This window comes from Oncorhynchus clarkii, chromosome 1 (genome assembly GCF_045791955.1).
Source record: "Oncorhynchus clarkii lewisi isolate Uvic-CL-2024 chromosome 1, UVic_Ocla_1.0, whole genome shotgun sequence".
In the NCBI taxonomy this organism is placed as follows: domain Eukaryota; kingdom Metazoa; phylum Chordata; class Actinopteri; order Salmoniformes; family Salmonidae; genus Oncorhynchus; species Oncorhynchus clarkii.
The window spans coordinates 77,361,840-77,432,799 of record NC_092147.1 but is presented as its reverse complement, the minus strand read 5'-3'; the positions used below and the strand labels follow the sequence as shown (position 1 = coordinate 77,432,799).

General features: G+C 42.3%; 3 protein-coding genes across 11 annotated transcripts; 2 read left to right on the top strand and 1 right to left on the bottom strand.

Moving 5' to 3' along the window:
• The first annotated feature begins 14,574 nt into the window (after positions 1-14,574).
• LOC139412701 (polyribonucleotide nucleotidyltransferase 1, mitochondrial-like) lies at positions 14,575-30,918 on the top strand. 2 transcript variants are annotated; one of them, XM_071159363.1, is made up of 28 exons: positions 14,575-14,791; positions 15,046-15,106; positions 15,201-15,275; positions 15,489-15,594; positions 15,716-15,765; positions 16,004-16,067; positions 16,157-16,204; positions 16,295-16,408; positions 16,505-16,691; positions 16,826-16,877; positions 16,964-17,021; positions 17,377-17,473; positions 17,548-17,650; positions 17,812-17,882; positions 17,989-18,025; positions 18,134-18,200; positions 18,305-18,394; positions 18,520-18,573; positions 18,654-18,763; positions 18,894-18,965; positions 19,053-19,116; positions 19,218-19,301; positions 19,384-19,467; positions 29,592-29,698; positions 29,866-29,921; positions 30,071-30,149; positions 30,375-30,422; positions 30,505-30,918. In XM_071159363.1, exons 1-28 carry the CDS (start codon positions 14,673-14,675, stop codon positions 30,658-30,660), a joined length of 2,313 nt encoding a protein of 770 aa, XP_071015464.1. In that variant the 5' UTR covers positions 14,575-14,672; the 3' UTR covers positions 30,661-30,918. The 2 variants fall into 2 exon arrangements, with proteins under 2 accessions (XP_071015464.1, XP_071015471.1); XM_071159370.1 differs by having other exon boundaries at positions 14,590-14,791; positions 16,505-16,563; positions 16,842-16,877.
• A 255-nt stretch (positions 30,919-31,173) lies between these two features.
• Positions 31,174-42,830, top strand: LOC139412664 (serine/threonine-protein phosphatase 4 regulatory subunit 3-like). Of its 5 annotated transcripts, none has more exons than XM_071159329.1 (16): positions 31,174-31,645; positions 32,591-32,646; positions 32,853-32,951; positions 33,405-34,028; positions 37,759-37,836; positions 37,935-38,051; positions 38,734-38,850; positions 39,121-39,252; positions 39,381-39,483; positions 39,830-39,871; positions 39,959-40,117; positions 40,378-40,547; positions 40,627-40,766; positions 40,985-41,133; positions 41,218-41,408; positions 41,580-42,830. In XM_071159329.1, exons 1-16 carry the CDS (start codon positions 31,504-31,506, stop codon positions 41,676-41,678), a joined length of 2,418 nt encoding a protein of 805 aa, XP_071015430.1. In that variant the 5' UTR covers positions 31,174-31,503; the 3' UTR covers positions 41,679-42,830. The 5 variants fall into 5 exon arrangements, with proteins under 5 accessions (XP_071015430.1, XP_071015455.1, XP_071015435.1 ...); XM_071159354.1 differs by having other exon boundaries at positions 31,180-31,645; positions 41,299-41,446; XM_071159334.1 differs by having other exon boundaries at positions 31,184-31,645; positions 39,839-39,871.
• Positions 42,831-43,478: 648 nt separating this feature from the next.
• On the bottom strand, positions 43,479-67,937 carry LOC139417669 (cilia and flagella associated protein 36). 4 transcript variants are annotated; one of them, XM_071166851.1, is made up of 10 exons: positions 67,636-67,937; positions 54,535-54,599; positions 54,185-54,286; positions 51,475-51,589; positions 51,095-51,182; positions 47,146-47,290; positions 46,384-46,489; positions 45,018-45,160; positions 44,347-44,493; positions 43,479-43,725 (listed from the first exon to the last, which is right to left on the bottom strand). In XM_071166851.1, exons 1-10 carry the CDS (start codon positions 67,736-67,738, stop codon positions 43,642-43,644), a joined length of 1,098 nt encoding a protein of 365 aa, XP_071022952.1. In that variant the 5' UTR covers positions 67,739-67,937; the 3' UTR covers positions 43,479-43,641. The 4 variants fall into 4 exon arrangements, with proteins under 4 accessions (XP_071022952.1, XP_071022953.1, XP_071022951.1 ...); XM_071166850.1 differs by lacking the exon at positions 43,479-43,725 and adding an exon at positions 43,917-44,103 and having other exon boundaries at positions 67,636-67,904; XM_071166852.1 differs by lacking the exon at positions 45,018-45,160 and having other exon boundaries at positions 67,636-67,904.
• Positions 67,938-70,960: the final 3,023 nt, after the last annotated feature.

Sequence of the window (70,960 nt, the reverse complement as noted above, 5' to 3'; positions counted from 1 at the left end):
TTGATATTGGATTTTTATTTACACTGTTATCAACCTGTAATTACAAACCTAATAGTATGAACTGTGTCTGCAGTTAGGAGGCATACTTTGAGTCCAGCCCAAAGTCATTAGCCTCAAGAGATAAGCCTCAATCAACCTAACTGATTAATTAGTCTGTCTGAATAAATCAAGAGAGGGCAATGCCACCAAAAAGGCAATTTAAACACAATCATTGACATGGAAATGGTTACGTCTGATGGCTCAGCTAAAATCAATGTATAGAAGCACACCACTTTCCTGGAAATAATTACTTGAGGTAATTCATCAGTCTGCTGCGATAACAAAGGAGAGCTTCTGAACTCATTTGAATAACTGTCACGGTGGCTTCCTGTGAACACTATCGCGTTCCCCTGGATGTAGGCCTATGTTTATGCTTAAAAAGAGGACGTTGGGTGGATATTCCATGTGTTCTCTGGTTTGGGCAGGACTTTGAACTAAGACGGGATGTTGTCATACCATTTTTGTAGGAGGGGATTCCAATTCAAATATGCAGCAGGCCAACCCACAGGCCAGACTGAACACATAGATTCTGAAACACTTACAGCTAATTCATACTCATTAAGTACTCATGACTCATGTAATACACATCTACCACAATCTGAATGCAATTAGGTTTTATGTGGAATTAGTCATGGATGTTCTTAGTGGAACTCCATCTTTGTGTTTTTTAAAGGGAGAGCAGTGTGTGTAGACCTTTGTTTTGAAAATGGGATTGTTCTCATCTCTTTTATTCATCCATTATTCATCATGTTTATGTGGTGTGTCACAGAGCAGACTAAGTCATTATTGGTGTTGCAGCGATGTTGGTGCAGTCATAGAGCGACAGCAGCATTCCTTATGCAGCTTAAACACATGGAGGGAAAACAACTCAACAAATTCTTTCAACTTGGTTGGCAACATTCTTAAAAACGCAGACCGCCCCTTTGGCTAAGAAAACTTAAACTCTCCAATGCCAGTGTGCTCAAACAGAGCTGCAGCAGAGGTGAATGGAAAACATTCACATTCGAAATCTTGTTAATTTAGCCTAAAGCAAAGATTCCACTGACCAAGCAATGCCGCAATACCGAAACGCCACGTTTTCTCTGAACACCAATGGGCCTTTCAACAGCAGAGAGGGAGAGGCATTTATCCAGGACTCCCTGATCTTGTGTCTCCTTTACTGAAACTAGAGGCCTCTCCCTCTCTTTTTCTCCGTTATTTTCTTTTATTCTGTTTTTTTTCTCTCCCTCTCACTCTTTTTCTCCAGAAGGAATGACTGTTGTTTCCTGTTAGTTATTTATGTTTCACCACAAACCTTTTAGACTCTTTAGCCAATATGAGAATGTGTACTGAAATACATCACTATAAATGTTACTCTAACACAATGTCAAATGATTGACATTTGCTTTTGGAATGACTGGCCTATTTAGAACATCCTGTGGGGCTGATATAGGAAATCAAACCTAATGCATCAAATCCCTCTTCTGGTGATATAAAGCCCCTGTGGCAAAGTTCAGCCTGATTACAACAAAAATACCAATACATTCCCTTCTGCTTTCCAACAAGACTACAGTATCAACAGCCCAATGTCAAAATAAATATGTCATGTTAGAGTTTCCTAAGAACTTTCAATGATACCTACTGCTCTGGTACACTGTCATGCACTTCAAGCCTCAGTAATCAAAATGACTGACTGTGCCCAGGAGCTAATGTCTTTTTGACAGGTGAGAAATGAGCAGGACCAAGGATAATCACCACCACACATTGTCTGGTAAACTGGGGCAGGGATGAAATTATGTAGAAAATGAAATCTAATTCCATTATTGCTCAGCAAAATTGATATTGTACCCTTTGAATCTCAAGCTTTTGTAGACAGGCTATGGCCAATGTAAAAGCATTTTTATATGTCATATTGTATTCTATCACCTCACTCTTTCTAAATATTTGTGCCTCAGACTTCCTGTTGTAAACATATTTGCACAGTATTTTCACAGCATGGTCTAATGTGTAATCCCTAAAACACAGTAATGATTTCCTGTCAAACCCCCTTAAACCCAAATTTTCACTCCACTGGTGAAAATCTCATTGGAGTTACCAAAAATGAATCACTGTGGTATTATACAGCCTTTCGTCAGTGCCTAGCTATTGTATTCTGGTCAAAGCACACACATCATTTAGAATTGCATTTCCAAGACTATCTGCTTTAAGAAACAAACCATGAAACAATTATTATCTGAGTGCAATCTGACAGCAACATTCAGTGATTGGTCCATAAGACACTAATGGTCCTTGCCTCTGGATACTGTAAGGACAAGAGATCTCAACCTGTCCAAATCCATGGCAACTGGATAAACCTAATAGAATCTCTGGGGGGAAAAAACTGCACTAATCTGTTGCCATACCAACCACAGCCTGCCACCCAATCCTCAGCATGGCTGCTCACACTAATCTCCTTTTTATTATAAGCAGGATGCCCTCCTGAGGGACAGCAAGGGGATCTTTTTGACACGAGGCATAGCGTGTTACAGTGTGAAATTTGAACCCCCCCCGCCCCAAAAAAATAAAACAAACTACACCAAAATGTCCAGTAGCAAGCAGTAATAGGCTCGATAGAAGATATCCATATCTACCGAATTAGTCCCCCAAAGAAGTGAATAATTAAATTGTGTATAGTATATCAATAATTGTATATTTTTTCGTCAATTAGGTTTTTTTCAACAATTATTAATTCTGCCGATGTATACGTACTTCAAATTTCTAAAGTGAAAGAAAAATCTGGGGCCTGTAGTTTTTCCTGATCTGGTAACCAAACCAGCTAAAAATCTGGATCTTATACGTTATTAATCTGTTGTAAAAAGGTTTAATATGGGCTATGATGGGATCAGAATTTTCCTTATTGGGTCACATGGTTTAAAAAAAACTCCTGGATGAAACCCCTGTCAAACTGCAACAACCTTGTACTTGTTCATATGAATTATATGTTAAAGAAGAACTATACACAGACACAGAGAAAGAAACACTCACAAGGCTGAGTTTGCTTCATGCAGGTTTGCATTGTGTAGGCTTTCCCTATGCAAATGTAGGCCGAATAAACCATTTACTCACAGTCTATGTCAGCTATTGTGTTTATTGACTAATTCCAGTTAATAATTTGGGATTAAAAAAGTCTAGCCTTGTCAACACAAATTTGAATATAAATGAAATTGATCCCATTCACATTTTATCACAAACAAATAGGCTATAAACACACAACATTACAGGTTAATTTACCCTGGCCAGAGGGACAGGGCGCATAGTAGGTCCGACTATGCAGCTGCTGTTGTTAGTAGCCTACAGTCGATCAGACAGAAAAATAGTCTTGTTTCCATGCAATACAGCATCCCAGCAAACAGACGTTCCCATTAGGTCCCTTAAGGGTTTTGGCGGAACGTTATTCCACTGACGTTCTGAGAATGTTGCGTGATGGTCCCAAGGAAATGTTTTCTGGGGGTTCTTTGTCAAGTTCCCTGTAAGTTCCCAGGACGTCACTGAGAACCATGTCATGACCTTTTTAAGAGGTTTTCTAGATTTGAACTTTACTAGTCCTTAGGACATTGCATGAGGGTCGCAAGGGAGCATTCTCTGGGGGACCTTTTTATAGTTCCCGGTTTGTCCTGTTTTTAGGACATTCTTGGAATGTTGTGTCATGGTCCCCTGGAGGTTTTGTCTAGTTTCCAGTTTGTCCTGGGACGTCCCTGAGGATGTTTTTAGGACATTCTTAGGACCTTGTGTCATGGTGCCCTGAAGGTCCCCTGAACGATCTAGGGACGTTGTGTCATGGTCTCCTGGAGGTTTTTTCTAGTTCCCGGATTGTCCTGGGGATGTCCCAGAGGAAGTATTTAGGATGTGTCATGGTCCCCTGGAGGATCAAATAAAATAAAATTGTTTTGTCACATGCAGGTAGAAGCTGCTAAGGATCCTTTAGGTCCTAGACTTGGTGCTCCAGCACCACTGCTGTGCAGTAGCAGAGGCATCAGTCTATGACTTGGGTGCCTGGAGTCTTTGACAATTTTTTGGACCTTCCTCTGACACCACCTAGTAAATAGGTCCTGGATGTCAGGAAGTTTGGCCCCAGTGATGTACTGGGGCGTACGCACTACCCTCTGTAGCGCCTTACGTTCAGTTGTCATACCAAGTTGTGATGCAACCGGTTAGAATGCTCTCGATGGTGCAGCTGTAGAACTTTTTGAGGATCTAGGGACCCATGTCAAATCGTTTCAGTCTCCTGAGGGGGAAAAGGTGTTTTCGTGCCCTTTTCACAACTCTCTGGTGTGTTTGGAGCATGAAAACTTGAAACTCTCGGTCCGCTCCACTTCAGCCCCATCAATGTTAATGGGGGCCTGTTCAGACCTCGTTTTCCTAAAGTCTACGATCAGCTCATTAGTCTTGCCCACTTTGAGGGAGAGGTTGTTGTCCTGGTGCCACACTGCCAGGTCTCTGACCTCCTTCCTATAGGCTGTCTCCTCGTTGTCTGTGATCAGGCCTACCCCTTTTGTGTCGGCAGCAAACTTAATGATGGTGTTGGATTAGTGCTTGGCCACGCAGTCGTGGGTGAACAGGGAGTACAGTAGAGGACTAAGCACGCACCCTTGAGGAGCCCCAGTGTTGAGGATATGCATGGCAGATGTGTTGTTGCCTACCCTTATCACCTGGGGGCGGCCCGTCAGGAAGTCCAGGATCCAGTTGAAGAGGGAGGAGTTTAGTCCCTCGATCCTTAGCTTAGTCTTGAGCTTTGTGGGTACTATGGTTCTGAACGCTGAGCTGTAGTGAATGAATAGCATTATCACATAGGTGTTCCTTTTGTCCAGGTGGGAAAGAGCAGTGTGGAGTGCGATTAATATTGCGTCATCTGTGGATCTTTTGGGGCGTTATGCGAATTGGAGTGGGTCTATGGTTTCCGACATGATGGTGTTGATGTGAGCCATGACCAGCCTTTCAAAGCACTTAATGGCTACCAACGTGAGTGCTACGGGCTAAAAGTCATTTAGGCAGGTTGCCTTCGCTCTCTTGGGCACAGGGACTATAGTGGTCTGTTTGAAACATGTTGGTATTAGAGACTCGGTCAGGAAGAGGTTGAAAATGTCAGTGAAGACACTTGCCAGTTGGTCCGCGCATGCTGTGAGTACACATCCTGGTAATCCGTCTGGCCCGCGGCTTTGTGAATGTTGACCTGTTTAAAGGTCTTGCTCACATCAGCTACGGAGAGCGTGATCACACAGTCGTCCGGAACAGCTGGTGCTCTCATGCATGCTTCAGTGTTGCTTGCCTCGAAGTGAGCATAAAAGGCATTCAGCTCGTGTGGTAAGCTTGTGTCAAATCAAATCAAATCACATTTATTTATATAGCCCTTCGTACATCAGCTGATATCTCAAAGTGCTGTACAGAAACCCAGCCTAAAACCCCAAACAGCAAGCAATGCAGGTGTAGAAGCACTGTGGCTAGGAAAAACTCCCTAGAAAGGCCTAAACCTAGGAAGAAACCTAGAGAGGAACCAGGCTATGTGGGGTGGCCAGTCCTCTTCTGGCTGTGCCGGGTGGAGATTATAACAGAACATGGCCAAGATGTTCAAATGTTCATAAATGACCAGCATGGTCGAATAATAATAAGGCAGAACAGTTGAAACTGGAGCAGCAGCACGGCCAGGTGGACTGGGGACAGCAAGGAGTCATCATGTCAGGTAGTCCTGGGGCATGGTCCTAGGGCTCAGGTCCTCCAAGAGAGAGAAAGAAAGAGAGAAAGAGAGAATTAGAGAAAGCACACTTAAATTCACACAGGACACCGAATAGGACAGGAGAAGTACTCCAGATATAACAAACTGACCCTAGCCCCCCGACACAAACTACTGCAGCATAAATACTGGAGGCTGAGACAGGAGGGGTCAGGAGACACTGTGGCCCCATCCGAGGACACCCCCGGACAGGGCCAAACAGGAAGGATATAACCCCACCCACTTTGCCAAAGCACAGCCCCCACACCACTAGAGGGATATCTTCAACCACCAACTTACCATCCTGAGACAAGGCTGAGTATAGCCATGTCACTGGGCAGCTCATGGCTGGGTTATCCTTTGTAGTCCGTAATAGCTTTCAAGCCCTGCCACATCCGACAAGGGTCAGAGACGATGTAGTAGGATTCAATCTTAGTCCTGTATTGATGCTTTGCCTGTTTGATGGTTCATCTGAGGATGTAGCAGCATTTCTAATAAGAGTCTGGATTAGTGTCCCGCTCTTTGAAAGCGGCAGCTCTAGCCTTAAACTTGGTGTTGCCTGTAATCCATGGTTTCCGGTTGGGATACAGTTGAAGTCAGAAGTTTACATACACTTAGGTTGGAGTCATTAAAACTTGTTTTTCAACCACTCCACAAATTTCTTGTTAACAAACTATAGTTTTGGCAAGTCGGTTAGGACATCTACTTTGTGAATGACACAAGTAATTTTTCCAACAATTGTTTACATACAGATTATTTCACTTATAATTCACTGTATCATAATTCCAATGGGACAGAAGTTTACATACATTAAATTGACTGTGCCTTTAAACAGCTTGGAAAATTCCAAAAAATCATGTCATGGCTTTAGAAGCTTCTGATAGGCTAATTTACATAATTTGAGTCAATTGGAGGTGTACCTGTGGATGTATTTCAACGCCTACCTTCAAACTCAGTGCCTCTTTGCTTGTCATCATGGGAAAATCTAAAGAAATCAGCCAAGACCTCAGAAAACAATTGTAGACCTCCACAGGTCTGGTTAATCTTTGGGAGCAATTTCCAAATGCCTGAAGGTACCACGTTCATCTGTACAAACAATAGTATGCACGTATAAACACCATGGGACCACGCAGCCGTCACACCGCTCAGGAAGGAGACACGCTCTGACTCCTAGATATTAACGTACTTTGGTGCGAAAAGTGAAAATCAATCCCAGAACAACAGCAAAGGACCTTGTGAAGATGCTGGAGGAAACAGGTACAAAAGTATCTATATCCACAGTAAAACGAGTCCTATATCGACATAACCTGAAAGGCCGCTTAGCAAGGAAGAAACCACTGCTCCAAAATCGCCATAAAAAAGCCAGACTACAATTTGCAACTGCACATGGGAACAAAGATCGTTTTTGGAGAAATGTTCTCTGGTCTGATAGAACTGTTTGGCCATAATGACCATCGTTATGTTTGGAGGAAAAAGGGGAAGGCTTGCAAGCCGAAGAACACCATCCCAACCATGAAGCACGGGGGTGGCTGCATCATGTAGTGGGGGTGCTTTGCTGCAGGAGGGACCGGTGCACTTCACAAAATACATGGCATCATAAGGAAGGAAAATGATTTAGATATTGAAGCAACATCTCAATACTTCAGTCAGGAAGTTAAAGCTTTGTCGCAAATGGGTCTTCCAAATGGACAATGACCCCAAGCATACTTCCAAAGTTGTGGCAAAATGGCTTAAGGACAACAAAGTCAAGGTATTGGAGTGGCCATCACAAAGCCCTGACCTCAATCCTATAGAAAAATTGTGGGCAGGACTGAAAAGCATGTGCGAGCAAGGAGGCCTACAAACCTAACTCAGAGGCTGTCAGGAGGAATGGGCCAAAATTCACCCAAATTATTGTGGGCTACCCGAAATGTTTGGCCCAAGTTAAACAATTTAAAAGCATTGCTACCAAATACTAATTGACTGTATGTAAACTTCTGACCCACTGGGAATGTGATGAAAGAAATAAAAGCTGAAATAAATCATTCTCTACTATTATTCGGACATTTCACATTCTTAAAATAAAGTGGTGATCCTAACTGACCTAAGACAGGGAATTTTTACTATGATTAATTGTCAGGAATTGTGAAAAACTGAGTTTAAATGTATTTGGCTAAGGTGTATGTAAACTTCCGACTTCAACTGTATGTATGTATGGTCACTGTGGGGACGACGTCATTAATGCACTTATTGATGAGTCGGTGACTGACTTGGTACTCTCAATACCATTGAATGAATCCCGGAACATATTCCAGTCTGTGCTAGCAAAACAGTCCTGTAGCATAGCGTCCGTGTCATCTGACCGTATTGAGCGAGTCACTGGTACTTCCTGCTTTAGTTTTTGCTTGTAAGCAGGAATTAAGAGGATAGAATTATGGTCAGATTTGCCAAATGGAGGGCGTGGGAGCTTTGTTTTGTCTAGTTCCCTGTTTGTCCCCGAGGATGTTTTTAGGACGTTCTTGGGACATTGTGTCATGGTCCCCTGAATGTTCTTGAGATGTTGTGTCATAGTCCCCTGGAGTCTTTTGTCACGTGATGGTTCCAGGTGTCCCAATCCATTATAAGTAAAGTAATGAAATGGCATGGTGGTTAAGGTAAGCGGTTCACCATTCAGCTAAAATAGTGTACACATCTTTATTCAATGATAATATGATTACTTTTGACATGATCACTTAGTACCAACTTTTCAATATGACCCCCACCTGGGATTTAAACTCACAACTTCTGAATTGTGAGCTTAATCTTTCTGCTGAATCACAAATTCTGAATTTCATAAGTCCCCTACACAATCATTGCCGATAATACATCTCTGCACTTAGCAAAAGATTGCAATCTGCACTGCTTTTTTAATTATCAGTTATTCTGACTATTCTCTCATTGATTTAATTGACTTATTTCAGACATTTGAGTTTGGGTTTTCAGTACAGTTGTCTAATGTTGGTGGGGCATATTATTCTGTTTTAATGTTACTTCTTAATATGTAATACTTTTTCTTCAGTGTATTTTTAACAGCTGAGATTTACTTTGAATTGCAAAGTGTAGGGATAGACCTACAGGTGAAATCAGTCATTGATACAGACATGGTGGCATAGCAGGAAGTGTGGAATGGTGTGAACCAAAAGGTTGTGAGTTCAAATCCCAGGTGAGGACATGTTAAATAATAATTACTGAATGAATAGAACATACAATGTAATCATGTGTGTCAAATATGTAAGTTGAAGATACTATATTAAAAGCACCTTGGGTGTCCCTAGCATTGCCAAAAGACAAAGAGATGTGACTGGATAACTTGTTCACCAATCAGGGACTTGATGCCAAGGGGTGATGTGTAATGAAAGTATTGTGCCTTTTGGGGGGGGCTGCCGCTTCTTTGAGACCATAAGGTGACAAACTGGGAACTGGACAAAAGATTTCTGGGGACCATCATACCGGAGGAAAGTGTAGACCGTGCATTGTGTGTTGTAGCCGGGCCCACGCCACCTGCGATTTCCTTGAAACGAATTGGTCAAGACATGCGCTGAGCCTGCAGCAGCACTCCGATGTGAAGGACAGAGAAATTGTTTGCGAGTTGACAAATCATGAGACAAATAACTTTTTTAAAGATGCACTTTGCCCTTCTCTCTTTGCATCTATGTATTATATTAAACTAAATCAAAAGTGGTGTGGCAGTGTCACACCAGATTGAAAAGTGCTGGGGCAAATGCCGCCTCACCACACATTTTCTGGCAGCCCTGCCATAGTTAATACTTGGTGGAAGCCACAGGAGGTTGGTGGCACCTTAATTGGGGAGAACGGGCTTGTGTTAACGACTGGAGCCGAATATGTGGAATTGTATCAAATACATGATTTCGAGGTGTTTGATGCCATTACATTTGCTCCATTCCGGCCATTATTATGAGCCGTTCTCCCCTAAGCAGCCTCCTGTGGTGGAAGCACCATTGGCAGTCATTACAGGTGTGAATAATTTTGAATAAGGTGATTATTGTGGAGGCAGCATCATGTTATGGGTATGCTTGTTACCGACAGGGGCTGGGGAGTTTGTTAGGATCAAAATAAATATGAAAGGAGAAACAGGTAAAAAGTTAGAGGAAAACCTGCCACAATCTTCTGAAAACCTAACTCTGTGATAGCTTTATTTTCCAGCAGAATTACACACATTCTAATGCCTCTTTCCAAGAGGTGTTGAGTGTTCCTGAATGGTCTAGTAGTCACAGTCCTGACTTAAATATTCTTGAAAATCAGTGACAAGCATTGAATATTGTCATCCATCAATGATCCCCATCCAAATGTTGACCCCCAAAAAACATGGATATGTTTCCCTAAGAGTTGTGCAAAGTTAGTAGAATCTTATTCAAAATGATTCACGACTGTAATGGCCACCATGAAAGTTATTGTCATATAAAAATATTATTGATATCAGAAATTTGAATTATTGATGGACCCTCACCACTGAAAGTGAATAAATAATAATGATCTGTTGAATACAGCAAAACAGTGGTTGTCACATTTTATTTTACATCCAGAGAATTAAAATAGGTTTTCAAAGTGCAATAAAAAAACAGACAATTCACTCTACATAACCTTAGAACAAAATAGGGTATGGCCTAAATGTCTGGGTTGTATAACTGACTATAAAGCAGGTAAATATACAGTGTAAGAGACAACCATTATTCATGATGAAGAAGCTAGTACTGTGTTGATAAAAAAAAACATATTCTTATCTTACAAGTCCTTCAACATATACTCACTCACATTGTGATTTAGGCTATTACAGTACAATTACAGCATGGCTGGCAAGCCTGACATTGTACAACCACAGACTTCTAGTTTATCATACCTCATTATCCCTGTGTGCTTCCCAATAATATATAATTTATTCTGCAGTGTGCACTCGTTTACTACTTCCCAAAAATGTAAAAGCATTGGATTGGTGGAGGCATGGGCTAGTGGGAGTTTCCACAATATTTATTGTACGAGTCATTTCCTTTCAAACCGGTGAAGGGAGTGCACACCCGGTTAATTGTGAGAACATGCGCCCTCTTGTGTTCACATTTTTAAACAGCACTGTACCAGAGATGGTTTATAATAACGTAGGCTATGTACCACTCAACAATCCTCATTAAAGGGTACTATCTATCAATAGCTAGGTTTCCATCCAATTTTTGAGATTTTCATGTGAATATGCTAAAATAATATGCGAATTTTCCCACCAGGAGATGTTTCCATCAAACTTTTTTTTTTGCGGAAAATGCGCTGTGCGTGATGACGTTGTGCACATAAAAAGTACGTTTACTGTTAAATTCCCATGTACGGAATTACATGTGTTAAAAGGGTTTCTATCGCATTTTCAACTCTACTGGTGGGTTTGTCACAAAAACTGCTATATAGCCAATGAGCCCACATGCGCTCTAACAAACAGCTCGCAGATACAGTGCGTGTATGATTTAGAACGATGTTAGTTGTATTGGTCAAATGGCAGCCAAGCATTAATCATCATGTCAGCAGAATAACACCATCGATATTTATTTGAAAGGAGCATCAAGCGTCACCTTGCACATTTACCAGCCTGTGAAGTTCATGCTATTTCATCTGTACGGAATAAACTGCATACTTTCTCGGGTCTTAGTGTGAGGACCACACAACATATCACTGCGTGACTCCAAGTTGACTTCAATATTTTATTTAACTAGGCAAGTCAGTTAAGAACAAATTATTATTTACAATGACGGCCAACCAAGCGACCTCCTGCGGGGACGGGGGCTGCCGTCTTGACAAGAGAAACTTAAGACAACAACACAGCATGGTTGCAACACCACATGACAGCATAGTAGCAGCACAAAACATGGTACAAACAATATTGGGCACAGACAACAGCACACAGGCAATAAGGTAGAAACAACAATTCATCATGCGAAGCTGCCACAAATGTCAGTGAGTGTCCATGATATGATAGTTATTCTATAGATATTTGCGCATAAGGGCGTTTCCACCGCCATTTCTCACAATTTTACCGACACAAAAAGATCCTACCATGTCAAACGAACAAATTATCTGTAGGCATTTCATGCTTCAGATAATTAATGAGCATGAAATGTTTGGATGAAAACGTGCTTTATGCTAGATGAATTTGCTTGATGTTGATGGTTATGGTCATTGTGTGGGATACACACAATCACATTAGGAAAGTCAGCAAAACTAAGTTCAAACATCACCCTTCAATCATATTTTCTTTAGAAAAAAATACATTTAGTAAATTTGACATACTGTATGTAATTTGAACAGGAATTGTTCACACTTGCAAGTTGAAGCGACGCAAATCCTATTATTTTGCATATCCGATTCAATTATATTTTTACTGCATTCTGAACAACAAAGCACATTAAATCGGGTATTTCAAGACACATTTCAAACCACATTCGTCGGTGGTTTTAAGGATACAAATATGATTCGTGGCCATGGGACTTGTCTGAATGGCCTAATCTGCAAATTTTTGTTTTTTTAGAACGCCATATCTTGTTGCTTGCTAGCTACTTTGTTGCCAGTTTGACAAGAACTTGTGGTAGCTAACTAGGTTGCTAATTGTTGAATTACAAACAAATGAGTGAATGTGCTAAAAAGCTAGCCAGTTGACTGCTGTGGCAAACCAAAAAGGTCTCATTTTGAAAGTTAGATCATATCTTTTGAGGCTTTAAGTGTTCTTACACTGAATTCGAACCTTCAAAGCAACTGGGAGACTTTCATGGCAGGTATTATTGTCACCTAAGCATGCTACACAACTTCTGAGTGACTAGCACCAAACTTACTGGCGTAGCCATGTAAGCAAATTATTAGTCTGAACAGACAGAAATCCGATTTGTGCACTTATAACTTGCTGTTTGAACAGTGTTTGAACAGTTCCAAAACGGATGTGATTATTAAGACCTGCAGTGTGAACAAGGCCTACATGGGTTGGAGCTGTAAATGCTGCACTGCAACGCCTTCTTCGATGTTTAACGGCTGGCGGCACCCAATAAATGTTGCATTACCGCCACCTACTAGACTGGAGTATAACTCCCTTATACTTTACTTTAAAAATAAATACATTTGAATACAACAAATACCCTCATATCTAACGCTACACTCACAAACATTTTTAAATAAATACCATACTCCACTATATAAATCTATTTAGTCCTACTTTAGGCCAACAGCCTGAAAGGATGCGACACCACCACTTAACACACCCTGTAAATCTTCAAGTCTCGGCACACCCAAATACCTCTCTGCAGCTGCCACCACAACCTCTATTTTCTGCGACTTAAGTTCCATCCCTGGAGTACAATTGATAACCATTGCTGTAAATGCCAAAAATCCAATCTTGCGGAAACATATATCACTTGTTGGTTTATCCCTCTGTATTGGGTACTCACACCACTCTCAGGATCTCTACCCCTTGACCCATCTTCCTCTACTTTCTTCACTGCCTCAGCATATCACAACTTCGGCTCTACTCTAACCCTGGAAACCTCAACCTGCCTCTCTTACTGGACATTTCTGATCCCCAGCCCCATGGGCACCTCTACAATTAACACATACCACTACTTTCCCCAATGCTACACATTCCTGTGTCTCATGCTCTTCTGCACACCTACGAACCTCCCTCCTTCCACATGCCCATAAGCTTGACATCTGTAACAACGTAATGTATTCGGTACAAAAGCCTGTACTTATATATCCTACCATCACTTTGTCAGACAAAGACTCAACATCAAAACTCAAAAGAACAGACAATCACTCTGTTTCTCCACTCTATCTGCGTCACACCAAATGACGAGCATCAAAAACACCAGGAATCTTCCCCTTCAGTTGGTCAACTTTCACATTTACCGCTACCCTTGTAAATCACTCCTTTCAATGGCGCCCTCTTGCCCACATTCGTTTAACAAGGAGCAGCTTCTCCCTCTGACCAGCAGAAACGCAAACAATTATCACAAGACCACTTCTGGTTACTCTCACCGATTCCACAGCACTCAACTCTTTTCACCCACCCTGAAACCACAAATAGATCAGCCAAAAGAAAAGGGTGCACTTTTTCCAAAAACTTCACTCCTACTGTCACAGACTCATCTTTATCCTGACCCTCAGTGCAAGCCTTAGGCTCAAAGTTCACCATACCTACCACCTCTGATACTTCACCCTCATTCACTTCCATTTCTCATCCTGTCTTCAATTCACCGTGCTTGCACTTTCTACCATTCTTCTTTAACAAGAACAACCATCTCACTTTTTTTCTGCTACTTTTAACCAACTCAAGCTCACCCTCTTCCTCCCCCTCTTTCTTAGACCTCCTCTGCCTATTTTTTCCCCCTCCATTCCTCCTTCATATTCCAAGTTTGGCTCTCCTTATGATAATACTGCACTTCTCCTGACATACATCTTGTTCTTGTCTTGTCAAGGGACGCCATTTAACCGGTTGTCACAATCTCCGTACAATCAGCACGAATCCCACGGGATGTAGCGCTCAAAAGTGCATCCCACTTGTAAATCAGCTGCTTCATCATGATGTTCTTCTCCATCAATAGCAACCGCGACGCTATTCCATTTCAAACATGCGCGCCCTTTCTCTCGGATTCGCTTCCTCAGACCCTATGACCCCCGGTCATGCGCTCTATCTGCAAGTCACGGATTGCCCTCCCAGTTACAACGCCTTGTTTTGGAGATGCACAAATAATGTCCTATCAGATATGGTGGAACGTCTTTTGTCCAATCACAGGACACTATTTATTTGCGACGTACTTCCGTGCATGTGATGAACTGTCATGGCAGTAAAATTGTGTAAAGGCTTCATGTTCAATTGAAAAGTATTTCTTATGGTAGTTTGTACTTGAATATGAAACATTTACTGAGGCTTGGGCCCACGCTGGCCAGACTAAATGTGCGGTTGTGCCACCAAAGTGTCTGGAACAGCCATGGAACGATACAAAAAGTGGGTGTGAACTTGGGTGAGAAGTAAGTATACGTCTGACTTAGCTACTTACATATCGTTACACAGTGACAACCGGTCAAGCCTGTGGGCCAACGCTTCAAGTTCATTATTCAACGCAGTGGTGTGCATAGTCTGAGTCAGATATATTTATAAGACGGAATATGTATAGAATATTTGTCCGAATCCTCCTAAATCTGCGTTGCAGTTATGAATGGTCAATTGACTCCCATCAATTCACTCTAACTTCAGATGTGTTCTGATTTCCCCTCTTTTGAAGAAAACTTGAGATCTCAACAGGGAAACTTGCCAGATTTGCAGATGGGTCAGCTGTTGTGCAGGTATAAATCCTAAGCATTTTTTTGAGAGTTTGTAAGTGAATATGCACAAGATGCTCAGACCAGTTACTTGGATGAATTCCACCTCTTTTTACAGCTTGGGGATACAACAGTGATGGTGACAGCTGTCAGCAAAACAAAACCGTCCCCCTCCCATTTTATGCCACTAGTGGTAAGTTAATACTTAATTTTTATTGTAAGTGGGGTCATATGATTTTTTTCAATGCACTTCAAACATATTTAAACACTGCTTTTTGTCTTCCATGTAGGATGGTTCATTGTGTGTGATAATCTCTTTAGTGTAGTAGGCTATAACATAGTGGTTTTAGGTCCCTTGGAGTGATTCAGGTCCCTTGGCTAGAACGGTGTGTTTTTGATTTGACAGGTGGACTACAGACAGAAAGCAGCTGCTGCTGGTAGAATCCCCACTAACCACTTGCGGCGGGAGTTGGGCACCACTGAAAATGAGATTCTGACTAGTAGGCTAATAGGTGAGAAGATGATTCTAACTACTATGCCTTAACTCTTACTCCTCTTACTCCAGTTCTATATTAGATCTAGTGCAAATGCCATTAGCAGACTTAACTGTATCTCTTTATTGTCTCACCTCAGACAGGGCAATCAGACCCCTTTTTCCTGCTGGTTATTTCTATGACACTCAGGTGAGTCAGTATTTATAGTTATTGTTGTACTTATGTAGGTTCATTACTGATATGTTTTTATTTATTTTACCTTTATTTAACTAGGCAAGTCAGTTAAGAACAAATTCTTATTTTCAATGACGGCCTAGGAACAGTGGGTTAACTGCCTGTTCAGGGGCAGAATGATAGATTTGTACCTTGTTTACTCTGTTATTACAAGTTATGCTCTTGATTTTAGTCCTGCGGTGTATATTTTCAGGTCCTGTGTAACCTGTTGGCAGTTGATGGTGTTAATGATCCAGATGTACTGGCTATCAATGGAGGTGAGGAGAGATTGATTTCCTTGTAGAAACATTCACATGATCTTTGTTTGACATCCAGTGATAACATGAACTATTTAACTTCCCTACAGCCTCTGCTGCCCTTACCCTTTCTGACATTCCCTGGAATGGGCCCATTGGTTAGTATCTATTATAGATCTTTGCCCTTTTGTTTTTCTTCGCCTGTATGAGGCTTTTACTAAATGGTTTGTGTTTCGTGGATGTTTTAGGTGCAGTGCGCATTGGCCTGGTGGATGGCGAGTTCCTGGTGAACCCAACACGAAAGCAAATGGCTTCCAGCACTATCAATCTGATAGTGGCTGGAGCACCTCTCAGCCAAGTGGGTTAGTACTGTAGTCCAGCTATATCAGACATCCCTTTTTCCTACAGGATCCTCTCTACCACCCTGAAAAAAATTAAACAAATATTTTTTGTTTTAGTGATGATCGAGGCATCTGCTGAGAATGTGTTGCAGCAGGACTTCTGTCATGCAGTCAAAGTTGGTGTGAAGCACACACAGCAGATCATATTGGCTATTCAGCAGATGGCCAGAGAAGCGAAAGTGACCAAGCGCACCCCTCCCAAAATATTTTCTGCGCCCGAGGAAATGATTGAGCACACACGACAGTAAGACATATTTCTTTCTGACTTGATATATTGAGCACACACGACAGTAAAACATTTCTTTCTGACTTGATATTTCCCATATTTCTTACGTTTTTTTTTTATGGTTACATGACAGCACACGGTTTTGCTTTCAGATTTGCCTCTGAAAAGGTCTATGCTGTTTTCACAGACTTCACTCATGACAAGGTAAGTATTTATGTCTGGTCGTTTTTGCTATTGTGTTTTGGTGGTACTTTTTCATTCAATAAAATCAGTAACTTATTGTGTTTCAGATTTCCAGAGATGACGCCATTAACAAAGTGCGACTAGAAACAGAGGAACAAATAAAAGGTATGTATCACTGCTATATACAGATGTAGGATCTTAATTTGAGACGGTTTGCTACAGCTGGAAAATAATCCTGCAGAAACAGGAAATGTGAATAATAACTAATGAACATTTTTGTAGGTGTTGATACATTTTTCATGAGGGAAAGTCAAGTCTAATTTCAAAGTGGAAATTACAAACTTCAGAAGCATTTTTAAACCTTAAATACAAAGTTTTACATTTCCTGAATTGCAGGAAAGTTATCCTGCAACAGGGGGACACAAATAAATGTTGTTACAAGATTTTTGCAACATCCAAGGTCTTGTGTGTGTTCGTTTACTGTCTAACCGCCTACATACAGTATGCCTGTTTTCTGTAGAGAAATGTCCTCATGCAGAACCTTATGAGGTGATGGAATCCTTCAACATGGTGTCCAAAGAGGTCTTCCGCAATCTGGTTTTGAATGAATATAGGAGGTAAAAATAATGCATGTCTCAGTAGTATTTAGAAAAGTGTCATTAATGTCATTAATAATGTCCTTGTTTTAAAGGTGTGATGGAAGAAACCTGACTTCATTAAGAAATATTTCCTGTGAGGCAGACATCTTTAAGCCCCTTCATGGGTCTGCACTTTTCCAGAGGGGACAGACACAGGTAGGGATCTGGCGTTATAAAAAAGTGCTCAGTGTAGGCGTGCTATTCATTTTGGGGACATTGGAAAGTTGAAGAGAGGAGAAATATATTTGCAGAGTCTGACTTGTTTTGGGTTGTTTATCATTGTATCTAGCCTAGTTAGTAAAGCCTTTTCTATCTAGGTTCTGTGCTCTGTAACATTTGACTCCTTGGAGTCCAGTATTAAAACAGACATCATTACTACAGCATTAAGGTAAACTTATACATTATTAATTACAGTCCTTTTGAATGCAAGTTTCAAGCAAGTGTGTGTGTGTGTATATATATGTTAGCTGAAACGAGTTGCTCTCTTTTAACAGTGGAGTCAAAGACAAGAATTTCATGCTTCACTATGAGGTGAGTATCACAATATGTAAATAATAAGGATTCCAGTAGGATTTGCTTATTGGTTTGGTATTGCAGAACAAAATCTGCATGGGCTGAAATTAACTTTTTCTGTTTCAGTTTCCTCCTTACGCAACCAATGAGATTGGAAAGATGAGTGGAATGAACAGAAGAGAGCTTGGTCATGGTTAGTATGTTGGTATGGATTAAAATATGCCCATGGGTAGTGTGTGGGTGGCATGCCTAAGTTCATGTGACTATTTAAATAATATTCTGTTTCTATGTTGACAGGGGCACTGGCGGAGAAGTCTTTGAGACCTGTCATCCCAAAAGACTTCCCCTTCACTATTAGAGTCACCTCTGAGGTTTTGGAGTCTAATGGTGAGTTCTGTGGATGACCTCCATTTTGCTTCTAAATTTTTTCAGACCACTTCTTATTATAAGCTTAGTTGCCAAATCTTAGTCATTTCAATGATTGTATGATGAGCGCACTCTCGTTCTCTCAGGTTCCTCGTCGATGGCGTCAGCATGTGGAGGCAGTTTGGCTTTGATGGATGCTGGTACAATACTTAACTTTTTTTTAACATTTTTGTTGCTGATTCTTTCATTTACAGTGAGACATAGCACTTCTGTGTTCCAGGTGTGCCTATTACATCAGCTGTGGCAGGTGTAGCTATTGGACTCATCTCCAAGGCAAACCCAGAGAAGCCATCGGAAATCCAGGACTACCGAATACTGACTGATATTCTGGTACTCAATATTACTAGTATTTTTCTCACCATTCCTAAAGCGAACTACATTTTCTATGGAATACCACATGTACTATAATCATAAGATCCCCTTTCTGTAGAACTGTTTTATGTGTTTTCTGTCACAACAGGGAATCGAGGATTACCTAGGAGACATGGACTTCAAACTGGCTGGAACAAATAAGGGTATCAATGCCTTACAGGTACTGTAGCTGAACATCCATTGGTTTCTCTCTGCTGTCGTATTTTGTTGACTGTTTCTTTTTGCTATAATGTATGCTTCCTCCTAGGCTGATGTGAAGATTCCAGGCTTACCTCTGAAACTTGTAATGGAGGCTATTCAGCAAGCCACAGGTGACATGAAAGACATGCCCCATAAATAGCTATCTAGCTATCTATGCATTCTCTAGAGAGATAAATATTGAAGTCACCACCCTCATTTTATATCCTTACAGTTGCCAAGAGGGAGATTTTGGGCATCATGAACAATACCATTGCCAAGCCCAGGGCTAACAGAAAGGAGAATGGTCCGGTTGTCGGTAAGACTCTTGGTTGCTAGTCCTTTTTCATTCCCATTATTTATGTATTTTGCTTTCAAGGTATGTTTCCTGTCTGTTGTAGAAAATGTCAGAGTCCCGGTCTCCAGACGAGCACGCTTTGTTGGGCCAGGGGGCTATAACCTCCGCAGACTACAAGCTCAAACAGGTAACATTTACCCCAACACATTAGCTCTCTTCATCGCTGCATAGTGTATGGCTGGGTTCCCTGTTCCAAAGTGTTTTTTTTCCTCCACCTTTTATTTAACCAGGTAGGCTAGTTGAGAACAAGTTCTCATTTACAACTGCGACCTGGCCAAAATAAAGCAAAGCAGTGCGACACAAACAACAACACAGAGTTACACATGGAATAAACAAACATACAGTCAATAGCACAATAGAAAAAGTATATATACAGTGTGTGCAGATGAGGTAAGATAAGGGAGGTAAGGCAATAAATAGGCCATAGTGGCGAAATAATTACAATTTAGCAATTAAACACTGGAGTGATAGATAAAGATGAATGTGCAAGTAGAGATACTGGGGTGCAAAGGAGCAAAAAAATAACAGTATGGGGATGAGGTAGTTGGATGGGCTATTTACAGATGGGCTATGTACAGGTGCAATGATCTGTGAGCTGCTCTGACAGCTGGTGCTTAAAGTTAGTGAGGGAGATATAAGACTCCAGTTTCAGTGATTTTTGTAATTCGTTCCAGTCATTGGCAGCAGAGAACTGGAAGGAAAGGCGGCCAAAGGAGGAATTGGCTTTGTGGGTGACCAGTGAAATATACCTGCTGGAGCGCGTGGTGGTAGTCAGTTTTACAAGGGTATGTTTTGTAGCATGAATTAAGGATGCTTTGTTGCGAAATAGGAAGCCGATTCTAGATTTAATTTAGGATCGGAGATGCTTAATGTGAGTCTGGAAGGAGAGTTTACAGTCTAACCAGACACCTAGATATTTGTAATTGTCAACGTATTCTAAGTCACATCTGTCCAGAGTAGTGATGCTGGACGGGCAGGCAGGTGCGGGCAGCGATCGGTTGAAGAGCATTAATGTAGTTTTACTTGCATTTAAGAGCAGTTGGAGGCAACGGAAGGAGAGTTGTAATGGCACTGAAGCTCGTCTGGAGGTTAGTTAACACAGTGTCCAAAGAAGGGCCAGAAGTTTACAGAATGGTGTCTGTGTAGAGGTAGATCAGAGAATCACCAGCAGCAAGAGAGACATCATTGATGTCTCCTTCCAGTTCTCTGCTGCCAATGACTGGAACAAACTGCAAAAATCTCTGAAGCTGGAGACTCTTACCTCCCTCACTAGCTTTAAGCACCAGCTGTCAGAGCAGCTCACAGATCACTGCACCTGTACATAGCTTATCTGTAAATAGCCCATCCAATCTACCTCATCCCCATACTGTATTTATTTATTTATTTATCTTGCTCCTTTACACCCCAGTATCTCTACTTGCACATTCATCTTCTGCACACCCTACCACTCCAGTGTTTAATTGCTATATTGTAATTACTTCGCCACCATGGCCTATTTATTGCCTTACCTCTCTTATCCTACCTCATTTGCACATGCTGTATATAGCTATTTCTACTGTATTATTGATTGTATGTTTGTTTATTCCATTGGTAACTCTGTTGCATGTGTCGAACTGCTATGCTTTATCTTGGCCAGGTCGCAGTTGCAAATGAGAACTTGTTCTCAACTTGCCTAGCTGGTTAAATAAAGGTGAAAAAGAGAAGAGTCGGCCCGAGAATTGAATCCTGTGGCACCCCCATAGAGACTGCCAGAGGTCTGGACAACAGACCCTCCGATTAGACACACTGAACTCTGTCTGAGAAGTAGTTGGTGAACCAGGCGAGGCAGTCATTTGAGAAACCAAGGCTGTTGAGTCTGCCAATAAGAATGTGGGGATTGACAGAATCGAAAGCCTTGGCCAGGTTGATGAATACAGCTGCACAGTATTGTCTCTTATTGATGGCGTTTATGATATTGTTTAGGACCTTGGTGTGGCTGAGGTGCACCCATGACCAGCTCTGAAACCAGATTGCATAGTGGAGAAGGTACGGTGGGATTCGAAATGGTTGATGATCTGTTTAACTTGACTTTCGAAGACCTTGAAAAGGCAGGGTAGGATAGATATAGGTCTGTAGCAGTTTGGGTGTTTGGCAGTTTCTCCCCTTTGAAGAGGGGGATGACCACGGCAACTTTCCAATCTTTGAGAATCTCAGACGATACGAAAGAGAGGTTGAACAGGCTAGAAATAGGGGTTGCAACAATTGCGGCGGATCATTTTAGAACGAGAGGGTCCAGATTGTCTAGCCCGGCTGATTTGTAGGAGTCCATATTTAGCAGCTCTTTCAGAACATCAGCTATCTGGATTTTTTTTCTCACCTTTATTTAACCACGTAGGCTAGTTGAGAACAAGTTCTCATTTGCAACTGCGACCTGGCCAAGATAAAGCATAGCAGATGCACATTTTTGCTTATAAAAGCTAGCCTTAGCTTTCCTAACTTCCTGTGTATTTTGGTTCCTAACTTCCCTGAAAAGTTGCATATCAGGGGGGCTATTCAATGCTAATGCAGAACGCCACAGGATGTTTTTTTGCTGGTCAAGGGTAGTCAGGTCTGGATTTGGGTGAAGTAGAAATGGGGGAGGCTTGGGCAAGTTGCTATGGGGGGTGCAGGCTGTTGACTGGGGTAGGGGAAGCCAGGTGGAAAGCATGGCCAGCTGTAGAAAAATGCTTATTGAAATTCTCTATTATCGTGGATTTATGGGTGGTGACCTAGCCTCAGTGCAGTGGGCAGCTGTGAGGAGGTGGTCTTATTCTCCATGGACTTTACAGTGTCCCAAAACTTTTTGGAGTTTGTGGTACAGGATGCAAATTTCTGTTTGCAAAAGCTAGACTTTGCTTTCCTTAACTGCCTGTGTATATTGGTTCCCAACTTCCCTGAAAAGTTGCATATCACGGGGGCTATTAGATGCTAATGCAGTACGCCACAGGATGTTTTTGTGCTGGTCAAGGGCAGTCAGGTCTGGCGTGAACTAAGGGCTATATCTGTTCCTGGTTCTACATTTTTTTTGAATGGGGCATGCTTATTTAAGATTGATGAGGAATAAAAATAATAACCAGGCATCCTCTACTCACGGAATGAGGTCAAGATCCTTCCAGGATACCCGGGTCAGGTCGATTAGAAAGGCCTGCTCGCTGAAGTGTTTTAGGAAGCGTTTGACAGTGATGAGGGGTGGTTGTTTGACCGCAGACCCATTACGGACGCAGGCAATGAGGCAGTGATAGCTGAGATCCTGGTTGAAGACAGCAGAGGTGTATTTGGAGGGCAGGTTGGTTAGGATGGTATCTATGAGGGTGCCCGTGTTTATGGATTTGGGGTTGAACCTGGTAGGTTCATTGATAAATTGTGAGATTGAGGACATCAAGCCTAAATTGTAGGATGGCCGGGGTGTTAAGCATGTCCCAGTTTAGGTCACCGAACAGCACGAGCTCTGAAGATAGATGGGGGGGCAATCAATTCACATATGGTGTCCAGGGCACAGCTGGGGCAGAAGGTGGCCTATAGCAAGCGGCAACGGTGAAAGACTTGTATCTGAAAAGGTGGATTTTTAAAAGTAGAAGCTGAAATTGTTTGGGCACAGACCTGGATAGTAAGACAGAACTCTGCAGGAGATTGCAACTCTGTCTCCTTTGGCAGTTCTATCTTGTCGGGAAATGTTATCGTTAGGGATGGAAATGTAAGTTTTTTTTTTGGTGGCCTTCCTAAGCCAGGATTCAGACACGGCTAGGACATCCTGGTTGGCAGGGTGTGCTAAAGCAGCGAATAAAACAAACTTAGGGAGGAGGCTTCTAATGTTAACATGCATGAAAGCAAGGCTTTTACGGTTACAGAAGTCAACAAATGAGAGCGTCTGGGGAATGGGAGTGGAGATAGGCACTGCAGGGCTTTGATTAACCTCTACATCACCAGAGGAGGAGTAGGATAAGGGTACGGCTAACGGCTATAAGAACTGATCGTCTAGTACGTTCAGAACAGAGAGTAAAAGGAGCAGGTTTCTTGGCGCGGTACAATAGATTCAAGGCATAATGTACAGACAAAGGTATGGTACGATGTGAATACAGTGGAGGTAAACCTAGGCATTGAATGACGATGAGAGAGGTATAGTCTCTAGAGACACCATTTAAACCAGGTGAGGTCACCGCATGTGTGGGAGGTGGAACAAATGGGTTAGCTAAGGAATATTGAGCAGGGCTGGAGGCTCTACAGTGAAATAAGACTAATCACTAACCAAAACAGCAATGGTTAGTAACAACATTAGGGAGTAGCTGGGCGAACTGGAGGCATGGCGACAGCTAGCGGGCCGGGGCTAGCAGAATGGCTTTAGAGGGACGTTGCGACGGAGGACGTCTGTTGTAGCCGCCTTGTGCGGTTACGTCGGCAGACCATTTGTGATGGATCAGCAGGGCTCCGTGTAGTAAAAGGGTCCAGGCCAATTGGAAAAATGGGTATAGTAGCCCAAGAAATTGGCTGATGGACCTCTTCAACTAACAGTCCGATATGCTCTAGACAGCTAGCGGGCTGCGGCTAGCAGATGAGCATTCAGGGGACGTCGCGACGGACGAGCCTGTTGAAAACCCCCCCCGGGTAGATTACGTCGGTAATCCAGTCGGGATGAATCGGCGGGGCTCCGTATCGGCAGTAAAAGGGGTCCAGGCCAATTGGCAAAATAGGTATTGTGTATGGTGGGAAATCTGTTGCAAAGTATTTCCACGCATAATATATACAGTTGAAGTCGGAAGTTTACATAGACCTTAGCCAAATACATTTAAACTCAGTTTTTCACAATTCCTGACATTTAATACTAGTAAAGATTCCCTGTCTTAGGTCATTTAGGATCACCATTTTATTTTAAGAATGTGAAATGTCAAAAAAGTATAGCGAATTATTTATTTCAGCTTTTTTCTTTCATCACATTCCCAGTGGTCAGAGGTTTACATCGACTCAATTAGTATTTGGTAGCATTGCCTTTTAAATATTTCAAAGTTGTGGCAAAATGGCTTAAGGACAAAGTCAAGGTATTGGAGTGGCCATCACAAAGCCCTGACCTCAATCCTACAGAAAATTTGTGGGCACATCATGTCAAATGTTTCGGGTTGCCTTCCACAAGCTTCCCACAATAAGTTGGTTGAATTTTGGCCCATTCCTCCTGACAGAGCTGGTGTAACTGAGTCAGGTTTGTCGGCCTCCTTGCTCGCACACGCTTTTCAGATGTGCCCACAAATTTTCTGTAGGATTGAGGTCAGGGCTTTGTGATGGCCACTCCAATACCTTGACTTTGTCCTTAAGCCATTTTGCCAGAACTTTGGAAGTATGCTTGGGGTCATTGTCCATTTGGAAGACCCATTTGCGACCAAGATTGAACTTCCTGACTGATGTCTTGAGATGGTGCTTCAATATATCCACATAATTTTCCTTCCTAACGATGCCATCTATTTTGTGAAGTGCACCAGTCCCTTCTGCAGCAAAGCACCCACACAACATGATGCTGCCACCCCCGGGCTTCACACTTGGGATGGTGATCTTCGGCTTGTAAGCCTCCCCCTTTTTCCTCCAAACACAACGATGGTCATTATAGCCAAACAGTTCTATTTTTGTTTCATCAGACCAGAGGACATTTCTCCAAAAAGTACGATCTTTGTCCCCGTGTGCAGTTGCAAACCGTAGTCTGGCTTTTTTATGGCGGTTTTGGAGCAGTGGCTTCTTCCTTGCTGAGCGGCCTTTCAGGTTATGTCAATATAGGACTCGCTTTACTCTGGATATAGATACTTTTGTACCTGTTTCCTCCAGCATCTTCACATCTTTGCTGTTCTGGGATTGATTTGCACTTTTCGCACCAAAGTACGTTAATCTCTAGGAGACAGAACGCGTCTCCATCCTGAGCGGTATGATGGCTGCGTGGTCCCATGGTGTTTATACTTGCGTACTATTGTTTGTACAGATGAACGTGGTACCTTCCGGCATTTGGAAATTGCTCACAAGGATTAACCGGACTTGTGGAGGTCTACAATTCTTTTTCTGAGGTCTTGGCTGATTTCATTTGATTTTCCCATGATGACAAGCAATGAGGCACTGAGTTTGAAGGTAGGTCTTGAAATACATCCACAGGTACACTCAATGAGCTATATACGGCCATAAGCAAACAGGAAAATGCTCATCCAGGGGCAGCACTCCTTGTGGCCGGAGACTTTAATGCAGGGAAACTCAAATCTGTTCTACCTAATCTCTACTAGCATGTTAAATGTGTAACCAGAGGGAAAAAAAACTCTGGAGCACCTTTACTCCACACACAGATGTGTACAAAGCAATCCCTCGCCCTCCATTTGGCAAATCTGACTATAATTCTATCCTCCTGATTCCTGCTTACAAGCAAAAATTAAAGCAGGAAGCACCAGTGACTCGGTCAATAAGAAAGTGGTCAGATGAAGCAGATGCTAAGCTACAGAACTGTTTTGCTAGCACAGACTGGAATATGTTCCGTGATTCTTCCGATGGCATTGAGGAGTACACCACATCAGTCACTGGCTTCATAAATAAATGCATCGATGACATCGTCCCCAACCAGAATCCATGGATTACATGCAACCTCTGCACTGAGCTAAAGGGTAGAGCTGCCGCTTTCAAGGAACGGGACTCTAACCCAGAAGCTTTTAAGAAATCCCGCAATGCCCTCCGATGAACCGTCAATACAGGGGCTAAGATTGAATCGTACTACACCGGCTCTGACGCTCGTTGGATGTGGCAGGGCTTGCAAACTATTACAGACTACAAAGGGAAGCACAGCCACAAGCTCCCCAGTAACACAAACCTACCAGACGAGCTAAAATACTTCTATGCTCACTTTGAGGCAAGTAACACTGAAACATGCATGAGAGCACCAGATGTTCCGGATGACTGTGCGATCACGCTCTCCATAGTAATACCTTCTTAACAGGTCAACATTCACAAAGCCGCAGGGCCAGATGGATTAGCAGGCCGTGTACTCCGAGCAACTGGCTAGCATCTTCACTGACATTTTCAACCAGTATGAGTATGTAATACCAATATGTTTCAAGCAGACCACCATAGTCCCTGTGCCCAAGAACACTTAAGATAACATGACTACCGACCCGTAGCACTCAGGTTTGTAGCCATGAAATGCCTTGAAAGGCTGGTCATGGCTCACATGAACACCATTATCCCAGAAACCCTAGACCCACTCCAATTTGCATACCGCCCTAACAGATCCAAAGATGATGCAATCTCTATTGCACTCAACATTGCCCTTTCCCACCTGGACAAAAGGAACACTTATGTGAGAATGCTATTCATTGACTACAGCTCAGCGTTCAACACCATAATGCCCTCAAAGCTCATCACTAAGCTAAGGATCCTGGGACTAAACACCTCCCTCTGCAACTGGATCCTGGACTTCCTGACGGGCCGCCCCAGGTGGTAAGGGTAGGGAACAACACATCTGCCACGCTGATCCTCAACACGGGGGCCCCTCAAGGGTGTGTGCTCATTCCCCTCCTGTATTCCCTGTTCACCCACGACTGCGTGGCCAAACACGACTCCAACACCACCATCAAGTTTGCCGATGACAACAACGAGACAGCCTATAGGGAGGAGGTCAGAGACCTGGCCGTGTGGTGCCAATATCAACAACCTCTCCCTCAACGTGATCAAGACCAAGGAGATGATTGTGGACTACAGGAAATTGAGGACCGAGCACACCCCTATTCTCACTGACGGGGCTGTAGTGAAACAGGTTGTGAGCTTCAAGTTCCTTGGTGTCCACATCACCAACAAACTATCATGGTCCATACACACGAAGACAGTCATGAAGAGGGCAAAACAAAGCCTATTCCAGGTCAGGAGACTGATTTTAAGATTTGCATGGGTCCTCAAATCCTCAAGGTTCTACAGCTGCACCTGACCGCAAGGCACTACAGAGGGTAGTGTGTACAGCCCAGTACATCACTGAGGACAAGCTTCCTGCCATCCAGGACCTCTATACCAGATGGTGTTAGAGGAAGGCCCTAAAAATGGTCAGACTCCAGCCACCCAGTCAGACTGTTATCTCTGCTACGGCAAGCGGTACGGGAGCACCAAGTCTAGGTCCAGAAGGCTTCTTAACAGCTTTTACCCCCAAGCCGTAAGACTCCTGAACAGCTAATCAAAGGGTTACCCAGACCCCTCTTTTACGCTGCTGCTACTCTGTTTATAATCTATGCATAGTCACAGGTAGTCATACCTCGACTACCCAGTGCCCCCGCACATTGACTCTGTACAGGTACCCCCTGTATATAGCCTCTTGTCATTTGACTGTTGCTGTTTAATTATTTGTTGCTTTTATTTTCAATTTTTATTAACTTGAGGCATTGTTGGTTAAGGGCTTTAAGTAAGCATTTCACATTCTACACCTGTTGTTTTCGGCGTATGTGACATAACATTTGATTTGTCGTGACAAGGTAGTATTGGTATACAGAAGATTGGTATACAGAACATATTTTGGTAAAAGATGAAGTCCATATTATGGCAAGAACAGCTCAAATTAGCAAAGAGAAACAAAAACCCATCATTACTTTAAGACATGAATGTCAGTCAGGGCGGAAAATGTCAAGACCTTTGAAAGTTTCTTCAAGTGCAGTTGCAAAAGCCATCAAGCTCTATGATCTAACTGGACCGCTACAGGAAAGGAAGACCCAGAGTTACCTCTGCTGCAAAGGATACATTCATTAGGCTTACCAGCCTCAGATTGCAGCCCAAATAAATGCTTCACAGAGTTCAAGTAACAAACACATCTCAACATCAACTGTTCAGAGGAGACTGTGTGAATCAGGTCTTTGTGGTCGAATTGCTGCAAAGAAACCACTACTAAAGGACACACAAATCCGTCCTTTGGTCTGATGAGTCAAAATTTGAGTTTTTTTGTGTGCAAAGCTGTCATCAAGGCAAAGCTTGGCTACTTTGAAGAATCTCAAATATATTTTTATTTGTTTAAAACTGAGGTTACTACATGATTCCATGTTTGTTATTTCATAGTGTTGATGTCTTCACTATTATTCTACAATGTAGAAAATAGTCAACATAAAGAACCTGTGAATGTGTACGTGTGTTCAAACTTTTGATTGTGTGTGTTTAAAAAAAAATACATATATATATATATATATATATTATGTTTAATGAGGAGTAATTATCTTTGAAAGACAGGGTCCTGAAAAAGGGACGTTCTCTTTTTCAGGACCCTGTCTGTCAAAGATAATTCGTAAAAATCCAAATAAATTCACAGATCTTCATTGTAAATGGTTTAAACACTAGTTGTCATTATTTGGCAATCTCAACACTGTGCGTTACAGGGGAGACCTCCTCCCTCATGTGGTACCCTTCCTGCAGGCTCATCCTGACTTGACCCTCCAGCATGACAATGCCACCAGCAATACTGCTCGTTCTGTGCGTGATTTCCTGCAAGACAGGAATGTCCGTGTTCTGCCATGGCCAGCGAAGAGCCTAGATCTCAATCCCATTGAGCACGTTTGGGACCTGTTGGATCGGAGGGTGAGGGCTAGGGCCATTCCCCCCAGAAATGTCTGGGAACTTGCAGGTGTCTTGGTGGAATAGTAGGGTAACATCTCACAGCAAGAACTGGCCAATCTGGTGCAGTCCATGAGGAGGAGATGCACTGCAGTACTTAATGCAGCTGGTGGCCACACCAGAAACGGACTGTTACTTTTGATTTTGACACCCCCTTTTGTTTAGGGAAACATTATTCAATTTCTGTTAGTCACATGTCTGTGGAACTTGTTCAGTTTGTCTCAGTTGTTGAATCTTATGTTCATACAAATATTTGTTAAAATATGTTAATTAAGTTTGTTGAAAAACACAGTTGACAGTGACAGGACGTTTGTTTTTTTTTGCTGAGTTTATATGTTCAAAAGTTTGGGGTCACTTAGAAATGTCCTTGTTTTTGAAAGAAAAGCACATTTTGTGTCCAATAAAATAACATAAAATTGATCAGAAACAGTGTAGACATTGTTAATGTTGTAAATGACTATATATATGCAATCGTATACAAATGTAAGCAAGGTTTAAAATCATTGTTTTAGTCAAGTGCTATGTCTGTTTGCACTCAAGAAAACATCTGCCTGCTGCTGAATCTAGTTGATGATCCCTGGTGTATGGGGAGATTACAGGTTGTTGTGTGTGTGTGTGTGGTTGTTTTGTGTCATTGGATAGGTGTGACGATAAGCCAGGTGGATGAGGAGACCTTCTCTGTGTTTGCACCTACTCCTGGTGCCATGAATGAAGCCCAGGAGTTCATCACAGAAATCTGCAAAGATGATGTGAGTCCAACCTAGTCTAATTCCACTGTATTGCCAAATTTCTTACAATTCCTCATTTTTATTTACTCCTCATTAAACATAATTGTACTATATTCTCCAAAAAGGCAGTACTTACCCACATCAGTACTGATATGAATCTGAGGATGTCTTTTTTTTCTTCCTTTCAGCAAGAGCAGCAGCTGGAGTTTGGTGCTGTTTACACTGCCACCATCATGGAAATAAGGTACACACTGCTGCGTTATTGGGGGCTGCTGTTTCATCTGTGATGCAGTCAAGTTTTTAAAATGTTTGTTCCATTGATTGATTTAAATATTGGATTGCTGAACAGGTAGCTTCATGACTTGCTGCACTTCTGTCTCCTTTCAACCACAGGGACATTGGTGTCATGGTGAAGCTGTATCCCAATATGAGTGCTGTTCTGCTCCATAACTCTCAGCTGGACCATAAACGGGTAAGAGTCCCAGAATACCATGCAGGGATTACAGGAACTTCAACATGTATTACGTTTTACAGATGTTACCAGTTTGTAAAGGGTTGCATGTGTTGGCTTGTTTTCAGTTATATTTACAATAAGTTGTAATTTGTGTGATTTTAAAAAGTAATCCATTAATAAACAATGTTTCAGCTAAAATTGTTGTTTCAGAGTGAAATAATTGTACATGTTGAATTTGTCCAGATAAAACACCCAAGTGCTATTGGATTAGAGGTTGGACAGCAGATTCAGGTATGTATTGCAGTCTTCTGACCTTCTTAATTTGCTTGACTTCTTGACTAATATTCTTTCTCTGATGGAATGCTATCAACAGGTTAAATACTTTGGGCGAGACCCAACAGATGGAAGAATGAGGCTTTCAAGGAAAGTGTTACAATCTCCAGCAGCAACAGTTGTTAAGACACTGAGTGAGAAACAGAGCATCACCATGGGCACAGGGAATGGCCAAGCAACCAGCAACTCGTCTTGACTCCCCTTATCCTCCTAGACACGGACCAACTGTCCAGTCGCCATCCACAGTCTATCTACCCTGACTTCTCTGAACTACCATTTGTCATTTACTCACCAACATCCTCCAAGCACTGGTTGCTGTACTCTCATTCTCTGTTGATTTCAGCAATGATATCAGCTTGGTGGTCATAGGATTTTGAGTTGTCAAATAACAATATGCTGTCAGTTTGTTTATCTATTTTATACAATGAATAATAAATATGTAAACTAAACATTCCATTGTTTTACATTCACTTGACTTGAACCTGTGACTGCTCATGCCATATTCCAATATTCTACCTACTCATTGTTAGTACTACAATATTTAGTTGGCTGTTTAAATTGAAATCAACAGCATTCTTTTTCCTATATTGTAAGCAAAGCAGAGACTGACAGGTCTGTATTCCAACCATATCGAAACTATTACAGCATTAACGCCATAGTACTGGTTTCCGTAGCCCCTCAGAGGAGACCCCGCGGCGGTAGCTGTTTGATTGACGTAGGGGAAGAAAAAGATCGGATTACAAGATGGCGGTCTGTGGACGATAGTGAAGAGGCCGTCGTAGTTGTTTTCAACGGTGAATTTTACAGTTCGATAGATATCCTGCTTTCTGCGGGTAAAAAAAAAAAACAATCAGCCGCGTAATATGTTCATTAATTAGCACATTATTGTAAATCATACTCAGATGTATGTCTGGGACATGCGGGTAGAAACACGTTTGAAGCTCGGGGATAAGAACATAGCTAGACAACTATTTTAAAGATCGGGTGAACTAACGTTAGTGTTGGCTTGCTAACGCGTTAGTTTTTCCTCAAGGTAACTATGTCGGATACTCGGCGGCGTGTGAAAGTATACACGCTGAATGAAGACCGACAGTGGGACGACAGGGGCACAGGACATGTCTCGTCTACCTTTGTCGAACGACTAAAGGGAATATCATTATTAGTTCGGGCCGAATCCGACGGTGAGTTGCTAACTAGCATATCTTATAAGTAGATGATGGCTCGTCACGTTTGTTTTGTTCGTAGTTAGCCAGCTAGCTGGTAGCTAGCACAGGCCTCCCATTCAATAATTCCACATCGCTAGCTAGTTTGCGAACGATCACCTTACTAACCAACTAGTTAGCGAGATCAGTTGGCAATCAATTGTTATTAGCTCACTAGCTACAAACGTAACTGCTGATGTCGACGTGTATGAGTTATTCTAGCCAACTACTGTAGCTAAATCACTATATTGCTAATACTGTCTGATTAACGTTATGTAGTTTGTTTTACGTTTAACGTTATTTGTAACCGTATGGGTGATTAGACTTGAAGATAACTGATTTGTTTTAATTATCGATGTAACGCTAGCATAACGTTAGCTAGCCAGTACTTGCAATATAAATGTGGTTGAACTAACTTTATTTGAAACTCTTTCCGTTTCAATACTTAAGGTTATATACTTAACGAACTAGTTATCGTGTTAATGAACATTAGTACATTAAAAGTAGTGAATCCAACTAGCTATATAACGAGCTAGCCAGCCAACTAGCAACCTGGTCAAATAACTGTTGCACAGCTTGCTAGTTTAACGTTGGCTAGGTAACGTTACTAGTAAACTCACTTGGCTAACTCAGTAGTAAATAAAGGGATAGTTGTTGGCCAGCCCAAAACAAATTGTCAGCTAATTTATGGTGTGTTGTCTTTGTTTACATGCACAGTTTGTCAGTAAAAGTGTTCGGGTTTCAACATTATCGTCAGTTACAACAGCCATCTTGTTGTTGATATTGAAGGCTTATTTGACGAACATTATTTCACACCATGTTAATGAATTAAGTTGTTGATTATATAGTTGGGAACATTTAGACAGCAAATAATTATTTCAGTATGGTAGTGGTTAGCTAACTAAATGTCCTCATGTCTTTTAGGCTCACTTCTTCTGGAGTCTAAAATCAGCCCAAATACTGCATATCAAAAACAACAAGTAAGTATTCTACCTCTATCAAGGCCTGCTGTGTCTCTTCAGTGTACATTCAGTGTTGTATTCGCTCTGGGGAAGTTCCATTTATAAAAGTAACCTATGTATCTAAATAATTGTGAATGTGTACAGTTGTGGTTAATTTGACAATGCAAATACTTGAAAATAGAATTGTCTGAACTTGATCATGAGGACTGTCTTTCCCTGCTCAGGATACTCTGATCGTGTGGTCTGAAGCAGAGAACTATGATCTGGCTCTGAGTTTTCAGGAAAAAGCTGGCTGTGATGAAATCTGGGAAAAGATTTGTCAGGTAGTGTACGGTGTTTACTCTATATGGTTGTGTAAGTCAGTGTAAGTTTTATGAGTACTACTATGCTATTTATAGTTGTTTTATGGCACCAGAAAGCATACTTTTTAACTGCAGGAACACCATTTATAGAACATGTCACAACTGTTGGTGACATACACACAAGTAAAAACATGCCTTGTCTGGAGAAACTGATTGTACCATATTTGCTTGATATTTGGAGCTCCTGCCCCCAATACTATGAATAACCATGTATGTGCATAGTAGCTCACTGCTGCTTCTTTAGGGGCCAGTAAACATACATTTTCTTTGTATGCCCATATAAGACTAACCCAGTAGTATTTAATCATTTTAAATGATAGAATATCATGTTATAGAAGTTTGTCCTTTGCAATGGGGGACTAGAGATCTTCTCTGTTATTCTTACCTTTGGCCTATGTCTAATTTTCACCCCAGGTGCAGGGAAAAGACCCTGCGCTGGAGATCACCCAGGACCCCATCGATGAGTCTGAGGAAGAGCGCTTCGAGGAGATGCCAGAGACCAGCCACCTGGTGGAGCTGCCTCCATGCGAGCTAGCCCGGCTGGAGGAGATCGCTGACCTTGTGACTTCTGTCCTGTCCTCGCCCATCCGCCGGGAGAAACTGGCCCTAGCCCTTATGAGCGAAGGTTACATGAAGAAGCTACTGCAGCTCTTCCAGGTGTGTGAAGACCTGGACAACCGTGAGGGCCTACATCATCTGTATGAGATTGTGCGTGGCGTGCTTTTTCTCAACAAGGCGGCTCTGTTCGAGGTCATGTTCTCAGACGACTGCATCATGGACGTAGTGGGCTGCCTGGAGTACGACCCGGCGCTGGTGCAGCCCAAAAGGCACCGCGAGTTCCTCACCAAGACGGCCAAGTTCAAGGAGGTGATCCCCATCACGGACTCAGAGCTGCGGCAGAAGATCCACCAGACGTACCGTGTGCAGTACATCCAGGACATCATCCTTCCCACTCCTTCTGTCTTCGAAGAGAACTTCCTTTCCACCCTCACATCCTTCATTTTCTTCAACAAGGTGGAGATAGTCAGCATGCTGCAGGTGAGTCACTGCAAACCAACAGTGCCAAACAACATTTTTCCATTCTTAACTACAAATGTAAGTCTATTTATTTATTTCACATTTTGCAGGATGAAATCTCGAGATGCACATCTCATTTGAGTGTCAAAAAAAAAAAAAACATACTTAGTAACAAGCAACTGTCTAATAATAAGTGAAATAATAATTCATTAAAAAAAGTACACTAACAGCATAGAATCATTGTTGTACAACTACTCCTGCTATAACTAATAAAAATTATAATACAACTTATTAACCCCTGCAACAACTACTAAGTCAACTAATAAACTACTAATACATTAATATACTAAGTACCTATAATATATACATACAGATTTACAAATATCTTCACATGGTGATGTTTCTATTAATTAAAAACACAAACGGGATGTCCTTAACATTTGAAAAGGGGCTTTAAATTCACAGATTTGAATGCCCTGTTTTCTATTGGTAAATTATTCCAATCAGTTGGGTCTTACAACAACCATGATGTAGTGTGAGCCTTGTCAAGTTAGGTGCTCCTTATATACACAGTACCAGTCAAGTTTGGACAGTCCTACTTATTTATTCAAGTGTTTTATTTTTATTTTTTTTACTATTTTCTACATTGTAGAATAAGTGAAGACATCAAAACTATGAAATAACACATGGAATTGTGTAGTAACCAAACAAAAGTTTTAAACAAATCAAAACATTTTAGATTCTAAAAAAGTAGCCACCCTTTGCCTTGATGACAGCTTTGCACACTCATTTTCTCAACCAGCTTCATGAGGAATGTATTTCCAACCGTCTTAAAGGAGTTCCCACATGCTGACTACTTGTTGACTGCTTTTCCTTCACTCTGAGGTTCAACTCTGGATGTGTGTTGGGTCATTGTCCTGTTGAAAATAAATTATAGTCCCACTAAGTGGAATCGTGATGGGATGGTGTATCACTGCAGAATGCTGTGGTAGCCATGCTGGTTAAGTGTGCCTTGAATTCTGAATAAATCAGCGTCACTAGCAAAGCACCATCACACCACCACCTCCATGCTTCACGGTGGGAACCACACATGCAGAGATCATCCGTTCACCTATTCTGCATCTCAAAGACAGCGTTTGGAACCAAAAATCTCAAATTTGGACTCATCAGACCAAAGGACATATTTCCACCGGTCTAATGTCCATTGCTCATGTTTCTTGGCCCAAGCAAGTCTCCTTCTTATTGGTGTCCTTTACTAGTGGTATCTTTGCAGCAATTCGACAATGAAGGCCTGATTCACGCAGTCTCCTCTGAACAGGTGATGTTGAGATGTCTGTTTCTTGAACTCCGTGAAGCATCTATTTGGGCTGCCTTTTCTGAGGTTGGTAACTCGAATGAACTTATCTTCTGCAACAGAGGTAACTCTGGGTCTTCCTTTTCTGTGGCGGTCCTCATGAGAGCCAGATTCATCATAGCACTTGATGGTTTTTACGACTGCACTTGAAGAAACTTTCAAAGTTCTTAATGTTTTGCGTTGACTGGCCTTCATGTCTTAAAGTAATGGACTTGGTCTTTTACGAAATAGGGATATCTTCTGTATACCACCCCTACCTTGTCACAACTGATTGGCTCAAACACAGTAAGAAGGAAAGAAATTCCACAAATGTAACTTAACAAGGCACATCTGTTAATTTAATTGCATTCCAGGTGATTAGCTCATAAAGCTGGTTGAGAGAATGCAAAGGGTGGCTACTTTGAAGATTCTATTTTGATTTAGCACATTTTGGTTAATACATGATTCCATGTGTGTGGTTTCATAGTTTTGATGTCTTCACTATTATTCTACAGTGTAGAAAATAGTAAAAATAAAGAAACCATTGAATGAAACCAACAATGTTGTGACTGAGTGTCTCTTGGTGCTTTTATTTTCTTGTGAAATTTGCCCCATCTGTAGATCTGAAGATACATGTATTGATTACAATTTATGTGATATTCTGCTGTTGTAAACAACCTGGAATGGATCAACTTTATGAATAGGGATGCACTGATGATATTTTTGGCCAATATTTTCCTTGCCAAAAAAAGTTGATGCCGATATTTATTAAACATTTGCGCCCTTTTAAGCATTCTAGTACGGTTAAATAGTTGCAACACACACGTTATTTTGTTGGCATTTACGTATGTCCTCGTTACCAGTAAAACATAATCAAAACCTATTTGTTTCACTTACTTGCTGTGCTGTTTCATTGTTCATTTGTTCAGTCTCAACCATTTCATCATACATGTCAACAGTGAAGTTTCAGCTCTGTCTATCCGTGGCCTTTCTTCCTCAGTGTGCACTGTCACTGTGTCCTTTTCCGTCTTGTTACAGACACAGCCAGACATTTCACGTAAACCCTGTTTCTTGTTTGCATCGAAGTAGCTGTCTTTGTACCTAGCATTGAGCATGGTGGCGACACAGTAGAGGCTCAGAGAGAATGCCACCGACTTGATTGTTCACAGCCTCTACTAGAGTACTTTTCCAAGTTAGCCCGGCGGTCTGTGTTGGCGTTTTTGTTGTGCAGGGGTTTCAATGCCATGACAGGGTATCACATTTGCTGCTGACGCAGTTGAGCTTATTTCTCGAGTCAGTTGTTCAAATTGGAGCTACAAGTGTTCATGTTCTCAAATGCCATTGAAATGGCAGCAGCGGAATGAGAACCAGCACATTCTTGAGCATGCAATACGGATTTCCTCAGTACGAAATCCTCGTCGACCCACTGCGCTGTCTGATTCAATTCTCATGGGGCTGACGTCTCTGGTCCAAATGTCCGTTGTGAAGCCCATAACAAGTTGCTTGTGGATGTTAGTTTCAACAATACTGTGTAACTCCAGTAGGGCAAAATCAGAAAAATAGCGCCTACTTGGTAGTGTGGTACCGGTGCTCGACCAGTCGGCGAAAGCCAACATCACCCAAGACAGAGAATGGTTGATTGTCAAGGGCAATGAATTCCATTATCTTGGCTTTAATGGATTTCGCCTCGGTTGTCTCATTGAAATTTTCTTACTCTTTCAAATGACTGCTCGATCCACACAGCTGACATTGTGGGCTAGGTTGGGAATGCTGTGTTGCATGTGTAGTGTTATATTTATCGTGGCGTCATTGTCGTCTACCTACGTTTTATAGGTATGCAAGTCAGCTTTGACATCGGTTTTGCACGTTGGCGTTAAACTAGACATCTGGCTGATGTTGGCGTTTTTAGCTAATATTGACCGATTCCGATATGCTTACCGCTTCTATATATTTTAAAAAATATCCTACTTATCAATGTATTTTATTTGACATAAATAGAATATCATATGATGTGATAAAATACTCATGCCACTTTGCTGTCTTCAGTATTGTAAATCGATGCTTGTTACTTCTCGATCAAACTGTCTTTGGCTCTGATATATGAACAGGTTTGTAGTTGATGGGGAATCTGTGAAGCCAACATACCAGTAGGCCCTGAATGTCTTGGATCTCACATTGATAACAATGATAAGGCTGTGGCATGATTTAATTTTTTTATTTTTAACTTCCCTTGGCAGTATAATTATACATGTTTAGAAGCTCAAGAGGGACATGGCCATGTCTATTGACCCCTGTAATAAATTTGGGTTCAGGCCTAGTGCTTTTTAACATGACCTCTCACCACAAAACCTCTACAGACCACAGAGATCTGAGATGCAGTTGAGTATGTTAACTTTATATCCCTGCCTTAAACTACAGGAGGATGAGAAGTTCCTCACTGAAGTCTTTGCACAGCTAACGGATGAAGCCACAGAGGACGGTAAAAGGAGGGAACTAGTAAGTTTAATGATTAACTCTATTTATTAAAAGCATACAAATACTCAGCTTTTGTCATGAATGTTTCAGTACTGTCCTGTTTTCCTTCCTCTTCACAGGTGAACTTCTTCAAAGAATTTTGTGCTTTTTCACAAACCTTGCAACCGCAAAATAGAGATGCTTTCTTCAAGACTCTGGCGAATCTAGGCATTCTTCCTGCTCTTGAAATAGTCATGGTATGAATGGTTACTATGTACATTTTAAATGTCTTCTTTTTGCATATTTACCCTGGACATTTGGTTGTGTGTTTGATGTGGCAACATTCTCTCAATCACTTGAATGTGAAATCTCATATCAACATCAAGGGCTGCATCTTGCCAGCACATGTCAAAAAAAGTGGAATGAATTTAAATGTACCAGAGTGACTCTTAAAGGGATGCTTCAGGATTTGGGTATAAAGCTCTTCATCTACTTCCACAAAGTCAGATTAATGGTGGCTACCATTTTTGTCTACCTCCGTACAGTTTGAAAGGAGTTGCTAAATAACGTTGCGCTATGATTGGAAGTCAATGGTAACCGCTAGCATGCTAATAGATTCCATAGACTGAGTCATTGCGCTACAGCTAGTTAGCTTTGGCTCGCAAAACTACCTCTAACATCCTTCATACTGGATGCATACAAAAAAAATTGTATCTGTGATTTCATCTGACTGGGGATGTAGATAAAGGTATTCATTGCCTAAATCCTAAAGAATCCTTTTAATCCTGAATTTATAAAGGTCTAGAAAGTCAGTTAGTCCAGATTGCACAAAGACTCCTGAGCCCCTACAGAAACACGTGGGTGGAGCTGAATGCGCTATTAGTTTGAGCTCACTGTGTATACCCAGTGTGTGACTAGTGTGTCTCACCGTCTCCACAGGGGATGGACGACCTGCAAGTGAGGGCTGCAGCCACAGACATATTCTCATACCTGGTGGAGTTCAGCCCCTCCATGGTCCGAGAGTTTGTTATGCAGGAGCCACAGCAGACTGATGATGTAAGTATATCATATAGCTAGCCCTACGTGATACTAGTGGGCCAATTTTTCCCATTTCTCTGACACATGTAGGTGCCATATGGAGATGTGATTATGTAAATGAGAAGGCATGATTATTTAACCATTGAACTGTTTCTTATAGTAGGTATTTACTGTTAACCCAAGCATACCTTTTCTGAGCATTTAGATTAGATGAGTCTGAATTCTCTAGGGTGTTCTAGGTTTCCTGTACTTGACGCTACTCACAGTTCCCCTCTGTATGTTCATTAGGATGTGCTGCTGATCAACGTGGTGATAAAGCAGATGATCTGTGACTCGGACCCTGAGCTGGGGGGTGCTGTGCAGCTGATGGGGCTCCTACGTACACTGATTGACCCAGAGAACATGCTGACGCCCACCAATGTAAGACTATGTCCAAATACACACGCACTCTGTCACAACACTGGGAGTAATGATTTATTATGCAAGAAAACAGAACAGCTAGCTATACCTCATGATTTGTATGATACTTTCACTTTGAATCCTGTCAGAAAACGGAGAAGACTGAGTTCCTCAGCTTCTTCTACAAGTACTGCATGCAGGTCCTAACAGCCCCTCTATTGGCCAACACTGTAGACGAGAAGAAGTCCAAAGGTGAGGAGGGGGACGATTTTTTGTATTTTAACTCGCATGATTATAGATCTAAATGGATGCATGCATGGTCCGTGCTATCCGGAATCGTTGGGACGTCCCAACCTCATTGAAGTTTACATTTTAAATGGTTAAGGCAAGGGTTAAGGTTTAGGTTAGGGACATCCCACGGATTCCGGATAGCACTGATAATATATGCATTGTGTGTATGGACTCTGGTCCTTTGTAGAATTTTGTGTGTGTAGGTCCAGCTCTGTGTGGATATGCATATCTTTTTGGTGGGCAGGCCAAGATGTCTTGGTTTGGATCTGTTTGTATGACTGATATTCATTGTTTTTATGTCTCTCAGCTTTGCAAGAGGGATCCACCAAGATCAACCCAGTGTGTCCTGGTATTTAACCATATATTATTACAATCCTAAATCTCATTTGACTAGGAGTGTCTCTCCCTATTGTAAATGCATGCCGCTGTCTTCCAGATAATTTCCAGACAGCTCAACTCCTGGCTTTGATTCTGGAGCTGCTGACATTCTGTGTTGAGCACCACACGTACCACATAAAGACATACATCATGAACAAGGACCTGCTACGACGAATCCTGGTGCTAATGAACTCTAAACACACCTTCCTGGCGCTGTGTGAGTCACCAGGAAAACACTACAGAGGGACATGGTTCTAGAATATGGGGAGCACCAAGCGTTGACATGAAAACATTGTGTCAGTAAAGTTAATTTGTTTAATGAAGCACATCAAGCTAGAACCCAGACCTTTGGACCCTTGGCTCCTGGGTATATTCCATTGATAAATCCACAACCTAAAATGTACTGCAAGTAATTGCCGGTATGGAGTTTCCTCAGCCTCTTTTCAAAGTGGTGATTGTACTGATTTTGTCTAACAGGTGCTCTGCGCTTCATGAGGAGGATAATTGGGCAGAAGGATGAGTACTACAACCGCTATATTATCAAAGGGAACCTGTTTGAGCCAGTCATCAACACTCTGCTGGACAATGGCACTAGATACAACCTCCTAAACTCAGCCATCATCGAACTCTTTGAGTTCATCAAAGTTGTAAGCCCCCATTCACCCTTAACATGTCTGGTTACCATTTTACCACATGCACACACTCTCATGACATCTATCTCTACAGGAGGATGTTAAGTCCCTGATAGCACACATCATAGACAACTACTACAAAGCACTTGAATCCATTGAATACGTCCAGACGTTCAAGGGCCTAAAGGGCAGATATGAGCAGGAGAAGGACCGACAGACCCTGAGACTCAACAGGTCAGTGTTTCGTCATCTCCCACAGACATGGACAACTGGAATGGCGTTAAAGTGGAACATTTGATTTGTTTGGTTCAGTCAAAGAGGATAACTTGGCATATACTTTAATAGCAGTTGGTTTGTGTTGAGCAAAGTAAAGTAATGTTGCGTTGTCAAGTAACTTATATTTTTGTTATTTATATAAAGCCTGTTAAAATTAGTTTACTGTATCCAAGCAGATATCGTAGGGATGCCCGAACGCTGGACGAGGATGAGGAAATGTGGTTCCATGAAGATGAGGATGATGACGAAGGAGAGGCTGTTGAGAAAAGTAGGCCAGAGGAAGAGTTCCCAGAGAGCTACGGAAAGTATATGGAAGCAAAAAAAGGTAAGTGCCGCCACTCGGCTCAGTGTGTTCAAACCCACAACTTGTGGAATGGTATGTTCACTATGTATTTCCGTCTCTTTACAGTTAAAGAGAGTGACGACAAAGAGAACTTCCCAACGCAGACCCCAACTGGCAGCTTTAAGTTTACCTTCTCTCATTCTGCAGGGGCTGCCAACGGTGCCAACGGCAAGCCAGCTGCCTCACACGCTGCCTCAGCCAGTCCCAACGGCTCCCCAGCCAAGTCGGACGCGACACCCAGCACCCTGGTAGTCAAGGTGAGCTTTCCCTGTCAACTGCCATTCTAATTGCCAAGGTGAGCCATATCCTCTTTCTACCTGTCAATCTGTAGTAAAAAGCCCCATTTGCCTGCCACCCCAGTAGTAAAAATTATCAAACCCAGGGTTGAGTCACTTGAGTTCTAATGTGACCTGTGTTCTCGTTGACAGACTGCGATGGTCGGCCTTGTAGACTACCCTGACGACGAAGACGAGGAGGAAGAAGACGAAGAGCAGTCGCCACGGAAACGTCCCCGTCTGGGCTCCTAAGCCAGTGAAATCGTCTGGTCTTGGTCAGCTGTGCCACAGTCACAGTCCACTGGACAGAGACCACTCCCACCTTCCTACCCTGCCCCCCCTGCTCCTACGTCCCCATATCTGGCCTGTGGACCAGAGAGGTTGAACAGTGCCATGGTTTCCCTGTTGGTCCAGCAGGGGCGCTGCACTTCACCCAAACCTCAGTCGCTCTACAGAAGGGGGAGCAGGTGCTAATGGGAGAGCCAGTCAGGCTAGCAGGACTAGCCGCTTAGTAATGGAAGCTTGATTGGCTGACCCTACAGAACTGTTCCTTTGGGTTGGGTGGAGGGAACTAGGCAAAGAGGGGGGATAAGTAACAAAAAAAAAAACGAACCTACAGAAAACAAAAGTTTCTTAGTTCCGAGGAGCAGGACTCAACTGTCGAAGCTGGGGCTGCATTGCCGAGGCTCACACACAACTAGTCAGGAATCCACTATTCATGAGTTTAAAAGTACTGTACAGGTTGTTTTTTTTCATCATATGCCCCTTAAGTGATTTTAAAAAGGGGAGAGCTATACCTGCCAGTGTATTTTTTATTTTTTTGCTGCACAAATGGTGGGACCACTGTTCACCCTTAATTAAATTCATTGTAGAAAGCAAGAGTTGCAATTCTGGTATTAAACTGCAGTAAAGTAATTTTTGCAGCTCACTGAGAATGTCTGAAGTTTGTGTATTCAGTGGCTTTGACTCACTGGCTCCAGCAGGTATGTATCTTGTTTTAAAAGAACAGAAACCCTTCTCAGTGGTACATACTACCGGTGATCCAGTTCAGTACTCCTGATGGGTTGAGTTTGTTGCTAGCACACATCCTGTTGGTCAGAACATATTTCAATCCAAAATTGCAGCAGTGGTGGCTAGACCAGCTACTGCCATTTATATAGACCAGGGATGCCCCCTCATCCCCATGTTTGTTGTTGAACAGTGTGGGTCAGAATAGTAGAATACACTAGGTGCAATTTTGTTGCATCAGTAGTTTCTCTTCTGACAGTCACTCAATTAGCCCATGTTGACAATTGGTAAATTAGTCTAGGCCAGCTATCTAAACTTGTGGTCATGGTTGAATTACCTACCGGGTGCCCCATTTTAATATATCTGATGATCAACTGCAAACGCATCCACCCTTTTGTAGAATAGCATGAAACTAAAACTTCAAATTCTCTGTCAAGATGGGGGCTGCTAAATTGTTTTGCTTGCAAGGTGGGTGTAACAATTTAGCTCCGGCACCCAAAGGGCCAGGGCCTACTGACTGAATCTGTGGGTATGGATGTGTGTAAGCAGACCTGCGAGCCGTTGCGGCCCCACTTGTGTTCAGATTTTGGGTGGCCTCTACCCCCAGCTATTGCCTATCCCTGATAGACTTAGTTTGAGATGTCAGGAAGAGGTGGAAAGCATTTGTCGGAGTACGTACAGCATCTGTGAATGCCCAAATGTAATTTCAAATGTCTAGAGGTTTTTCTCCCTGAAAAATGTGTACAAAGTGCATTTACTACCACTATCTCCATTCTAAAATTTTGTATACAGTTGATACGTTTTCAGATTAAATGTGACCCTGGCATTAAAGTTGTGGATCTAGCTTTATTTTACTCTGGATACTAGTTGAATTTAATCTGTAAACTTTCATTTGGTTTGAGTGCTGAAAATGTCCAAATGCCTATCCAGTAGGTTTGCCTCTGAGGTACCCATGCGTGTAGATTTAAAACAGGATGTACAAGTTAATTGCATCTTTCCATGCTGACCAGTAGGTTTATTACACAAGATCTCTGGCAGAAAGTGTATAAAATAATAGGATTTATTAAACAGCATACATGATCTTACATAGTTAATATTAATGCACCACTGATTCTATATAAAGATCAATTTTAATACCTTTCCTTTCGCCCCTTCTCAAGCACAGTCCCGGACCATTTTGACTACAATTAAACTCTTGGGGGGGGGGTTACTTCTTGATGACTTCCTCTTTCAGTTTTTCAGCCAGATGTTTTCTTTTCTGTAACTTCTTTTTATCTTCGACAGAGATCTCCTTTGAAGGGAAAACCAAGAAAGTGTATCAAATGTTGAACGGTAGCGTCACATCTACTACAGCAAGGGCTTTATTCAATCCATATCGCCCAAGTTCAGCCTGATTTAAAAGTGATGTTAGTGGCGACTGCATATGCCGGCTCAATTGGAAATGACCCTTTTCATATTGCGCAATCTAAAGCTTCAGCGATCTAGACTGAATAGTAGAAGAGTAGAAGCACACGGGGCAGCAGCACTACAAAGTGGAGACAGTTGTCACTTCAACCCAGATCACCTTGGGTTTATGTCCCCCAACGAGAGAGCTTGCAGGCTGCGATGCATTGACCATCTCTTCCTGTACACTACTAGCACCACCCCTGTTCATTTTAGGAACATAGTCCTTTGATTGGCAAGGCAGCAAAAGAAGAGGGGAATAAAGAGCAGGAACAAAGCACTTTAAAGGGAATAATGTGAACAGAAAATCAAGGGAAACCAATAGAGAAGGTTGCATTAAACTCACTAAAAACATGACACAGGCAGACCAGAGTTGACCGAAGTTCTTTGCTAGCAGAGTTCTACTTGAATTTGCAGTCATCAGCTGTGGTGTGGTGCATTGTTATCTACCACTAATGAAAGCTGTTACCGGTGTGCTGGGAGTGGGGGCAGGGAGTTCCTCTGGTGTGGCTGGTTTGGGTCTCTGCTCTCTTTTCATGGCCTGAAGTTTGTCCCTCTGCTGCCGCAGGTACAGCGCCCTCTGCTGGAGTTGCACCTGCTGCTCTGCTGACAACTCCTGAACACAATCAGAAACACAATCCATCTGTCTTCAGCGAAACTGGTCATGTTGCCTGGGTGTTTACTCAGAGTGCATTTTTTTTATTTTTTTTTATTTTACCTTTATTTAGCCAGGCAAGTCAGTTAAGAACAAATTCTTATTTTCAATGACGGCCTGGGAACAGTGGGTTAACTGCCTGTTCAGGGGCAGAACGACAGATTTGTACCTTGTCGGCTCGGGGGTTTGAACTCGCAACCTTCCGGTTACTAGTCCAACGCTCTAACCACTAGGCTACCCTGCCGCCCCATGCCTGCCGCATGACATATGGCCCTGTGTTAGGGTTAATGTCACATGACCTGGATTTAAAGCTTTTTCATCAAACCCCCTTTTTATGTCCGACGCTTCAGCACCATCCTCAGAAAAATGTAAATAGTCTAATTCTCATTTCTGGGAAAGCCTTATAAACATTCAAATCTATCATGTGACATGATGAACCAAAACACAAAGCCCTTTGTATGGTGTATGCAGTAGGAGAGTCTCACTGTGAACGGCTTGGAGATTCCAGCCTCCTTGCGTGCCTCCTCTATCCAGCCCTCTACTGCCTGGCTACTGCCCTTCTCCCTGGAGACAGCCGGAAGCTCTATGCCCTTCACTGGAACCCTCACAGCAGGAAGGACTCGTGGTTCTGCATCAACACATAACCTTCCATTAGTCACACTACCTGACCAAAAGTATGTGGACACCTGCTTGTCGAACATCTCATTCCAAAATCATGGGGGTTAATATGGAGTTGGTCCCCACTTTGCTGCTATAACAGACTCCACTCTTCTGGGAAGGCTTTCCACTAGATGTTGGAATTTGCTTCCATTCAGCCACAAGAGCATTAGTGAGGTCGGGCACTGGTGTTGGGCGATTGAACCTGCCTTACAATTCATCCCAAAGGTGTCAGGGCTCTGTGCAGGCCAGTCAAGTTCTTCCACACCGATCTCAACAAACCATTTCTATATGGATCTCACTTTGTGCACGGGGGCATTGTCATGCTGAAACAGGAAAGGACCTTTATCAAAATGTTGACAAAGTTGGAAGCACAGAATCATCTAGAATGTCATTGTATGCTGTAGCGTTAAGATTTCCCTTCACTGAAACTAAGGGGCCTAGCCCGCACCATGAAAAACAGCCCCAGACCATTATTCCTCCACCAAAATGTTCAGTTGGCATTGCATGGCTATGCATTCTCCTGGCATCCGCCAACCCCAGATTTTTCCATCGGACTGCCAGATGGTGAAGCGTGATTCATCCCTCCAGAGAACGCGAGTCCAATGGCGGCGAGCTTTACACCACTCCAGCCGACGCTTGGCTTAGCACATGGTGATCTTAGGCTTGTGTGCGGCTGCTCTGCCAAGGAATCCCATTTCATGAAGCTCCTGATGAACATTTATTGTGCTGATGATGCTTCCAGAGGCAGTTTGGAACTCTGTAGTGAGTGTTGCAATCGAGGACAGAAGATTTTTTACACGCTACGCGGTCCTACGCTCTTCAGTAAAGCCATTCTACTGCCAATGTTTGTCTATGGAGTTTGCAAGGCTGTGGGCTCGATTTTGATATACCTGTCAGCAACTGGTGTGGCCAAATCCACTAATTTGAAGGGACATGTAATGTAGATGAACCTTTTAGCATTCATGTGCTATATCTACACTACAGGAAAGGCTTCAAGGGGAACAGACTAGTGTATACTATAAACTGAGGGCAGAGTAAATCCAGTGAACAGTAGGGAAGGTACATCACTACAGACTAGTAATAGAGCAGATGTACTGAGAACATGAAACAGAAGACTGTTTCAAGCACCAAAGTATATGGAGGGGAAACAGTCAGCCAACAGTATTGGAGACTGAATGTAACAGTTATTACCTGATGCCAACTTAGAAGGGGGAGATGTGCTGGTATTGGCTGGACTCATCTGCCCACTACCTCCAGCAGCCTTCAGCTCCCCTCTCTGAGGAGATGTACTGTTCACCTACATGGAAGGCACAGGGCAGCCATGTCATTGCATCTAGCAGTTCTAGTTATGCCACACTGATGTTCACAAAGTTCAGGTTGTACAGCTAACATTTATGGGCGACCACAGGTCTAACAGTGCAATAGCAGACTGTGTGCACTATACTACTAGGAGAGTTACCGTTGCATTTCCATTGACCAGAGGGACAGAGGGCTGGTGGCTACCACTGTCCCACACCTTCACCTCAGCCTTGGGCTGAGCATGTGCAATATACAAGAGAGTTGTCACATACCTCACTTTAGGTTAATATACATGCTAAAAAAACATATATTGTAACGATAATGCGGAAAAAACAGTGTTACAGGTCAAACCTTTAGTTAACAATGTGAGTCCATGTCCTAGAACAGGGCTGGATATCTGCCAGATCATGTACCACTCTGCATTAGTTGATTGATTGAAGACTGTCTAGTAACGTGATATGTAGGGACTGTAAGCTGCTGTACTCATCACTTCCCCTTCTTTTGTGTTGCTGCTCAACTACATAGCTCAAAAGAATACTATGGCTATGAATACATGAAATAGGAACCATTTATCACATTCTACAGGCAGACAAAGTTATGTTCAGTATTTTTGTATTACAACACTGATGAGTCAGTATTAGGTTCATAACTCACCTTGTTGGTCTGTTGAATGGAGGTGGGCCTCTGGATGCTGACTGCCTCTAGAACTGGCCTATCAGAGCAGCTTCTGGACGTGGAGCCGATCTCCTCTGACTGCAATCGCCGAGCCATCTCTAGGTCATAATCCTCCTTTGACCTCCTGTACAAACACACATCGGGGAGATATGTTTACTAGTAGATGGTCGTTTAACTCAGATGATAAGAGTGAGGTTACTTTACATCAAACACCCCCATGGTTTTATAGGGTTGCACTAGTGTGTTTCAATGTGTTACTTGTAGTTGAATACAAAGCGATGTTAAATAACACAGCCATTATTGTCACCATTTAGAGACTATAAAATAAATAAATACTGAGCTATATTGTATGCAAAATAAAAAGGAAAATGTTATTATACTAATACAATTTCTCAGAGAAAAGATTGTTTAAAAAGTAATACTTTTTTTCTCTCCCAAAAGATGGGGTTCAAGATTATTGGCAGCTGTTTTGAATACTTCACCTTGTGAGGATAATGGCACTGAGCCTTTTTATTACATTTTTTATGAGATTGGAGAACACTTAGGGAGGGATCTTAGACCATTCCTCCATAAAGATTTTTTTCCAGATCCTTGATATCCTTTGTCTGTGCTTATGGACTGCCCTCCTCAATTCAAAGCACAGGTTTTTTAACAGGGTTCAAGGTAAAGGGGAAAAAAATTCTAGATCACCTGTACTCCACACACAGAGACGCGTACAAAGCAATCCCTCGCCCTCCATTTGGTAAATCTGACCACAATGCTATCCTACTGATTCCTGCTTACAAGCGAAAATTAAAACAGGAAGCACCAGTGACTCGGTCAATAACAAAAACTGGTCAGATGAAGCAGATGCTAAACTACAGGACTGTTTTGCCATCACAGACTGGAACATGTTCCGGGATTCTTCCGATTGTATTGAGGAATACACCACATCAGTCACTGGCTTTATCAAGAAGTGCATTGAGGATGTCGTCCCACAATGACTGAACATACATATCCCAACCAGAAGCCATGGATTACAGGCAACATTCGCACTGAGCTAAAGGGCAGAGCTGCCACTTTCAAGGTGAGGGACTCTAACCCGGAAGCTTAAGAAATCCTGCTATGCCCCTCGACGAACAAACAAACAGGCAAAGTGCCAATACAGGGCTAAGATTGAATCATACTACAGTCTCCGACGCGCGTCTTATGTGGCAGGGCTTGCAAATTATTATAGACTCCAAAGGGAAGCACAGCCACGAGCTGCCCAGTGACACCAGACGAGCTAAATCACTTCTATGCTCGCTTCGAGGCAAGTAACACTGAATGTGCTGACCAGCTGGCAGATGTCTTCACTGACATTTTCAACATGTCCCTGATTGAGTCTGTAATACCAACATGTTTCAAGCAGATTACCATAGTCCCTGTGCCCAAGAAGACTAAGGTAACCTGCCTAAATGACTACCGACCCGTAGCACTCACGTCCGTAGCCATGAAGTGCTTGGAAAGGTTGGTAATAGCTCACATCAACACCATTATTCCAATTTGCATACTGCCCCAACGGATCCACAGATGATGCACTTTTCTACTGCACTTCACACTGCCCTTTCCCACCTGGACAAAAGGAACACCTATGTGAGAATGCTATTCATTGACTACAGCTCAGCACCATAGTACCCTCAAAGCTCATCACTAAGCTAAGGATATAATAGTAGTGAGGCTATATACAGGCACCAGTTAGTCGGCCTAATTGAGGTAGGTGTGGTTAAAGTGACTGTGCATACAGTGCCTTGCGAAAGTATTCGGCCCCCTTGAACTTTGCGACCTTTTGCCACATTTCAGGCTTCAAACATAAAGATATAAAACTGTATTTTTTTGTGAAGAATCAACAACAAGTGGGACACAATCGTGAAGTGGAACGACATTTATTGGATATTTCAAACTTTTTTAACAAATCAAAAACTGAAAAATTGGGCGTGCAAAATTATTATTTTGCAAGGCACTGTATATGATAAACAGAGAGTAGCAGCAGCGGGGGGGCACATAATGCAAATAGTCCGGGTAGCCATTTGATTACCTGTTCAGGAGTCTTATAGCTTGGGGGTAAAAACTGTTGCCTTTTGGTCCTAGACTTGGAACTCTGGTACCGCTTGCCATGAGGCAGTAGAGAGAACAGTCTATGACTGGAGTGGCTGGGGTCTTTGACAATTTTCAAGGCTTTCCACTGAGACCGCCTGGTGTAGAGGTCCTGGATGGCAGGCAGCTTAGCCCCAGTAATGTACTGGGCCGTACGCACTACCCTCTGTAGTGCCTTACGGTCAGAGGCCGAGCAATTGCCGTACCAGGTAGTGATGCGATCGTGCAGCTGTAGAACCTTTTGAGGAACTCAGGACCCATGCCAAATCTTTTTAGTTTCCTGAGGGGGAATAGGCTTTGTCATGCCCTCTTCACGACTATCTTGGTGTGTTTGGACCATTCTAGTTTGTTGTTGATGTGGACACCAAGGAACGTGAAGCTCTCAACCTGCTCCACTACAGCCCCGTTGATGAGAATGGGGGCGTGCTCGGTCCTCAATTTCCTGTAGTCCACAATCATCTCCTTTGTCTTGCTCATGTTGAGGGATAGGTTGTTATTCTGGCACCACCCAACCAGGTCTCTGACCTCCTCCCTATAGGCTGTCTCGTCGTTGATCACTGTTGTGTCATCAGCAAACCTAATGATGGTGTTGGAGTCGTGCCTGGCCATGCAGTCGTAGGTGAACAGGGAGTACCGGAGGGGAATGAGCACGCACCCCTGTGGAGCTCCAGTGTTGAGGATCAGTGTGGCAGATGTGTTGCTACCTAACCTCACCAACTGGGGCGGCCCGTCAGGAAGTCCAGGATCCAGTTGCAGAGGGAGGTGTTTAGTCCCAGGATCCTTAGCTTAGTGATGAGCTTTGAGGGTACTATGGTGTTGAACGCTGAGCTGTAGTCAATGAATAGCATTCTCACATAAGTGTTCCTTTTGTCCAGGTAGGAAAGGGCAGTGTGGAGTGCAATAGAGATTGCATCATCTGTGGATCTGTTTTGGCGGTATGCAAATTGGAGTGGGTCTAGGGTTTCTGGGATAATGGTGTTGATGTGAGCCATTACCAGCCTTTAGCTCGATGTGGATGTTGCCTATAATCCATGGCTTTTGGTTGGGATATGTAGGTAAGGTCACTGTGTGGACGACGTCGTCAATGCACTTATTGATGAAGCCGATGATTGAGGTGTTACTCCTCAATGCCATTGGATGAATCCCGGAACATATTTCAGTCGATGCTAGCAAAACAGTCCTGTAGCGTAGCATCCGCGTCATTTGACCACTTCCGTATTGAGCGAGTCACTGGTACTACCTGCTTTAGTTTTTGCTTGTAATCAGCAATCAGGAGGATATAATTATGGTCAGATTTGCCAAATGGAGGGCGTGGGAGAGCTTTGTATGCATCTCTGTGTGTGGAGTAAAGGTGGTCTAGAGTCTAAAAATGTGGTAAAACTGATTTCAGTTTGCCTGCATTAAAGTCCCCGGCCACAAGGAGAGCCGCTTCTGGGTGAGCATTTTCTTGTTTGCTTATGGCCTTATAGAGTTGGTTGAGTGCGTTGCTTATGGCCTTATAGAGTTGGTTGAGTGCGGTCTTAGTGCCAGCATCGGTCTGTGTGGTAAATAGACCGCTACGAATAATATATAATGTATATAGCCTCTGTTGTTTTATTGTTCCTTTGGGGGGGGGGGGGGGGTTATCGGGAGCTGTAGTTTTTCCTGGTCTAATAATGTGCTCAGGCAAAACTATGGAACCTACGTGTGCGCCAATGACTAAAGGAAACGACACAACAAAGCCTATGAGAACCTGATGAAAACCCTATTATTATAAAATGAAAGTGCATGTATGAGGGCTGGTGTAATGGCCCCAGTTCTATGAGTCTCTTACTTCAGAACCTCCTGTATAATCTTCATCTCCTGCTGCTCCAGTTCACTCATCACGTCTGCTCCATCTGTGAGACACTCAGGCAGGGCGCCTATGCACACAGGAGGGGAGCATTAGAACAAACAGTTTTGGACCGGTGTAGGCTCATCGGTGCCATTGTGCCAAGTGTCTGTGTGTGTGTGGGCACACCCGCATGATAGAGTAGTGTGTAAACTGGTACGGTAGGCAAGCATTAATCCAGTAACTTTCACAAATCAGGAGGGAATACGCAAGAAATGCGGAACCTCCAATCAAGACATCTGCAAAATCTGAATATGTTGGGAAAGTTACCAGATTTGTTCAACCCTAATTAGGAGTTGTGTGACAACAGTGAAAAGGTGTACCATTTCTCTCTTTAATGACCTGCAGCGCCTGGAGCTGGAGCTCCATGTTCTTCTGCACCATGAGAGACCTGAACATCTGGAAGTCGTCTGTGGCCAGGACGGGCTGGAATACAGTCTGTACAAAAGGTACAGTTAATAATAAGCATGAATACTGTTCTACATCTGCTAACCATCTTAACAAGTCCTATGAATTATTCATATTTGTACTTGTTTCTTTGAGTTCTCTGCCTCTGGGTTGTGCAACCTTGGCAGTTGGCACTGTAATTGAAACTGAGTCAGCTCTGAATTCTCTTCCTCTCTCTGTCCTGAGGCCTACATTATGTGCCTCCTGGTAACTTAAATCACAACCAAGGTCTTTTTCTGGCCTAGGTATGTCCCAGAGGGCACCGCTGGCTCTGAGACTAAGTAACACTCTCCATCAGGAATAGCTCCATCGAGCTGTTCCTGTATCTCACTAACCCGATTTAAGGCCTGACCCACTAATCTGGTCATAGATCAGGTCTACCTGAGCTCCTGTATGTTTAACAGTCTCAGGTTCACAACACCAGCAGATGGAGGAGAAACAGAATGCATCATTGTGTACCTGAACTATTTCCTATTATGTATTTTTATGCAGGGCCATGCATTCTTTGACCATGGAGTTGAACATGATGGGGCATGCTCCTCAGTCCATGACGGGAAGACGCATTTCAAGAAGATCTAGGCTGAAAGTTATCTTGAATGTTTTTTCATGAGAGCACACCCAATCCTATCACATTTCCCCACTCTGACAGTTCATATTCCCTACCATTAGTAGGAAGGTAAAGGGTTGGGAAAGGTGTGGATTAGGCTCAATGGTGAAAAGGTCCTCAGATTCAGACCTCGGGGAAATGCTTCAGCAAGGTAATTAAGTAGTATCACAACCCCGCCCTAGTGGGCGGTGAACTGTCAAAACAGTTGGCATGGAGACAGCAGGTAACAGCATGAGCAGAACTGAAAGGAGCTTGCCTTCAAGTCATTAATATGTAGCCTACATTTCTTCACAGGTAGTTCAATCTGTACCTTTCTTGTTCTTGATTGCTTGCCATGCAACCGAAGTGGCCTGGTCAAGCAGACTGACCGATGCGCTTGGCTTGTTCCACCAGGCTACAACCGAAGTGGCCTGGTCAAGCAGACTGACCGATGCGCTCGGCTTGTTCCACCAGGCTACAACCGAAGTGGCCTGGTCAAGCAGACTGACCGATGCGCTCGGCTTGTTCCACTAGGCTACAACCGAAGTGGCCTGGTCAAGCAGACTGACCGATGCGCTCGGCTTGTTCCACCAGGCTACAACCGAAGGCCCATTTCATAAAATCAGTAAACAGGTCTCCAGGATAAGTGAGTATTCTTGCACTAAAAGAAACACTGTAAACATTGTTTGTTTATCTACACACATCAAATGTGCATAACCTAGGCATACTTGTAGTGCAAGAAGAATAGTTTGGGATTTATCCCAGAAACCTGGTAATTGAGTTTGATTAGATAGGGCCCAAAGTTAAATTGTAACAATATCACAGGGAGTCCCTGTAGAAACCCATCCCATAGTAAACTACCTCATTAGAGTTGTTCAACTCTGGCACTGTCCACTCCTCCTTCCTGACCTGCAGCATACCACCCTGCATACCACTGCTGGCTTGCTTCTGAAGCTAAGCAGGTTTGGTCCTGGTCAGTTCCTGGATGGGAGACCAGATGCTGCTGGAAGTGGTGTTGGAGGGCCAGTAGGAGGCACTCTTTCCTCTGGTCTAAAGAAAAATATCCCACTGCCCTGTGTAGGGTGCCATCTTTCGGATGGGACGTTAAATGGGTGTCCTGACTCTCGGAGGTCATTAGAGGTCCCATGGCACTTATCGTAAGAGTAGGGGTGTTAACCCTGGTGTCCTGGCTAAATTCCCAATCTGGCCCTCAAACCATCACGGTCACCTAATAATCCCCAGTTTACAATTGGCTCATTCATCCCCCTCCTCTCCCCTGTAACTATTCCCCAGGTTACTGCTGCAAATGAGAATGTGTTCTCAGTCAACTTACCTGGTAAAATAACAAATAAATAAAACTGTGCAATAATTATTCCAAATGACTTGGTTAGCTTCCAGTTCAGTGCAGACCTGAACTTTGTAGCGCTTGGCTTCATCAAAAGGCAACTAGGCCTTTGGGATGTCAAAGAGCTCATCTCTACTGTCAGAGACGTACTGTGTATTACATTACTTGATGAGTCATCACAAATTAACTCCGTCATTACATTGATGGTGCATTAAATGAATTGTCCTGAGATGGAGGCTATTGAATTCCGCCCAGATACATCTTTCAGTATGGCCAGAGTCCAAAAAAAGAGACCAATAGCTGGCAAGTTCCCAGCAACCATTAGACATCAACATAATACAAATCCCCTATATATGTCATCACAGCAGGCAAGTGACAGATCGGAGTGGCATTGACATAATGTTATTTTTAGGGAGAGTCTTTAATGCTGTATCCAGAGAGAGCTCTTGCCCTGGCCCAAACATAGACCTAGGTATTTTCAGAGCAATGGTTTACATTTTCCTTCCACTGACTTGTGTAAAGCACTGAAGGATATGTAAATATCTAGATGTTCTGTTCTCAACCCATTTGTATTGTAAAGGTGCACACTCATCCGTCTACATCTACGTAGCTGGCATAATTTGTGGCAGTGTATAGGAAAGCTGATCGAGCTTACCTGTAAGGTTTTGGACTTGGCAAAAGGAGAGGAGCAGGCCTCCAAAAACTGCTGCTCATCGATGCCAACCTCTTGCATGTAGGTTTCTAACAACTTCTCCACCTGAAAGTAAATGTAGCTAGTTGCATCACTGTTTTCCAGAGACAAAACATTTGATGTTAAGACACTGACAAACTATTCATGACTAACTCAGCCATTCCACATCTTGATTCAGGACTAATTTATGGAATTGCAGACCCTTCCAGAATATGTCTATTTTAGATACATGTGTAACGATAAATCATCATAATAAGAAACCCAATGCATAATAATGTTGCAAGCCATTCCAAAGACTGTAGCTAGCTACTCACCAAATGCTTGTACTGCTGATGGATTTCTGTATAAGTCAATTTATTTTCATCATCGTCATCAAAAACTGAAAGAAAATGCTAAATTGGTCAACTATGCAAACTTGCATGCATAATATCTGAATTAAACAAGTAGGATGACACTGCTTATTGACATACATTCTTAATTTACATTTTAGCCATTTAGCAGATTTACAAGAGCAAATAGGGTTAAGTGCCTTGCTTAACTTCTTTGGGATAGGGGGCGGTATTTTTCTTTTTTTCTTTTTTCTTTTTTTGAATTTTACCCCTTTTTCTCCCCAATTTCGTAGTATCCAATTGTTGTAGTAGCTACTATCTTGTCTCATCGCTACAACTCCCGTACGGGCTCGGGAGAGACAAAGGTTGAAAGTCATGCGTCCTCCGATACACAACCAACCAAGCCGCTGCTTCTTTAACACAGCGCACATCCAACCCGGAAGCCAGCCGCACCAATGCGCCGGAGGAAACACCGTGCACCTGGCCACCTTGGCTAGCGTACACTGCGCCCAGCCCGCCACAGGAGTCGCTGGTGCGCGATGAGACAAGGACACCCCTACCGACCAAGCCCTCCCTAACCCGGGCGACGCTAGGCCAATTGTGCGTCGCCCCACGGACCTCCCGGTCGCGGCCGGTTACGACAGAGCCTGGGCGCGAACCCAGGACTCTGATGGCACAGCTGGCGCTGCAGTACAGCGCCCTTAACCACTGCGCCACCCGGGAGGCCAGGGGGCGGTATTTTGACATCTGGATGAAAAGCATGCCCAAAGTAAACTGCCTGCTACTCAGGCCCAGAAGCTAGGACATGCACATGGATAGAAAACACTCTAACGTTTCTAAAACTGTGAAAATAATGTCTGTGAGTATAACAGAACTGAAATGGCAGGCGAAACCCTGTGGACAAACCATCCCCCAAAACTTTTTTTCACCCTACCACTGATTTCAATGGCTGGCACTTTGATAATAGGGCGAAATCGTGCCTGATTGCAGTTCCTAGGGCTTCCACTTGATGTCAACAGTCTTTAGAAAGAATTTCAGGCTGGGGTTTGGAAGAATTTGCCAGAAATCATAGTTTTTCTAGGTTTCTCCCATTTTGGCTGTAGTGTTTCGAAGCGTGTGAATAAGAGCACGTTCTTTGGTATTTTTCTCCGGTAAAGACAATAACGATTCTCCGTCTTAAATTATATTGTTTATTTGTGTATTAGGGTACCTAAGAATTGATTAGAAACGTTGATGGGATTGTTTGGATAAGTTTATTGGTAACGTTTGGGATTCATTTTGTATGCATTTTGAAGGAGAGAAAACTAGTGGATTATTGACTGAGGCGCGCCAGCTAAACTGAGTTTTTATGGATATAAAGAAGGAGTTTATCGAACAAAAATACCATTTGTAATGTAACTGGGACCTTTTGGAGTGCCAACAGAAGAAGATCTTCAAAGGTAAGGCATATATTATATCGCTATTTCTGGTTGAAAATGATCTATCCTCAGATAATCGCATGGTTTGCTTTCGCCGTAAAGCCTCTTAAATCTGACACGGTAAACGACCTATTTCTCAGGACCAGATGCTAGAATATGCATATAAAATTGACAGCTTAGGTTAGAAAACACTAACGTTTCCAAAACTGTAAAAATATTGTCTGTGAGTATAACAGAACTGATATTGCAGGCAAAATCCTGAGAAAAATCTAATCAGGAAGTGACTCATATTTTGAAACCTTTGTGTTCCTATGCATCCCTATTGACCACTGAAAGGGATATCAACCAGATTCCTTTTTCTACGTCTTCCCTAAGGTGTCTACAGCCTTTAGACGTAGTTTCACGCCTTTATGTTGAAGAATGAGCGTAAACGACCACATTGCGTAAGTGGCCAGCTGATGGCTCTGAGTGATTCTTGCGTAAAAGAGAGAGGTAGCCATTTTTCCTCCCGGTCCTACTGAAAAGCCAACTGTCCCGGTTGATATATTATCGAATAGACATTTGAAAAACACCTTGAGGATTGATTATAAAAAACGTTTGCCATGTTTCTGTCGATATTATGGATATAATTAGATTTTTTTCCCCCGGTGTTGTCGTGACCGCTATTTCCGGTGGATTTCTGAACATAACGTGACAAACAAACAGAGGTATTTTGGGTATAAAAAATTAATCTTTATGGAACAAAAGGAACATTTACTGTCTAACTGGGAGTCTCGTGAGTGAAAACATCCAAAAATCAAAGGTAACCGATTAATTTGATTGCTTTTCTGATTTTCGTGACCAAGCTTCCTGCTGCTAGCTGGACATAATGATATGCTAGGCTAGGCTAATGATATGCTAGGCTATCGATAAACTTACACAAACACTTGTCTTGCTTTCACCGTAAAGCATAATTTCAAAATCTGAGACGACAGGGTGATTAACAAAAGACTAAGCTGTGTTTCGCTATATTTCACTTGTGATTTCATGAATATTAATATTTTCTAGTAAGATTATTTGACCGTTGCGCTATGCTAATTAGTGATTAGTGTAGTTGATGACAATTATCCCGGATCCTGGATGGGTAGTTCCAAGAGGTTAAGTGTGCCTTGAATTCTAAATAAATCACAGACAGTGTCCCCAGCAAAACACCCCCACACCCCAGTGCTTCACGGTGGGAACCACACATGCAGAGATCATCCGTACACCTACTCCGAGTCTCACAAAGACATGGCGGTTGGAACCAAAAATCAAAATTTGGACTCATCAGACCAAATTACAGATTTCCATCAGTCTAATGTCCATTGCTTGTGTTTCTTGGCCCAATCAAGTCTTCTTATTATTGGTGTCCTTTACTAGTGGTTTCTATGCAGCAATTTGACCATGAAGGCCTGATTCACACAGTCTCCTCTGACCAGTTATTGAGATGTGTCTGTTACTTTAACTCTGTGAAGCATTTATTTGGGCTGCAATTTGTGAGGCCAGTAACTCGAATGAACTTATCCTCTGCAGCAGAGGTAACTCTGGGTCTTCCTATCCTGTGGTGGTCCCCGTGAGAGCCAGTTTCATCATAGCACTTGATGGTTTTGGAGACTGCACTTGAAGAAATGTTCAAAGTTATTTTTCGGACTGACGGACTTCATGTCTTAAAGTAATGATGGATTGTCGTTTCTCTTTGCTTATTTGCGCTGTTCTTGACATAATATCTGGCATGAGGTGGAAACACGCCCCCCTCATAGAGAATGGGAGCTCACATCTTTCAACATGTTTTTTACAAAAGGATAGATTGAGTTAGATAAACTTGAATTTTTTGGCAGGAACATATGCAGGATGCTACTCTCCACAGCATGGCCTTCCCTCCAGACAAAAACTCCAAACCTATAACCTAATTTTGACCAAAATTAACTGGAGAGATTACTGCTTCCAAGGTTATTTTTCCAAGCTATACAGAGGGTGCTCTAGCAAACAAACAGCAGAGACCTGAGGACACCATTCTAACCTGGAACTGAGGTCTCAGGGTTGAAAGGACAGACCAGATACACATTCAATTAGCACTAAGGTGTGAAGTAAAAGAGCTTTTGGCCCAACAAGTGTCAGGAGTCTTTGAAGCATCCTCTGAAGCCCCCTCCTGCTGTTCAAAGACCATTTCCTGGCATTTTCTACAAGAAATCTGCCTCCAGAAATAAAAGCTTCTTCCAAGTGGGTGTGACACCTTCTCCCTGGGTTCCACCTGGCAATCTGTTCACCGTCTGCCCTTGCCTGTCTCCCCCTGTCTGGTACAGGTTCCTCCACCACACTCACCCCTCTCTGTTCACCGTCTGCCCTGGCCTTTCTCCCCGTCTGGTACAGGTTCCTCCACCACACTCACCCCTCTCTCCCAAGGTTTCGCTCGCCTCCAGCACACAGGCACTGTTGGGGCGGGTGACTCTTACAACTTACAATGGCTAGCCCCAAGTCATTATATATTTTATTTGTTTCTTGTGCATCTTGCTATTTTTCTATTTGCATCATGACTCCTGCATACTTTGTTGACTACAAACTGTCTTTACCCAACCGCGGGACAGACTGTTTGTTCCCACACTCGGGATTCTGATTCTCTATTGGTTACACAGACTTTTGGCCTCCCATCCTATTCTAACCACCTCTCGCCAGCTTTGTATTCATGTTACTTGATGAAATTTCTATACAATATGATCTTGTTGACATCTGATGCAAATTCAAAAGTAATAAATCAGCACTGCAGAGCTCTCCCTGTACTATGCCATGCCTTGATTACATTTCTGTTGATGATATCTGGAAATGTGCATGTACAGTCGTGGACAAGTTTTGAGAATGACACAAATATTAATTTCCACAAAGTTTGCTGCTTCAGTGTCTTTAGATATTTTTGTCAGATGTTACTATGTAATACTGAAGTATAACTACAAGCATTCCATACATGTCAAAGGCTTTTATTTACAATTAATATGAAGTTGATGCAAAGAGTCAATATTTGCAGTGTTGACCCTTCTTTTTCAAGACCTCTGCAATCCGCCCTGGCATGCTGTCAATTAACTTCTGGGCCACATCCCAACTGATGGCAGCTCATTATTGCATAATCAATGCTTGGAGTTTGTCAGAATGTGTTTTTTTTGTCCACCCGCCTCTTGAGGATTGACCACAAGTTCTCAATGGGATTAAGGTCTGGGGAGTTTCCTGGCCATGGGCCAAAAATATCGATGTTCTGTTCCCCGAGCCACGTACTCACTTTTGCCTTATGGCAAGGTGCTCCATCATGCTGGAAAAGGCATTGTTCGTCACCAAACTGTTCCTGGATGGTTGGAAGAAGCTGCTCTCGGGGGATGTGTTGGTACCATTCTGTATTCATGGCTGTGTTCTTAGGAAAAATTGTGAGTGAGCCCACTCCCTTGGCTTAGAAGCAACCCCACACATGAATGGTCTCAGGATGCTTTACTGTTGGCATGACACAGGACTGATGGTAGCGCTCGCCTTGTCTTCTCCGGACAAACTTTCTTCCGGATGCCCCAAACAATCGGAAAGGGGATTCATCAGAGAAAATGGCTAACCCAGTGCTAAGCAGTCCAATCGCTGTACTGTTTGCAGAATATCAGTCTGTCCCCGATGTTTTTCCTGGAGAGAAGTGGCTTCTTTGCTGCCCTTCTTGACACCAGGCCATCCTCCAAAAGTCTTTGCCTCACTGTGCGTGCAGATGCACTCACACCTGCCTGCTGCCATTCCTGAGCAAGCTCTGTACTGGTGGTGCCCCGATCACGCAGCTGAATCAATTTTAGGAGAAGGTCCTTGTGCTTGCTGGACTTTCTTGGGCACCCTGAAGCCATCTTCACAACAATTGAACTGCTCTCCTTGATGTTCTTGATGATCCGATAAATGGTTGATTTAGGTGCAATCTTACTGGCAGCAATATCCTTGCCTGTGAAGCCCTTTTTGTTCAAAGCAATGATAACGGCACGTGTTTCCTTGCAGGTAAACATGGTTGACAGAGGAAGAACAATGATTCCAAGCACCACCCTCCTTTTGAAGCTTCCAGTCTGTTATTCAAACTCAATCAGCATGACAGAGTGATCTCCAGCCTTGTCTTCGTCAACACTCACACCTGTGTTAACGAGAGAATCACTGACATGATGTCAGCTGGTCCTTTTGTGGCAGGGTTGAAATGTTCTTTTGGGATTCAGATCATTTGCATGGCAAAGAGGGACTTTGCAATTAATTGGAATTCATCTGATCACTCTTCATAACATTCTGGAGTATATGTAAATTGTCATCATACAAACTGAGGCAGCAGATTTTGTGAAAATTTATATTTGTGTCATTCTCAAATCTTTTGGCCAAGACTGTACACCCTGGCCCAACTACTGTTGCTAGCCCCAATTCTGACGTGTGCTCTGATATCTGCTCTCGTAAAAGCCTGTGTTTTCTGCACGTTAACACTAGAAGCTAATTACCTAAAATGGATCAATTGAAAGTGTGGGTTCACAGCTCCAATCCAGATGTGTTGGTCATCACTGAGACGTGGTTAAGGAACAGTGTTTTGAATACTGATGTTAACCTTCCTGGTTATAACCTTTTTCGGCAAGACAGATCTTCCAAAGGTGGAGGAGTAATAATCTTTACCAAGGATCACCTTCACCTCAGTTGTCTATTTCAATAATCCCCCCAAAATTTGATTTGCTGGTTTTAAGCATTAAACTTTCAAATAGTTATTTGATTACTGTTGATGGGTGCTATCGTCCTCCATCAGCACCGGCCTGTACCCTACCTGCCCTAAGCTATCCCCTGGCCCCTTACACTAAGTTAGGAATTGTCCTGCAAGGTGACCTAAACTGGGACATGCTTAAACCACCTGACCAAGTCCTAAAGCAATGAGACTCCCTAAATCTTTCTCAGATTATCACCAATCCCACAAGGTATGACTCCAAACATCCACTCTCCTCGATGTTATCCTCACAAATAATCTAGTCTGGTGTTTTCTGTAATGACCTTAGTGATCACTGTTTTACAGCCTGTGTTCGTAATGGCTGCTTAGTGAAAAATCCTGTCCTGATTTGTCATAGACGCTTGCTAAAAAACTTGAACGAGCAAGCCTTAAATCATGAACTGGCCTCTGTAAAATGGTATAGAATCAGCTGATCCCCTCTGTCGAAGACGCTCAGACCTTTTTTTATATTTTCAGTGGTATTGTTAACAAACGCCCCCATGAAGAAAATGAGAATTAAAAACAGCCTCAGCCCCCCGTTCAACCGTGATCTCGCAGAGTTACTCCACCTCAAGAATTGCATTTGGCGAAAGGCTTGGCACACGTATACTCAGGTTGACTGGCTATCGTTCAGGCAAATGAGAAATAAGTGTACTCAAGCTATCCAGAAGGCCAAAGTTAGTTACTTGAAGGAAAAGCTTCTCTTTCTGTGGGTCTAACCCCAATAAGTTCTGGAGAACAGTCAAAGTCCTGGAGTATAAACCCTCCCCCTCACAGCTGCCCATGTCCCTTAATGTTGATGATGTAGTCGTTGCTGACAAGAAGCACATGGCTGAGCTCTTTAAAATTACCACTTCATTAAGTCAGGATTCCTATTTGACTCAGCCATGCCTCCTTGCCCATCCAACATTTCCTCATCTTACACCCCTTCTAACGCGACTATCCCCGATGCTTCTCCCTCTTTTTCCCATGCCCGCTACAAAGTTTCTCCCTGCAGCCAGTCACTGAGTCCGAGGTGGAGCTCCTTAACCTGTTTAGGGTAGAGGGCAGCATTTTCACTTTTGGATAAATAGCGTGCCCAAACTGAACTGCCTCCTACTCTGTCCCAGATCCTAATATATGCATATTATTATTAGTATTGGATAGAAAACACTCGGAAGTTTCTAAAATGGTTTGAATCATGTCTGTGAGTATAACAGAACTTATTTAGCAGGCGAAACCCTGAGGACAAACCATTCAGATTTTTTTTTTAAGTCACTGTCTTTTCAATATGTTTTCATGGGGAATCCAGAATTCTAATCGACTTTCCTGCAGTTCCTACCGCTTCCACTGGATGTCACCAGTTTGTAGAAATTAGTTGAGGTTTTTCCTTTGTGTAATGAAGAAGTACCATAGCTCAGAACGAACGTCACTTCATGTGTACCTTTTGATAGAGGCGCGTAACCAGAAAAGTAGCATCAGTTAGTTTTGCTCCTGTATTGAACACAGATCATCCCGTCTTCAATTTGATCGATTATATACGTTTAGAAATACCTAAAGTTGTATTACAAAAGTAGTTTGAAATGTTTTGGCAAAGTTTACAGGTAACTTTTGAGATATTTTGTAGCGACGTAGCGTAAGTTGGAAGAGGTGTTTTTCTGGATCAAACACGCCAAATAAATGGACATTTTGGATATATATCGACGGAATTAATTGAACAAAAGGACCATTTGTGATGTTTATGGGACATATAGGAGTGCCAACAAAAGAAGCTTGTCAAAGTTAAGGCATGATTTATATTTTATTTCTGCGTTTTGTGTCGCGCCTGCAGAGTTGAAATATGCTACTCTCTCATTGTTTACTGTTGTGCTATCATCAGATAATAGCATCTTATGCTTTCGCCGAAAAGCCTTTTTGAAATCTGACATGTTGGCTGGATTCACAACGAGTGTAGCTTTAATTTGCTATCTTGCATGTGTAATTTAATAAAAGTTAGATTTTTATAGAAATGTATTTGAATTTGGCGCTCTGCATTTTCCCTGGTTATTGGCCATGTGGGACGCAAGCGTCCCGCCTACCCCAGAGAGGTTAAACTTGACCCCAAAAAAACATCTGGGTCAGAGGGTCTAAACCATTTCTTCTTTAAGGTTGCTGCCCCTATCATCGCAAAGCCTGTCTCTCCTTTTTGGGGAGGTTCCCATTGCTTGGAAGGCAGCCACAGTTCATCCTTTACTTAAAGGAGCTGATCCTACTGTTATAGGCCTATTTCTATTTTGCACTGTTTATCAAAAGTGTTGGAAAAACTTGTTAATAATCAACTGACTGGCTTTCTTGATGTCTATAGTATTCTCTCGGGTATGCAATTTGGTTTCCGCTCAGGTTATGATGTCTCACTGCAGCCTTAAAGGTCTTTAATGATGTCACCCTCGCCCTTGATTCTAAGCAATATTGTGCTGCTATTTTTATTCACCTGGCCAAAGCTTTTGGCCTGGTTTGCTAACTTGAAAATAAAATAAAAGAGTGCCGCACACTCTAGGAGCTCAGATGCAAAAATGTAATTACCAACGTTTCGACAGCCAAACTGTCTTCATCAGGGTATATTCACAAACACTGCGGGATGACTCGTTTATATAGTGTCAAAAGACACAGGTGTCTGTAATCATGGCCAAGAGTGGCCTAATATCATTGGTTAATAATCAAATATTAAAATGTCATACAAAGAACAACATACAAACAACAAATGGATAGTCTACGTTGAGACCGAAGGGCGCAAGGGTCTTTAAATTAAAGATCCAGGCAGCCTCTCGTTTTAACAATAAATTATCAAGGTCACCCCCTCTCCTAGGGAGGGTGACATGTTCGATGCCAATATAACGCAGAGACGAAATCAAGTGGCCTGCCTCCAAGAAGTGGGCCGCAACTGGATAAGAAAGTTTTTACACCTAATGGTGCTACGATGCTCTGAGATACGTACTTTTAATTTGCGCTTTGTTTAACCTACATAATTTTTACAACAAGGACAAGTTATAAGATAAATAACTGCCTTAGCGGAGCACGTAATAACACCTTTGATTGGGATCGATTTCCCTGTTTGTGGGTGTTTGAAGGATCTACATTTATAAAGTGCCATTGCATTGAGCACAGCCATTACATTTGTAATTTCCATCCAGTAGGGGCGCAAATAGACGTTGTTCAGGAATATCTTGGGGTGGTAAATCAGAGTGTACCAATTGGTCTCTGAGATTTCTGCCCCGCGAGAATACGACCAAGGGAAGGTCCGAAAACACATTACCGAGACTATCATCGGATTTTAGGATGTGCCAATGTTTGTGAACAATTCCCTTAATTTGTTCAGAGCACTTTGAATAGCGGGTAGTTAGAACGCAAGAATGCGTCTTTTTGCGAGACTGACCTTGAAAAAGGTAATGTCTCGTTTTGTTTTGAATTTTCTCAATGGCAATATTAATCTGATCATTCTTGTAGCCCCTCTCCTTGAACTTTCTTTGCGTCTCAGCCATATAGGTGTGCGTTTCTTTTTCTTCTAGATAACTGGTTTGCTAACTACCTCACTCAAAGAGTGCAGTGTATAAAATCTGCTGTCTCAGCCACTGGCTGTCACCAAGGGAGTACCCCAAGGCTCAATCCAGGGCCCCACGCTCTTCTCAATTTACATCAACAACATAGCTCCGGCAGTAGGAAGCTCTCTCATCCATTTATATCCAGATGATACAGTCTTATACTCAGCTGGCCCCTCCCCGGATTCTGTGTTAAATGCTCTACAACAAACCTTTCTTATTGTCCAAAAAGCTTTCTCTACCCTTAACCTTGTTCTGAACACCTCCAAATCAAAAGGTAATGTGGTTTGGTAAGAAGAATGCCCCTCTGTTATTACTACCTATGAGGGTTTAGAACTTGAGGTAGTCGGCGCATACAAGTACTTGGGAGTATGGCTAGACGGTACACTGTCCTTCTCTCAGCACATATTAAAGCTGCAGGCAAAAGTTAAATCTAGACTTGGTTTCCTCTATCGTAATCGCTCCTCTTTCACCCCAGCTGCTAAACTAACCCTGATTCAGATGACCATCCTACCCATGCTAGATTACGGAAACATAATTTATAGATCGGCAGGTAAGGATGCTCTCGAGCGGCTAGATGTTCTTTACCATTCGGTCATCAGATTTTGAGCTATATGTGCAGATTTTGCGTTATAATTTTGCGCTATACGTGCAGCACAGCCTTCCTAAACTAGCCCACAATGTCTGCAGTGTGGATTGAGCAGTCAACAAGTCAAACAGTCATTTGAAAGAGTAACAACATTTCAGTGAGACAACTCTAAGGTGAAATCCATTAATGCCAAGATAATATAATTAATTGCCCTTTTTTAATGGCCAGCACTGTAGCCAGCATCATAGCATACATATCGATGAATCTTTGTGACATATGAAATACGAGTAATAGTGTAATCAATGTGTAATAACGATGTAAAAAATGTATTAACGCCTTAAATTATGTGACAGTCATATTCAGGTCCTGTTTGGTCAACAAACTTATTTGACACTCAAATAGTGTTATTTGACACTCAAATAGTGTTATTTGACACTCAAATAGTGTTATTTGACACTCAAATAGTGTTATTTGACACTCAAATAGCCTTACCTGTATATATATTTTTCTACTGTATTATTGACTATGTTTGTTTACTCCATGTGTAACTCTGTGTTGTTGTTTGTATCGCACTGCTATGCTTTATCTTGGCCAGGTCGCAGTTGTAAATGAGAACTTGTTCTCAACTAGCCTACCTGGTTAGATAACGGTGAGAAAAAAAAGAAAAAAAAATATTAATAGTATATTTTTTGACACGCAAAGACCCAAATGGCATTCCATAGAAATCCTGGTTGAGAATGAAACGACTGAACAACGAAACCGCACAGCAAGTAAATGAAAGAAATTGGTTTTGATTATGTTTTACTGGTAAGAGGACATACGTAAATGGCAACAAAATAACTTTTTGGTCAGTGTGGTGTGTGTAACCTTTATTTAACTAGGCAAGTCAGTTAAGAACAAATGGTGTATCATGTCAAAACATTGAGACATTGAACAGCTTCCATGCTCATTTGCATAGACTACCTAAATAACATTGAACAGTTGAATGTAACTCCTAACTTGAGCTTGGGTTTATGTAGTCTACACTTACATCTAATTTACCAAACAAAGAACACCATAATTTCAGCTTGTGGCTAGGTATACCATCATTCGTCCATGGTTGATTGGATCTTTGGAAGTTTAGAAGTAGTCAGCTACCATTACATTAGCTTTTTTTTAAAACTTTAGGCGGCATTCTGCCTTCTCCCTACAGTTTTCAGCCATTAACTTCCCCTACGGCTACCTCATTGTGAACTACAATCCCTACGCTGTGGTTTAACCTTTATAAATGTCAATAGTAGTTGCTTGTGATATGGCTTTTGAAATATATAGCCCTTATCTTTCATCAGCGAGAAACAATCCTTTAAATTTAAAATATACTTACTGTAGCACAGATCTATACTGCTATGGGAGCTTCCATCCGGCAAAACTACACTGTAGCAGTTACAGATCTAAACAGCTATGGCTGCCTCCATCCCACGAAACTACACTTCTGGAGTTACGCTTCCACACAGGTGTTCAGAGCATGCTAGACAGCCAACTAGCACCTCGTCTTCAGTAAACAAGCGCTGAAACATGGATATGGCTGTGTGGGAACATTAACCCTAACAATGTGTGTATCAATTTAACCTTTTGTTTTTAGAAAATTATTTCTCGCTGTTATGAAATATGGTCCTTATGTTTACAAAACAGTACGGCAAGCGATGCGTGTTAGCTTTCAAAAAACTCCCATAAAGAAGATACTATCATCAATAGGGCTAAAGCAGTTGGCGTCTATGAATGGGGTACCATTACATTAGCCCTATAAATAAGATGCCAAATTAATGACATTAACAAAACTTTTACCTGTAAGTCAATGTATTCGAGTTCAACCCTAATTTCAATGTTTACAACGCTTGTTAAAATGAGATGAAAACAGTACTGGTTAATGACTTTTTTCAAATCCAATGAATTTTTCACGTTGATTCCATGTCACAACACGTTGACCAATTAAGTTGATTCAACCAGTGTGTGCACCAGTATCTGTATGCTAACATCCAGAAAGCGCCGATTCCCCACTGTAAGCGTTATAATGTAAATTCGTTGATAACCAAATATGGAGTTTCGCTGAGCAAGTATCTTCATTTACTCCCGGTATGTACTTCCAAAAAAGGTCCAAAAAAAAATCACAAATTACTGCCACGATCAGGTCGGAAGAATACAACAGCTCAATCATATCACACTGGATGTTTTTCGGTTGCTTGTACATTTTTATTTAGACATTTTTTGGAAGTACATACCGGAAGTAAATGCAGAGAGTTGATCAGCGAAACTCAATAGTTGGTGATCATTCTAATGCAGATCTGGTGAATTGTGCGTTTGAATCGGAACTTTCTAGGCGTTCGAGTGGTCTCTACGCACATATGTATACTGTTTCACCCAGTGGATAACTAGTTTATTTGCTTAAAGTATTAACTAAGCTATAATAAGACATGTTGGATGAATGTCGCTCAAACATGTGAAGCACTGACGCATGCCAAACAACTGAGCTGGAAAATCACTGCTCCCTTTCGCCAACAAAAACAAAAACATTACGCGCTTGAAGCTAGCTAGCTACAGTAAAAGTTTTAGCTAGCTAATGCCACCTAGATTTAATAGCTAACGCTAGCTAGCTGGCTGTTATTCAGCTTGATAGCTAGCTCACTCGAGCAGGGGTGCCAATGATGATTCCAGCATGTGTAATCCTGGTCCTGAAAACCGTTTATAATAATTGTCTTTATCGTAAAACGTAGAAAAACAAATGGCCTTTCTTACCTGTGCATTTGTTTTCCAAGAAGTCAGTGTATGGAATGACCCATTCAGGACTTCCCAAATATCCAGCGATGCTCTCCACAACCCACTCGCTGTCCTCAGCCATGTTGGCTAAAAATACACTGTAGTGCTCTTCAGGCGAGGAAGGATAGTCTTGAAATTAAACAAAATGCACAACTGAAGTGTAAGTATGCATACATTTGTTGAGATCTAGCTAACAAGCTAGTCCATGTATTTTTAGTATCCCTCTCCGTAGCTGCAGAAAATCTGAAATGCGCACTCATGAATTTCGAAGTGGTCGAATGGGTTGACTCCTAATCGGTCCCTATGGTAACCGATTACATCAGCGTTTAGCGTTCTACAAATTGAACAGCCCATCAGGTGTGTGGCAGTGTGGTAACCTAGTAAGTGTTTAATTCTTTGTGATCCTTTGAACGCACAATACTAATAATCCCTGACATTTCTCTGTAAACTACCTACATTACCTGAATAGTGATTTAGGCTACATTGCCCGTCTATTGGCGCTGTTGTGTAGGGCGAAGTTTCCGTGTGCTAGTTGAAGATACCTCTCTATGCCTGAATAGGGTGATAGTGTGCATAGCCAAGAGACTGGCAATCTAGTTTCATGATTGAGAGCCCCCACACCCTTGTCACCCGGGCGCTGTGGTAAATTAACCCCAACTCTTGAGATAGGATTAATTAGTTCACAGGTTAAACCACCACAGTTTAAATCACACGTAATCTGAAATGGATAGTCACTAAAGCGCGTAGACCTACCTGAATTTGGATAGTTACCGGGGTTTGGACTGGACTTGACGTGTCCAGTAGCCTCTGAATAAAACCACAATACATACATAAGATTTTTTTTTATTAAGAGTAAACATTAAATGTATCAATTCGATATAGGCATCAAGGTTATACAATAAATATACACTCCTTTTGTATTTTGAAATATATATTGTTAAAATAAGGCTGTCTATTGTACTTTAGTCCTACAGTTCATAAAGGCAGGGCATGCAACAATGGGCATGCCAAAATTAAGCAAAAAAAGTATGTTGTATTATGCATAAGAACATATTTGTAAGGCATAACTTACTCTGCTTATTTGTACATTTGGAAACAGAGATGGTGTAATGTACACTAAACAAAAATATAAACGCAACATATAAAGTGTTGGTCCCATGTTTCATAAGCTGACGTTTTCCATATGCACAAAAATATTATTTCTCAAATTTTGTGCACAAATTTGTTTGCATCCCTGTAAGTGAGTATTTCTCATTTGTCAAGATAATCCATCCACCTGACAGGTGTGCATATCAATGGGCTGATTAAACATAATGATCATTATAGGTGCACCTTGTGCTGAGGACAATAAAAGGCCACTCTAAAATGTGCAGTTATATCACACAACACTATGCCACAAATGTGTTTTGAATGAACGTGCAGTTGGGATGCTGATTTCAGGAATGTTCACCAGAGCTGTTGCCAGAGAATTGAATGTTAATTTCTCTACCATAAACTGTCCTCATGTCATTTTATAGAATTGGGCAGTACGTCCAATATGCCTCAAAACCGGAGACCACGTGTATGGCATCATGTTGGTGAGCGGTTTTCTGATGTCAACGTTGTGAACAGAGTGCCCCATGGTGGCGGTGGGGTTATGGTATGAGCAGGCATAAACTATGGACAACGAACACAATTGCATTTATCGATGGCAATTTGAATGCACAGAGCTCCCGTGACGAGATCCTGAGGCCATTTATCTGCTGCCATTACCTCATATTTCAGCATGATAATGCACTGCCCCATGTCACAAGAATCTGTACACAATTCCTGGAAGCTGAAAATGTCCCAGTTCTTCCATGGACTGAATACTCGCCAGACATGTCACCCATTGAGCATGTTTGGGATGCTCTGGTTTGACGTGTACGACAGCATTTTCCAGTTCCCGACAATATCCAAGATTTTCGCACAGCCATTAGAGGGGTGGGACAACTTTCCACATGCCACAATCAAATGGTGGTCAACCAGATACTGACTGGTTTTCTGATCCTATCATCTTTTTTTAAGGTATCTGTGACCAACAGATGCATATCTGTATTCCCAGTCACATGAAATCCATAGATTAGGGCCTAATGAATTTATTTAAATTGACTGATTTCTGTATATGAACTGTAACTCAGTAAAATGTCATGTTGCGTTTTATATTTTTGTTCAGTATATAATTAACTGGTGGGACATATTGTCCTCCAGAGGGCAGTCATTGTACTGTAATAGTATCGAAATGAATGGTTATGTTTGAGAGCATCAAAACCGCAATGTATTATGAGTCAATTTTGACTGACTGATAAACAAATAATGAGCCGCTATTTACAATGCAAGGTGATTTGTAGAACAGTCAGTCGGCAGTCGCCTGCACTGTCGGCTGCAATGTCGAACCAGCTTAATCAATGTCTTCAACACAGGAGGTTGGTGGCACCTTAATTGGGGAGGACGGGCTCGTGGTAATGGCTGGAGCAGAATGAGTGGAATGGTATCAAATACATCAAACACATGGTTTGATGCCATTCCATTTGCTCCCTTCCAGACATTATTATGAGCCATCTTCCCCTCAGCAGCCTCCACTGGTCTTCCATGTGTTGTGATGCAATGCGCTTTTAAATTAACTGTAAATCACCTTGACCACAGTGGTATCCTTCAAGCTATTATTACAATCATACCTTTTAAATGAATTAATTTACCATTCAGTAGTAGCGTATGACATGTTTGCCTACTGTGGATGTACAAATCTAATCTAACATTTTGAAAAACTACACAGGAGACTATTCTAATAAAATGTAGGCTGTCTGTCTAATGCGCAAGTGATGATGAGGACTAAGACTATTCATTAATCTTTACTTTGTATTCAGACATCTTTTGTGCTTGTTTGCAGGTGAGAGAAAGTCTTTCCTTGGGGCGGCAGAGTGGTTAGAGCGTTGGACTAGTAACCGAAAGGTTGCAAGTTCGAATCCCCGAGCTGACAAGGTACAAATCTGTCGTTCTGCCCCTGAACAGGCAGTTAACCCACTGTTCCTAGGCCGTCATTCGAAATAAGAATTTGTTCTTAACTGACTTGCCTAGTTAAATAAAGGTAAAATAAAAACAAACTCTAGGTGGCAACAGTGAATCAGGGACAGTTTATACTGTAGGTTGTATCTGGGACACACCCACATTTGGTTTGCTCTGATCTGTTATGAATGGGTTCGATGTATAGGTTAGGAAATGTTTATCCCAGAATTGCTACATCAAGAGCAATACAGTGACTGAAGGTTTGCCAGCAATTGAATAA

What these genes read in the sequence shown, in the direction of transcription:
- LOC139417669 (XM_071166850.1), bottom strand. Translation starts at nt 67,738, where the DNA reads ATGGCTGAGGACAGCGAGTGGGTTGTGGAGAGCATCGCTGGATATTTG. An exon ending in ATCAGCAGTACAAGCATTTG is followed by an intron (nt 54,287 to 54,534) that starts GTGAGTAGCTAG and finishes ATTTACTTTCAG; the next exon opens with GTGGAGAAGTTGTTAGAAAC. An exon ending in ATTATACAGGAGGTTCTGAA is followed by an intron (nt 47,291 to 51,094) that starts GTAAGAGACTCA and finishes GTGTTTGTACAG; the next exon opens with GAGGTCAAAGGAGGATTATG.
- LOC139412701 (XM_071159363.1), top strand. Translation starts at nt 14,673, where the DNA reads ATGAAACATTTACTGAGGCTTGGGCCCACGCTGGCCAGACTAAATGTG. An exon ending in TTTGGCTTTGATGGATGCTG is followed by an intron (nt 18,574 to 18,653) that starts GTACAATACTTA and finishes TCTGTGTTCCAG; the next exon opens with GTGTGCCTATTACATCAGCT. An exon ending in GGAGAATGGTCCGGTTGTCG is followed by an intron (nt 19,302 to 19,383) that starts GTAAGACTCTTG and finishes TGTCTGTTGTAG; the next exon opens with AAAATGTCAGAGTCCCGGTC.
- LOC139412664 (XM_071159329.1), top strand. Translation starts at nt 31,504, where the DNA reads ATGTCGGATACTCGGCGGCGTGTGAAAGTATACACGCTGAATGAAGAC. An exon ending in AGCCACAGCAGACTGATGAT is followed by an intron (nt 38,851 to 39,120) that starts GTAAGTATATCA and finishes TATGTTCATTAG; the next exon opens with GATGTGCTGCTGATCAACGT. An exon ending in ACATGCTGACGCCCACCAAT is followed by an intron (nt 39,253 to 39,380) that starts GTAAGACTATGT and finishes GAATCCTGTCAG; the next exon opens with AAAACGGAGAAGACTGAGTT.